Source organism: Canis lupus, chromosome 36 (assembly GCF_011100685.1).
Source record: "Canis lupus familiaris isolate Mischka breed German Shepherd chromosome 36, alternate assembly UU_Cfam_GSD_1.0, whole genome shotgun sequence".
Classification (NCBI taxonomy): Eukaryota; Metazoa; Chordata; class Mammalia; order Carnivora; family Canidae; genus Canis; species Canis lupus.
The window spans coordinates 20,403,696-20,475,784 of record NC_049257.1 but is presented as its reverse complement, the minus strand read 5'-3'; the positions used below and the strand labels follow the sequence as shown (position 1 = coordinate 20,475,784).

At 34.6% G+C, this 72,089-nt stretch overlaps 1 protein-coding gene across 4 annotated transcripts; it reads right to left on the bottom strand.

The window, feature by feature from the left end:
- Positions 1-14,036: 14,036 nt before the first annotated feature.
- Positions 14,037-69,680, bottom strand: MTX2 (metaxin 2). Of its 4 annotated transcripts, XM_038584938.1 has the most exons (12): positions 69,622-69,676; positions 67,519-67,530; positions 53,922-53,969; positions 52,686-52,732; positions 31,853-31,925; positions 28,168-28,244; positions 26,926-27,018; positions 26,388-26,426; positions 25,877-26,002; positions 24,492-24,568; positions 14,620-14,659; positions 14,360-14,492 (listed from the first exon to the last, which is right to left on the bottom strand). In XM_038584938.1, exons 1-11 carry the CDS (start codon positions 69,659-69,661, stop codon positions 14,647-14,649), a joined length of 645 nt encoding a protein of 214 aa, XP_038440866.1. In that variant the 5' UTR covers positions 69,662-69,676; the 3' UTR covers positions 14,360-14,492; positions 14,620-14,646. The 4 variants fall into 4 exon arrangements, with proteins under 4 accessions (XP_038440863.1, XP_038440864.1, XP_038440867.1 ...); XM_038584935.1 differs by lacking the exon at positions 14,620-14,659 and having other exon boundaries at positions 14,037-14,492; XM_038584936.1 differs by lacking the exons at positions 14,620-14,659; positions 67,519-67,530 and having other exon boundaries at positions 14,200-14,492; positions 69,622-69,680.
- Between the last annotated feature and the right edge of the window lie 2,409 nt (positions 69,681-72,089).

Sequence of the window (72,089 nt, the reverse complement as noted above, 5' to 3'; positions counted from 1 at the left end):
CATATTAGTTAACTGGCACTAAAATTCTTCATTCTAATGATAACTGCTTTTGATAAAAATAAACCCTAAAGCATTACAATATCCTAGAATACTCTGATTCATTCTGAGAAATTCAAATTATGCCGGATGCAATTTCATTGTTAAGTACATTCTATTACATCTTAATTATTTGAAAACTGATAATCCATGTAAGAAGAAATGCTAAGGCTTACTATAATAACTAAAGTTACTGTTTCTGGACAAAATTTCAAATTCCAATTTAGTGTGATAAATATGGCGTTTCTAATCAGTGAATTTGTAAATATTGGGAAAACAGTATAGCCATTTGCATAAACAAGTAAATAAATAAATAAACAATAAAGCCAAGTTCTTAACTCTCTCATCTCTTGCCTCACAATTTCTGAATTCATCAAAAGCAGCACATAGATCAGAAAGCGACAATGAAAAAGAATGCATTCAAAATTTTTAAATTTACTTCTGGAAAAAATAAAGTCAAAAACAAATGGCAAACTGAGGACAAATATCCACAACACCTATGAAAACACAGGTTAATTGATCTATGATACAAAGATCACGTCATGTAAATCAATAAGAAAAAGATCCAATTTGCAACAGACAAAACTAGAGATTACAAATAACCAACAAAGATATGACACTGTTTAACCTAATTTATATAATTGGAGATACAAAATCAAAGAGTAATAAGATATTATTTTTCACTTAGATTGGCAGATGTTTCACAGGAAAACAGTTCCATGGAAATATAAAATGATACAATGTGGCTATGTGACCTTGAACAAATTTCTTAATCTCTCTATACCCCATTAGTTTTCTTATCTTAAAAAAAAAGGTGATATTATATCATAGGGTTGTTGTAAGGGATAAATTATTTAATATCTGTAAAGAGCTTAGAACAATGCCTCATACCCTGTAAACACTATATGTCTATATTAAATAAATACATTTTAAACATTCAGACTTTATTTTTTGGAGCAGCTTTAGGTTCACAGCAACACTGAGGAGAAAGTACAAAGATTTCTCATGTACTCCTAGCCCTCACATATGCAGAGTCACCGTCAACATCCCCCACCAGAGTGGTACATTTGTTATAATTGACAAACCCACATTGACAGACACATCATCACTCAAAGTTCATAGTTCACAGAACATGCCAGTACACTCTTCGTATTATACATCCTATGGGTCTGGACAAAAGCAAATACACTTTTTAAAAGGATAATTTCACAATATGTACTTCTAAAATTTATCAAAAGCAAGAAGCACATACTATTTGACAGAAAATTCCAACCATTAGGAATTTACCCTTCATAAATATGACATAAACATGTAAAGATATATGTTCAAGAATGTTCATTACAATGTAACTTATACACATCATAAACGATCAAAATCTCTTGATGGCTCATCTTCATATAATGAAACATTATGGAACCACTGAACATGTGTACACATCTCCTTCTGCTCTATAGCCCATAAACTGTCAAAGAAGATATATATGTTTAAAAATATATATTCATAACAACAGTGGAAAGCAAGAAAAAATGTTCCCAGAGGGTCTGAAATTCTGAAGAACTCATGCTTAAAAAAATAATGCAGATGGCATTAGATCTACATAGAAATAAGTTTAGAAGAAACCAAAGCTCCAAATGATAGCAGATTATCACAAAAATGAGTCTAAGGAAATTCCATAGGTCACTGATACTATATAAAGTACAGGAAGGGATATTTCCAAGTGATTAATTAGAAAAATGAATTCTGAGAAGCCAGGCAAATGGAGCTCTTTTCAATCTCCAGCTTTGGCTAAGAATAAGTGGGAAATGTTCAATAGCAGTATTTGCTCTCAGGATGATGTAGTGAGCACAGATCTGGGATCAGAGAAACAGTGAAGTGCACAAGGAACAACTAATGCCAAGAATGAGAAACAACACACTCACAAGACAAACTGCCACCAAACTCAATTTGGAAGAATATCATGAAAAATGAGAAGAACCAGATAAGGTTGTATCACTAGCATCCACAAAGAAATGTACAGCAATTCTCAAATGCAAAGAAAGATAAGCAGACAACCAAGAATTGTCAAACATATAAAGAAACTCAAGCCCATGAGAAAGACTCGAAATTCAAAAGAGAAACTATCATCCAAAAAGAGTGACTTATGCAACCAAAGATAAGTTTATAAGATCTTCTGAGACTCAAGAGAATACTGCTATTTGTGAAACAAAAATAAACAGAAATCTTGGAAATTAAAAATACTCTTATTTGGATAGCAGCTTCTGCTAAGATAAGAGTAATAGGAACCAGATTTACCCTCCAACCTGATAGATCTAAAACTCCAGACAAAAACATGAAACCATGGTTTCAAGACACTGAAAAACAGCCAACAAAGGACAGTGATCCCTGAGGGATAAGAAACATAGTGATTCCTATGTTTGCCCCCCAGTTGTCCTGAGTTTCCAGGACAGAGCACATGGAAGAGGAACTGCCAGACTCCCTAAATTGAGGAGGTAGAGGGAAGAGTCCAGGGAGACAGGCAGTTAAAGAGTTTGTAGGGTAGAATAGTAGAGGGGAAAGAGAACTCCAGAGATCTGCAGAGGATCTCCCTTGAATATTCAGCAGGATACTGATCAGTGCACAGGTATGGGGAAACTATCTGGGGTTGAGGCCAGGAAAACGCCCAAAAGGATTAGAGGGAGCAGTACTTAGAGATAATACAAGGGTAAGAATAGTGCCTATTCCCACCAGTGAGATTTTAAAATTTCATAAATCACAAAATGTTAACGTAAAAGGGTCTTGTCTCAGAAGAGAAATTAGTCCTAGACTGTATATTGTTCCTGTTATGTCTGAAACATTAAAAAGACCAAAAAGGATCAAACCATTTCCAAGTAATTTAACTGCTTCCTGGAACAAAGCTGGAGAATAGTCAAAGGAATACAAACATTTCCAGGTCCCCAAAAGATAAAATTTGCACTATCTGGCCTCAAATGAAAAGTTACTAGGCGTGCAAAGAAGCAGAAAAAAAAAATAATAATAAAAAATTAAAAAAAATTTTAAAAAAGCAGAAAAAATAAAACCTGTAATAAGGAAAAAAAAATCAGTCTATATGTAGCAAAACAAACTTTCATGAGGTACACAAAAGAAAATCTAAATAAATGGATTTACCACGTTTTAAGAGATTTACCATGTTTTAAAATGTCAATTCCCATCTAAATAATATGCAAATAAAAAGACCTTTTATTTTTATTTAACATTAACTTAGAAGTGCTGGTTACCATAATATGACAAGAAAAAGAAACAAAAATTTTTTTAAAAACTGCCATTTCCTATGAATTGTATCCTTTTATCCATAGAAAACCAAAAAGGATCCTTAGAAAGATCATTAGAATAAGAAGGTTCAGGGATGACTGGGTACCCGGCTCAGTCAGTTAAGTATCTACTTTCGGCTCAGATCATGATTGATCTCCAGGTCCTGGAATTGAGCCCCTCAACTGGCTCCCTGCTGGGGGGAGGGGGGGAGCTGCTTCTCTCTTTTCCTTTCCCTCTACCTCTTCCCCCTCCCACCACACATGGTCTCTTTCTCAAGTAAATAAATAAAACCTTAAAAAAAAAAAAAAAGAAGTAGGTTCAACAGGATTACTAGATAAATTTCACACAAGTCAAAAATATTTGTTTATGCCAACAATTAAATTTTTCAATTAAATGTTTATAATAGCTAAAAATAGAAAAAGTGAAAAAATAGTAAAATCAATAAACAGAATGGCCCTCTATGGAGAAAAACTTTATTGAAGGGCATTAAAGAAACATATGGAAGCATGACACATTTATGAAAATACTCAATTTTGCAAAGATAGTGATTCTTTCCAAAATAATGCAGACATTTAATGTAAATCCAATCAAAATCCTATTTTTTTGTTTTTGGTAGAATTTTAAAAGTTGATTCTAAAATTTGCATGAAAGTGCTAAAATCCAACTTCAATTCCTGAAGACAAAGAGTAAGGGGATATTTGCCCTATCAGATATCAAAACTTGTATTAAGCTATGATAATTATGAGCATTTGATTTTGATGCAAAATAGGTCTATTAAGTCGACTTAATAGACCAATGTAATAGGATAGCCAAGAAACAATCCTATGTGCAACAGGATAGGTAATAGAATTGGGATTATATATGAGCCAGAAAACCTCAAACCAATCAAGGTCAATAAACAGTGCTGGGAAAATTAGTCACCCATTCTGAGAAAAGGATGAAATTAAATAGCTACTGCATACCGTTAAAGAAAGAAAAAAAGGATATCCCAAGTACATGAAGAACTTTAATATGAGAGGCAAACCTTGTATAAGAAAATGTTGAGGAGGGATCCCTGGGTGGCGCAGCGGTTTGGCGCCTGCCTTTGGCCCAGGACGCGATCCTGGAGACCCGGGATCGAATCCCACGTCGGGCTCCCAGTGCATGGAGCCTGCTTCTCCCTCTGTGTCTCTGCCTCTCTCTCTCTCTATCTCTGTGACTATCATAAATAAATAAAGATTTAAAAAAAATAAAAAAGAAAATGTTGAGGAGTGGCTTTATTACCTCAAGGTTGATGAACACAGTGGATTGTTCAATACTCATTACACAATCCTTTTAGGGTGCGTCTCTCTCCTGCTTCTGCAAAGTTAAAACTTATATTTTCCAGACTCCTTTACAAACAGGGCCCTGGGTATTATTTAGGTTCTGTCATTCAGATCATTTGTAAAGATTTGAAAACTGAAAGTGAGGTGCAAGGTACAATTCTTTCTCGAGCATCTTTGTTTTTGTTTTCAAAGATTTTTATTCATGAAGGGCATTCTCTGTGTCATGAGAGACACAGAGAAAGGCAGAAACATAAGCAAGAGGGAGAAGCGGGCTCCCCTTGGAGAGCCTGATGTGGGACTCCATCCCAGGACCCAGGGATTACCACCTGAGTGAAAGGCAGATGCTCAACCACAGCCACCCAGGTGCCCCTCTAGCATTTTCATAAAGGGTCTGTTTTTTCTGTGGCAGCATCAGCAGAGAACCTGATAATTTAGTCACACTAGCTTTGTGAAGTTAAGAAGCAAGGGGTGGGTATCCATTGTGCCAGTGCGTATTACAGCAGGCATTGTCTGACTCTTGCTCCATGCTGCAGCATGGCAACAGCATCCCGATCATGGCAGCTTTTTGATCACAGCAGTAATGGAATGATCGTGCTGGCCATGGTTTCCTGATGATAGGAGATAGCATCACTGGTCACTGAGTTCTGTGTAATCATTCTTGAAAGTACAACCTAGAGTGTTTTAGTATGCTAAAAAAATTCTGCAAGCCATTAATATCTTATAGCAATAAATTCCTTGTCTAAACTCCCCAAATTCTGGGATCCCTGGATGGCGCAGCGGTTTGGCGCCTGCCTTTGGCCCAGGGCGCAATCCTGGAGACCCGGGATCGAGTCCCACATCGGGCTCCCGGTGCATGGAGCCTGCTTCTCCCTCTGCCTGTGTCTCTGCCTCTCTCTCTCTCTGTGACTATCATAAATAAATAAAAACCTTAAAAAAAATTTTAAAAAAATAAAAATAAATAAATAAATAAAAAATAAATAAACTCTCCAAATTCTAGTGGGATTTTTAGTTTTGCTTCTTAACATTTACCAATATAGCCATCATAAATTGTCATCAAGATACCTGTGTGGAACACAAAAGCCAGGTGAGCAGACTTTAGTCCTTAGTAGGACAATTCTTCATGCCAATCAGTATCTGAAGAACTTGACTTTTTTCCTTAACTTTTATAAAGGTGTGCTATGCAATTGAAAATTATATCTTCTCGGGATCCCTGGGTGGCACAGCGGTTTAGTGCCTGCCTTTGGCCCAGGGCACTGATCCTGGAGACCCGGGATCGAATCCCACATCGGGCTCCCGGTGCATGGAGCCTGCTTCTCCCTCTGCCTGTGTCTCTGCCTCTCTCTCTCTCTCTCTCTCTGTGACTATCATAAATAAGTAAAAAAATTTAAAAAAAAGAAAATTATATCTTCTCAACATATCTGATTCCAGTTTCCCATTGTCTTCCTCTATGAATTTCAATGAAAGTAAAGTGAATGTGCTTAGGAATTACAAAGTAATACTTTGCCTGTATTACTTTGACATATGGTTTTTTAAGGTCTCCCCTAAGTTGATAAAGTAGGCAAAACTTACAAGAGGAACACTAAAATACACAGAAAAATGTTACTCATCATAATACAATGCATTTAGTTTCCAGTTATGGGCTCTATGAAACTAAAATCCGCCATAACCATATTAGTTCTCAAGATTGAGTCTACCTGATAGGTTAAAATACAGAAATCAGCCACAAGGGCTTAGGGGTCACCTCCCATGGAAAACAAGAAGGCCTTCTTATTCTCACAAATGATGGGACGCTAAAACTGAATCCTCAATTATACATAAGGATTTGGGAGAGTGTCCTTTTTTTATAAACAAGACACAAAAGCTCAAGTCATAAAGGAAAAGACTGATCAACACTTCAACTATAAAAAACTTAAGAAGTTCTGTACATTAGAACATACCATAAATGAAGTGAAAAGCCAAAGCACAAATTAGGAGCAAATATTTATAGCACTTAAAACCAAGTAGGCATTACTATCTATAATACAAATAGGACTCCCATAAATTACTAAGACTATGCATACAACCCAACAGAAAACCAGGCAAAACCAACATAAGTAGTCATATCACACACACACACACACACAAAAAAAGAATTGGCCAGTAAACATATAAATACATACTAAGCTCACTAGTAATCTTGAAAATACAAATGAGAACCACATTTTAAAAATTGTCTAATAATTCCAAATGTTGGCAAAGAGGTAAGTATAAAGTGCAAACTGACACAAATATTTATGAAAATAACTTGGAATTACTAGTAAATATACACATACTGGACAACCCAGCAACTGGATTCCTAAGTATATGCCCTGGGAAAATGTTGCACATTTATACCAGGACAAATGTACAGAATTGCTCATGAGCAACATTTTTTATAGCAGCAAAACTCGGGACACAACCAAAATGTCAACTGACAGGTGAACAGAAAAATCAAGTGTAGCATTTGCATATAAAAGAATACTGTATAATTAACCACTGCTAAGTGAAATAAAATGATGAGGGATCCCTGGGTGGCGCAGCGGTTTAGCGCCTGCCTTTGGCCTAGGGCGCGATCCTAGAGACCCGGGATCGATTCCCACGTCGGGCTCCCGGTGCATGGAGCCTGCTTCTCTCTGCCTGTGTCTCTGCCTCTCTTTCTCTCTCTGTGACTATCATAAATAAATAAAAATTAAAAAAAAAAAAAAAAAAAAAAAAAAAAAAGAAATAAAATGATGAAATAAAAAAACGTAATACTGTGTGAAAGAAGCAAAACATAGAACAATGCATACAGTATGATTCCATTTATAGAAAGACCAAAAGCAAAAAAAGCTAAATCATGGGAATGATTAACATAAAACTCAGGATAGTGGCAACCTCCAGTGGTAGGGTAAAGAGCTGGGATTAAGTCAAAATAGTGTCATATAGAGGTCTTCAAGATACCAGTAAATGTTCCATTTTTAGTATATGTGCTGCCCTAAGTGAGCATAAGTAAATGTTCTATTTTTAAATTTTTTTTTTTTTTAAATTTTTATTTATTTATGATAGTCACACAGAGAGAAAGAGAGAGAGGCAGAGACACAGGCAGAGGGAGAAGCAGGCTCCACGCACCAGGAGCCCGATGTGGGATTCGATCCCGGGTCTCCAGGATCGCGCCCTGGGCCAAAGGCAGGCGCCAAACCGCTGCGCCACCCAGGGATCCCAAATGTTCTATTTTTAAATTTAGGTGTGGATATGATCAACATAGCAACAATATTAAGAAAATGGAACACATTTGTATAACTTAAAAAGCAAACTTCTATGAACTTATGTATAATATATATTAAGTAAATAAAGTATATAAAAAAGAATGGGATTATAGACTGCCCTCAGTTGGTAGCATTTGAGGCAATGGAGTGGTTCAAAGGTATATGGGAGTTTTTATTATTTTCTCTTTTTGTATGTTTAAAATCTCCTTAAGAATTGTTTTAATTCTAAATGAGCATTTCTTATCTCAATAGTAAAAAGCAGCCTAGATTTCCAGATTTCCACTCTTATAATGTAGAAAGCTGAAAAGAGCATTGCTGTCACTCTTAAAATGACGGACAATCTACAAATTCACCCCAATTCTTGACCAGCAGAGAGCTGAGGTTGCAGGGCCAACCAACTCAATCTAAGAAGAGAAGATACGTAAGCATTTGTTCACTTTAAAAAGAAACTACAGTAAGAACTTAGCTAAAATTTCTAATTAATTGCTAAAAGCTGAGTGTGACCTCAGAAAAGACTATTAAAACCCTGGGGGCCAAAGACAAAAGAAGAATTCACATTCACTCTCAGGCTCCTATCCAAAGACCTCACAGGATGTTTACCAAAAAAAATTGGAGACATGGTGGGAATCTACGAAAGTGTCCCTTGTGGCCTCTTGAAGAGGAGAGCAGCAGTGGTCGCAGTAAAGGAACAAAATCCCCACCTGGATCCTTCTCCCCCATTTCTCACATGAACAAAAGTAGCCAAACAAAAGCATCTGTATACCCATATGCAAAAAAACTCTTACTTCATCCCACTAAAATTAATTAACTCAATATAGATCATAGAATTTAATGATATAAAAGTGAAAACAATAAAACTACTAAAAGAAAACACAGAAGAAAATCTTTAGGACTTTCATTAGGTAAAGGTTTCTTCTTTTTTTTTTAAGATTTTTTTTTTATTTATATATTCATAGAGACAGAGAGAGAGAGGCAGAGACACAGGCGGAGGGAGAAGCAGGCATCATACAGAGAGCCTGACGTGGGACTCGATCCAGGGTCTCCAGGATCACACCCTGGGCTGCAGGCGGCACTAAACCGCTGCGCCACCAGGGCTGCCCCAGGTAAAGGTTTCTTAGATATGACAACAAAAGCATAATCCATAAAAGAAAAATGTGATAAACTGGACTTTATCAAAATTAAAAATTTCAGCTTTTCTAAAGACACCACTGAGAAAATGAAAAGATAAGCCATAGACTGGGAGTAAAGCAGTATATATTATATGAAAATAGGCTCTGATTAAAGATATATCGTAAACCCTGGGTAACCAGTATAAGAAAATTTTAAGGTATAAATAATAATAAGCCAACAGTAGACATAAAATGGCCTCATTAAAAAAAAAAACAATCTGAAAGAAGAGTTAAAAGAAACATTAAACAAGTAGAACAAATAGAAAGTTCCTGGCAAGATGTTATATTTTAATCCACCTACATCAATAATTACTTAAATGTAAACACCTTTAATCAATTAAAAGAATTTGTCAGGTAATCCAAGATCCAATTCTAAGCTGTTTATAAGAAAAACATTTTAAATAAAAGGATATAAATAGGCAAGAAGTAAAATGATAAATAGGCCTTGTAAAAATTAATCTAAAGAAATATACAGTAACTATATCAAATAAATACTAAATTAACTGAAATAACTAAATATCAGACAAAAAAACTTTAGAGCAAGAAACATTACCAGAAATAAGGAAGGATAGTACAAATCAATAAAGGGATCAATTTTCCAAGAAGAAATAACAGCCTTAAATATCTATATACAACTAATAAGACATCTTCAAATTGCATGAAGAAAATCTGACAGGAAGAAAAAAAAAATTTTACACTCTTCTCAGTAATGCAGAACAAGTAGACAGAAAATTAATAAGGATATAAAAGACCTGAACAACAGCATCAACCAATTAGACTAGCTAAACATTTATAGAATACTGTTATCCTAGAGCAAAATACATACTCTTTTCAATTGCACATGAAACATTCACCAAGATAAACTATATTTTAGACCATAACAAAAACTTTAACAAATTTTTAAAAAATGAAATATAATGTATGTTCTAGAAATATAACAGAATTAAACTAGAAATCAGTAATAGAAATGATACCTGGAAAGTCCTCAAATATTTTCAAATAATACACTTATAAATAACCCATGGGTCAAAGAAAAATCACAAGGGAATTAGAAAATATTTCAAACTGAATGAAAATAAGAGCACAATATGTCATATTTCCTTTCAAGCAATATTTAGAACACCTGGCTGGCTCTGTTGGTAGAGCATGCAGCTCTTGATCTTGAAGTCATGAGTTTGAGCCCTATCTTAGTTGTAGGGATTACTTTAAAAACTTAAAAAAAACAAAAACAAACAAACAAAAAAAACTGGAGAGCAAGGAGAAGAAATAAGAACAAAGAAGAACTGAGAATGACATAAGTAACAGAAAAATCAATGAAACCAAAAGCTGGATTTTTGGAAAAACAATAAAATTGACAGATCTCTAACCAGACTAAGAAAAAGATGAAAATGAAAAATATGAAGAAGGAAAGAAGGGACATCATTACACATGCTACAGACATTAAAAGGATTATGGAGGGATGCCTGGGTGGCTCAGTGGTTGAACGTCTGCTTTTGGCTCAGGGTGTGATCCTCGAGTCCCAGAATCAAGTCCCACATCGGGCTCCCTTCATGGAGCCTGCTTCTCCCTCTGCCTATGTCTCTGCCCCCCTCTCTCTCAAATAAATAAATAAATAAATAAATAAATAAATAAATAAATAAATAAATAAATAAATAAATACAAATCTTTAAAAAAAAAAAGGATTATGAAAAACCAAGAACTCTATGGCCATAAATTCAAAAACGTGGAGAAAATGGACAAATTTTCTATAAAGGCATACACCAAAGCTCACTCAAGTGGAAAGAGATAACCCGAATAGCCCTAAATCTACTAAGTAACTTAAAATTTTAAGTTTAAAATCTTCCAACAAAGAAATCTCTAGGCTGAGGGACCTGCATTGGTAAATTCTACCAAACATTCAAGGAAGAATACCAAATGTAAACTCTTCTAAAAGGAAGGAATATTTCCTGACTTATTTAATGAGGCCAGCATTAACCTGATACCAAATCCAAAGGCATTACATAACTGGAGATCAACACTTTCCATAAATATAGACACAAAAATCTTTAACAAAATCTAGGAAATCATATCCTATGGGATTTATCCCAAGAAACTAAAGTTGATTCCATATTTAAAAATCAATTAATGTAACCTTTCATTTCCACATACTAATGACAAAACTATGATCATCTCAATGGGTACAGGAAAAGACTCTGATAAAATATACCACTCATTCATGATTTAAACACACATACACAAACTCTCTACAAACCAGACACAGAACTTTCTCAACCTGGTAAAAGGCATCTAAAAAAATCCTACTAACCACCCCTAATGGTGGACTGAATACTATCCCCCTAAGATAATGAATAAGGCAAAGATGTCCATTCTCACTACTCCTGCTCAGCACTGTACTAGAAGTCCTAGTCAGTGCTATAGGCAAAACCAAAAAACAAAGTGAAACAACACAAGCAAAAGGCATATGGATTAGAAAGAAATAAGACTATTTCTATTCACAGAACACAAAACTGTCAAAGTAAAAAAATCCCAGAGTCTACTACAGTTTTATCAAAAATTCAATTATTGTAATTTGATAAAAATGTAAGGAAAAAAATTAGATAGAAATCCAACCCTAATTCTTAGGAACTTAAAAACAGATTAGGAAAATACTTCTATCAGTCTAGATATAATCAACCTTTTTAATATTTAAGATTCAATAAAACATATAAATTAGCTCATAAGAAACTGGTTATAATACTTTAAAACAAGAAGTTAAAATGTTTTAAAAAGTTATTTTACTTTAAAATACAGGATCTTGAAACATCTCAATGTAGAACTACATTTTATCCATCCTCATTAAATGACAATCATACACAACAGTATGAAAAATGTTATCAAATATTATGTTCATCAAAAAAGTATCAGAAAAAAAAAGAAAAAAATTTTAAAAAGTATCAGGATGGGGGCACCTCAGTGGCTTAGCCAGTTAACCTGCTGCCTTTGACGGCTCAGGTCATGAACTCAGGATTCTGGAATCAAGACCTGCATCAGGCTCCCTGCTCAGCAGAGTCTGCTTTTCCCTCACACTCTTGCCACTGTTTGTGCTCCTCTCTCAAATAAATAGAATCTTAAAAAAAAAAAAAAAGGCATCAAGATATACTAAGTGAATCTCTCAGACTGACATTTTTTATTTTTCCTGGATTTGGCCTCCTAATGAATTAATTCAATGTCTACTTGTCCAATAGTCAATTAAAAAGTAACAAGTTGGACTTCTAAAGGGTTTCATAGAAGATATATTAAGTCCAATAATGCACATCATTCAGGTGCATTATTAGACTGTATCTATCTTGATTGAAACTTTGTCACTACTCACAATTTTAATTTAAATAAAGGACTATGCTAGTTATTTTCATGTTAAATATTTTGACAGTAAAACATTTAACTTTTTAGACAGCAAACTAGCTCTTCAGTGATCATTTTTAGCTACTATGAATTGGCTTTGTGGATCCAAATTTAAAAGATAAAAAGAGACAACTGAATCACTATCATGGGATAGTCAAGGTTTCTACTTTCTAATGCATTGTTTTGATGGGGATTCACTCAAGACTAGAGAAAAACAAGGCCTCCCAGAGGCTTCCATAGATATGATAAGTCTTAAGGAAGAGTAAATAACTCAACTTTGATAAAAAGGCATCTATTTTTTTTTTATAAAAAGGCATCTAAAATAACTATCTAAAAAAATCTATTATCCCCCAATGTTCCTCATTTTAAAATAAGAATACAAAAAAAAAATACAGCCAGTAGTAAAGATAAAAATACCACAGCTTATTTTGCTGAAATGTTTTAATATAAAAAAAAACTCAAAGAAAAAAGTCTAGATTTTATACACAAGTACAAATGGTTTCAGTTCAATTAAATGAATGTTACGATTTAAGAAAAAAAATCAAGTACAAAACAAGTATACAAAAATATATACCAAAAAAGAAACCAAACAAACCTGTCATAAAAATTTTGCAGAAACACAGGTAGCTTGGGATTTTTTATTTTAATAATACGCATTTAAAAACTAATTAGTTCAGGAAAGCTATAAATAGCACTATAATCCAAAGAGAGTACCCAAAGTTTATACAGGATTTAGACTAAGGATAACCTAATTTACCCATAATATGGTCTAAATCTAAAAAAAAAAAAAAAAAAAAAAAAAAAAATTTTGGTCTAAATCTATAATCTTAATCAAAAAAGTGTAGTGTTCACTAAAAGCCAAACAGATGCCAGAATGCCTGTGTTTGAATTCAGCTCTACCTCTATAACCAAAGGCAAGGCATTATGCTTGCTTTCTACCATCCTCTCTGTAAACTGGGGATAATATCCTTCATACTGTTTTTGTAAGGATTAAATGAGGTAAAAATGCCTGGTATTACATAAAAAGCAAATATAAAAGTACTATTATCCTGATATTTTCAAGACGTGATATGATTTTCACATCTCTTTATAGCATCCTTTGTTGTATATAAAATATTAGAAAATTTGAAAGGGACAAAACCTATAATCCTTAGTGCTTATATACAAATTCCTGTTGATACCTCTGTGAAAACTAAACTCCCTTTCCCACAAGAGGAATAAAACATTATTAAAATATTCTTGTCTCAAAAAAATAAGGTCCTTGAAACTCTACCTTCATCCCAATATAAATTATAGCTGCTCTGATTAAATATTTACAAATTCAGTTAGGTTTAGATGAAGAGTGTTCTTAAATGGTAATCTGTTCTGGGATTTAATTGCCTTGCTATTATTTACATTTTCTAAGTGCATACTTTGTTTGTGTGAAGTGAATACTTGTTAAGAACATTTTTCCCCGTCTCTAGGTTCAGCATGTATCAAAGTAATCTTAAAAGTATGGAACACAAATTACTTGCCTTAGAAAAGACAGTTTATTGCATGTATAAAAGCTCAGAGTGGCTTCTGGAAAGATCAAAAGAAAGTAAATACACTAACCATTCAGTTCTTTTGCACTTTATTTTTATATGCATACATGTTTCAAGAAAACAGAAATTTCAAGATACAGAGTACAGCAAATCAAATGAAATCATTCAGAATTATTTGAAGTAACAGTATAAAGTACATGTATAGGATACATTATATAATTTATTCTGAGGTTTCAAAAAACAGTGTTTTTGGTTTTAAAATTCTGATACCATTATTTACTATAACGTTCAAGTAACATATTTCAAGTTGTTTTTTAAAATAATAACTAAATTAAGACATATCTCTACGATGATCTGATAGATGAGCTGCCTTTACCACGATCTTCAAAATAGTGCTGTTCAATTCTTCTACAGAAAGCAAGGAGGTTGCTGTAGTTTTTCACCTTCTCAGAAAGTTCATCATTGGTCAATTGTGTGGTAAGAATGGTATACAAATGGCCAAATACTAGTGCATCTAGTTCAGTAGGCCTAAAACAAAAGTAGAAATGAGAGTAACATGAACAGCATTTACTTTGTATGGCAAAATATACATTACTTTTTAAAACATTTTATTAATTTATTTAAAAGAAAAAGTTATATAAGAAATAAATCCTACCTCAACTTGATAGAATTTATTTTGTTTTTACTTGGAGTTTCTGTTGTAAGATATGAAAAAAAAACCTTTTAAATTATAATTTGCTAGTTGTGCGACTTGTTTTTTAAAGTAGTACGTTGTTAAAATAACATTGGTGTAATTGATCATATTCATTTTACTCATTAATTTATCCACTAAAAAATACAGCAGGTCTCCAGTATACTAGGAACCATGCTAGAGATGTTAAGAACATGAAAGATATTCTAAGACATGGACACAAAACATAAATTACAACACAATTTAGTAAGTGTTTTAATAGACGCATAAACAAAATTCTATCAAAGTACAGGCTATCACTGTGGCGCTAGGACAAATGACACCTGATTACCCAATTATATATTAACAACATAATTTAATTTTAATTTTACAACTTTTAAATTAATTTAGCTTTCATTTTTAAAAAAAGATTTATTTATTTATTGGGGCGAGGGGCAAAAGGAGAGAAATGAGAGAATCTCAAGCAGACTCCTTGCTGAGCTCAGAACCCAATGGTCATGACCTGAGTTGAAATCAAGCATTGGACCCTTAGCTGACTGGGCCACCCAGGCACCCCAATAATTTGGCTTTCTGAAGGAGAGATAAAGATGGCTTCAACAAAAAATTTTCTAGGGTATTTTTCCCTTCAATTATATATTAGTAACAAAAAATTGAAATTTATCTATAGATGAGGCATCACCAAACTACATTATACATTATATTAAAATAATTGCCAATAATATTAAAATATTACTAAAGGGAGAAAATATCACAATAATGAACTAATTATTGCCGTCAGTCCCATAGTGATAAAGTTTTTGAGAAAATGCGTGTTAGCTTACGTAAATGTGAAAGTATGTTCCAATAATCTGGTTTGGAAGAACAGATTTTGGGGTCCATCAAATCTGAGTTTGGATCCTAACTCTGCCACTTACGTACTAGCTATGTGGCCTTGATCACTAATGATGAATGACCTCATGCTGTTGCGTGGTTTTAAATACCTCTTCAAGCCAATAATTCCCCAATATTTATCTCCAAACCCAGTCCCTCCCTTAATACAAGAATCATAAATTCAAATGTCTACATAACATCGCCACCCAAATGCTAAATAAGCATCTCAAACTTGCACATCTCATATTCCCAAAATAAAAGGTACTCAACTATTTGAGCCAAAAATCTCACGGTTTCTTGAGTCTTCTCTTCTTCTCTTTCTCTTACCCTTTCATACCCATCAGCAAGTATTGCAAGACACAACCACCAAGTAAGTCCTGATTACTACCATTTATCTCTCTCCATTATCATCTACTCTGAGCCACTATCATCTCTCACTATAGCCTTCCTGCTTCTATTTATTGACCACATAGTAGCCAGAGTGATTTTTTTTTTAAATGTCACCAGACCATACCACTCCAAGCATAAACTATTCCAATGAATATCCATTCTATTTACATGGATATGCCAAACTTCTTACCTGTAGCAAACAAAGCCTAGACAACCTGGCCCCTGCTTCTCTTCAATCTCATCTCTTACCACTGTCAACACACAACCAATATTGGCCTTGCCTCCTCCATTTGAACAGATCAAACTCAAGCCCACTTAGGGCTTGACCCAATTATTCCTGCTATCTGGAACACTCTTCCCTTAATTTCACATTGCTGGCTCCTTCTTGTTTTTCAGAGTAAGGCTTAAATGTCACATCTGAACACCCAAACTAAAGCGCACATGCAGCCACTTACTACCGTGTGAGCCTATCTGAATTCTCCATGTAGTACTTAATACTATCAATATCTGTTGTTAATTGCCTGTCTCCCTCTCTGCTTGTTTCCTGCTGTGTTCCCAATACTTAGAACAATGCCTGGGACAAAGAGTTCTTAATAAATGTTTTGAATGAATAAAAAGGTGATTCATTTTTCATGCCACACTTTAACTATGTCCACTTAACTGATGATACTCTAAGCTCTTCAGAGGTAACACTGCATATCTCTCTTATATCCCTACTTCTTAGAAAAGGATCAGAGGAACTGAATCACAGTATTTGCTGAATGCAAGGGGAGAGAAAGCATCCTGCCTAAAGTATGCAGGATATTTAATTTGTCAATAGTACTTATTCTTTCAAAGCCTTCCCTTTTTTTGGCACATTCATGAAGAATTAGTAACAAAGTCAGATGTGTAGTCAATGGTCATGTTTAAGAGGGTAGCCAACAGTATAGTATTAAAAAAATCACAAGTGTCCTTGGACTTAACAACATCATGAATAATATCATTAGAAATGAAGAATCAATAATAAATGGATACCTGAAAAGAACCAGGGATGTAGAAGGTGGATAAATGTAGAGGTACTTTGCGAGAAGTAATATAAACACTAACTCTTCCATATCCATAAGCATATTTCTTAAAAGGTGTTATCTCACCAATTTAAGATTTATTTTTTTCCCTAATTATGTAGGGTTAACTACTTTTTGCTTCTTGAAGTAGATCATTTAAAAAGTGAATGTTTCCTGATGCAACTTTCAGTGATAAAATTGTGTGTCCGTTATCAGTAAATGAAGGCTCTGAAGGAGTTTAAGTGTGTATTCAAACTAGAGTGGTCTAGACGTATCCCTGAAGTGGTCAAATGTTATTATCTGCAAACATATATCCATATAACTCAAAAGGTGCTGAATTATATAGGTAATGAGCATATTGCAACTGATCTCTTGTTACATAAAGACAGCAACTGTGTGGCAAGTTACTTTAGAACATCTAAGAAGGAGTAGAATACAATATACTAAAATCAAATGAAACACATATACTTGAACTCCCAATGCATATTTTTTAATCTTTACAAATTTCAGCAATTACTTATATTAATTTAGATATATATGACATATATAAATTACCAATTCCTGTAATTCTTTCTTTTTGAAAAGTCCACTTGTGGTAGTGGTTCTACAACTGTAGATCATTACTAAAACTCAGAGCCATAAACATAAAAGTTTTACCATATGCAAAAACCATAAGCCTGATTTTTTTAAAAAAAGCAATAAACTCAAAAACATTTGCAATTCATGAGACAAGGAAAAAAAAACCACACTTTGCCCAATATTTGTACTGTTTAATTGAGCCAAGATCTTAATGCACATTGTTTTAATTACCTTTCCTTCAAAAAAAAAAAAATTTACCTTTCCTATACTCTATAAAGGGACATTTCCACCCTTATGTTTACTAGGCAGGAGTTGCAATTTGAATGCTGATAGCAACTCTCTTCCTAAGACTTTTAACATCTTTCATTTATATTACATCCATCTTTATAGACTTTTATTAGAAAAATATCCCAGGATCATAAATATATTTTTAAGATTCTAAGAAATGTGTTGCCTTATCTTGCATTATCATTCTTTCTACATTTCCAATGGTTGGTTATTATTATTCTTTTTTTCCCCTAGTTTTGCTGAAAATAATTGACATGCATCAGTGTATAAGTTTAAGGTATACAGTATGATGGTGTGATTTACATATATGATGATTATACCAAAAGTTCCAGCTAATATCAGTTATCTACTATTCTTTCATTTGAATATCAAAATAAAAATACCGTAAATGTGAATGTTTTCCTACTCTTTCCCACTTAAAATTGTTCTATATTCAACTTTTTGCTTTATTATGATTGAATATTTCTTTCTTCCTGATACCTTTCATAGTCAGTCTAGTTTCAAATACATTAATTTTGTCTCAATGTTCAGTAATTTTTCTTAAACTGTTAACTTGCCAGGTCTTCATGCTACTAGAGATAACCTACATATACCATATCTTTATATATCCATCATTGATCTCAGGACTGTCATTCAAGTTTGTAAATCAAGCCCCTTGCCATCAACCTTTTTTAGATTTTGCCTTTGAAATTTTGAACGACTTTCCCTTAATTTTCTCAAATGGTGATTTTTTTAAATTATTATTAAAGTATAATTGACCTACAATGTTAGGTTAGCTTCAGATGTACAACATACAGATTCAACAACTCTATACATTACTCAATGCTCAACCACAATAACCATAGTTTATACATTATTACAATATTATTGACTATATTCTCTATGTGTACTTATTTATTTTATAACTAGAAGTTTGTACCTCTTAATCGCCTTTATCTATTTTGCTTATCCCTCCTGCCCACCTCCCTTCTAGTAACTGTCAGTTTGGTTTCTGTATTTAAAAGTCTGGGTTTTTTTGGGTTTTTTGTTCATTTGTTTTGTTTTTTAGATTCCAAATGTAAATAAAAATTTTTTTCAAATATAAGTAAAATTGTATGGTCTTTCTTTGTCTGATTTAAATTTTAGCATAATACCCCTGAGGTCCATCCACGTCGCTGCAAGTGGCAAATCTCATTCCTTATGCTCAATAATACATATAGCACATCTTATTATATATTTTATATATGTGTGTATATATAAGTGTGTGTATATATATATGTGTGTATATACTTTCTTTAGTCATTCACCTATTGATAGACACTTGGCTTGCTTCTATTTCTTGGCTATTACAAATGATACTGTAAAAAACATAGGGGTGCATATATCTTTTCAAATTAGTGCTTTCATTTTCTTTGGGTAAATATCCAGTAGTGAAATTACTGGATCATATTTCTACGTTTAATTTTTTGAGGAAACTCCATACTGTCTTCCACAATGGCTGCACCAATTTACATTCCCACCAATAGTGTACAATTTCTCTATCCTCACCAACATTTTTTATTTCTTGTCTTTTTGATATGAGCCATTCTGACTGGTAAGGTGGTATCTCACTGTGGTTTTGATTTGCATTTCCCTATTGATCAGTGATGTGAAGCATCTCTTCATGTGTCTGTATGTCTTCCTTGAAAAAATATCTATTCAGGTCCTCTGCTCATCTTAAATCAGATTAGTTTGTTGAATTATAGAAGTTCTTCATAGAGTTTCTCTATTAGCCTCATATCAAATATATCATTTGCAAATATCTTCTTCCATTCAGTAGGTTGCCTTTTTAATTTTGTTGATGGTTTCCTTCACTGTGCAAAACCGTTTTATTTTGAGGTAGTTCCAAGTTTATTTTTGCATTTGTTTCCCTTGCCTGAGGAGACATACCAATAAATATGTTGCTAAGGCTGATGTCTAAAGCATTACCGCTTATGTTTTCTTTTAGTTTATGGTTTCATGTCTCACATTTAGGTCTTTAATCTAGTTTGAGTTTATTTTTGTGTGTGGTGTAAGAAAGTGGTCCAGTTTCGTTCTTTTACATGTAGCTGTCCTGTTTACCCAACACCATTTATTGAAGGCTGTCCTTTTCCCCATTGTATATTTTTACCTACTTTGTCAACTGACCACATATGTGTGAGTTTATTTCTAGGCTTTCTATCCTGTTCCATTGATCTATGTGTCTGATTTGGTGCCAGGACCATACTGTTTTGATTACTATAGATTAGTAATATATCTTGAAACCTGGGATTAAGATACCTCCAGCTTTGTTCTCCTTTCTCAGGATTGCTTTGGCTATTTGAGGTTTTTTATGATTCCATACATACTTTGGGAATATTTGTTCTAGTTCTGTGAAAAGTGTTATTGGTGTTTTGATAGGGATTGCATTCAATCTGTAGATTACTTTGGGTAGTATGGACATTTTAACAATACTAATTCTTCAAATCCATGAGCATGCTAAATCATTCCACTTGTGTCATATTAAATTTCTTTCATCAATGTCTTATAGTTTTCAAAGTATAGGTCTTTCACTTCTCTGGTTAAATTTATTCCTTGGCATTTTTATTCTTTTTGATGCTACTGTAAACAAGATTGTTTTCTTAATTTCTGTTAGTGCATAGAAATGCAGTAGATTTCTATATATTAATTTTGCATCCTGCAACTTTACTGAATTCATTTATGAGTTCTGATAGTTTTTAATGGAGTCTTGGATTTCTACATATATTATCAGGTCATCTGAAAATAATGACAGTTTTACTTCTTCCTTAACAATCTGGATAGAGATGCCCAAGTGGCTCAGAGGTTGGGCACCTGCCTTTGGCTCAGGGTGTGATCCCAGATTCCAGGGGTTTGAGTCCCATATTGGGCTCCTTGCATGGAGCCTGCCTCTCTGTGTCTCTCATGAATAAAAAAATAAAATCTATAAATAAATACATACATACATACAATCTGGATGTCTTTTATTTCTTTGTGGTAAAAGTGGTAGAATGGATATTCTTGCCTTGTTCCTGATCTTAAGGAAAAAGCTTTCAGTTTTTCACCATTGAATTTGTTAGCTGGATTTTTCATATACGGCCTTTATTATTTTGAGGTATATTCCCTCTATGCCCACTTTGTTGAGTTTTTGTCATAAAGAGATGTTGTACTTTAAGTACCTTTTCTGCATCTATTGAGATGATTAAATGGTTTTTATCCTTCCTCTTACTAATGTGATGTATCATACTGATTGATTTGAGAATAATGAACCACCCTTGCATCCATGGAATAAAGCCCACTTAATCTTGAGGTGCCTGGGCGGCTCAGTCAGTTGAGCATCCACTCTTGATTTCAGCTTAGGTCATGATCTCAGGGTTGAGAGATCAAGCCCCAAGTTGGGCTCCATGCTCAGAATGGAATCTGTTTGAGATTCTCTCTCTCCCTCTGCCCCTCCCCCTGCTCACATGTGCACGCTCTCTCCCTAAAATAAATAAATCTTTTAAAAAGATAAAATAAGTCCCACTTAATCTTGGTGAATGATCTTTTTTTTCAATTTTATTTATTTATTCATGATAGACACAGAGAGAGAGAGAGAGAGAGAGGCAGAGACATAGGCAGAGGGAGAAGCAGGCTCCATGCACCGGGAGCCTGACGTGGGATTCGATCCCGGGTCTCCAGGATCGCGCCCTGGGCCAAAGGCAGGCGCCAAACCGCTGCGCCACCCAGGGATCCCTGCCCAATGATCCCTTTAATGTACTGTTGAATTCAGTTTGCTAACATTTGTTGAGGATTTTTGCATCTATGCTCACCACAGGCACTAGCCTAGTTTTCTTTTTTTGTAGTATCTTTGCTTGGTTTTAGTATCAGAATAATGCTGGTCTTATAGAATGAATTTGGAAGTTTTCCTTCCTCTCCTATTTTTGGGAATAGCTTGAGAAGAATGGGCATTAACTCTTCTTTAAATATCTGATAGAATTCACCTGTGAAACTGTCTGGTCTTGGACTTGTTGGGAGTGTTTAGATTACTGACTTAATTTCTCAAATGGCAATTTCTTTATTGAATAAACCTCAGTAAAATCCAATTCCTCCCCGAAATTTTTCGCCTTAAGATTCCCATGTATAATTTTTGTAGCATTTCCTGTAGCATATACCCTTTCCTATCAGTATATGAGGGTATATTTTCAAGTTTTACCATTTAATAGTTAATAGCAGTACTCTTTTTCAAACATAACTCCTCTTCCAATTTCTCAATTTAAACTACTTTAAACCAACATTTATTGATCCTCTGCTGACAAATAGGTTTTGTTTAGAAAACACACAGACCTGCAAGGAGCTCATAAATGCTTTACAACAGTATAATTCATTCTACCCTGACTACACTTAGGGGAAAAAAGGTATAAAAATAACACTTTAAGAAAAGTTTTACTTTTTCATTCCAGGTCCATGCTCACCACATGAAAAAGAACAAATGATCTAGCAGCCTTTGGATAGATGTTTTAACAGATATCACAGCAGCAAGACAGCTTGGATACAGCAGGAAATACAGATTTTGTTATAGTTGCATTTCAAATATATGATTTAAATACTTAAAAGGCTACCCACACTAAATATGATAAATGATAAAAAGGCCACCAGTATATCTATCTTGTGTTATTTCTAATTTCCCTCAATTTCACTTTCCTAAATTTTTCTTTCTACCATTTATCTTCTTGGTCCCCTTTTCCCAATTCCTCTTCTTGCTCCAGGATCTCCTCACCCACCCTTTCCCCTTCTCTCACCAAGTAAAACTACTAAATTCTTTTCAATGAGTCCTCTCAACATCCCCAGAAAGTTAGCTAGGAGAAAAATTCATTCTAATTTTAGAGGGTACTGGGAGGATACATAGGGAAATAAAGTAGCAAGCTGCTGAAGTCCGGTATATATTAGAGCCAAGAACAGAATTCAGGGCCACCAACCTGGAATCCAATACTACCTTATCGAGACTTAAGCCATGCTCTATTCACTAAAGTACAGTATCTCACAAAGTAATGATGCCTGACAGATAGAAGTGAGGAAAAGACTGTCATATCAGAGTGAAAACACAAATTATTTTTTCCTAATTACAGTTTACTATTAATTAGAGAATGGGGTAAAACTAAAATTAAAAATGAAATCTATTTTTCAATCGTTAGGGGAAGATGTTTATGTAAGTATCATACAAGGTAAAATTATTTCAGAAACCTACACCTTCATATAAATTAAGCAGTTCCTCCACAGCAAACCTTTGGTTTTGTGTTTGTTCTAAATTTTGAATTTTTCATTACAAGCTTAAATATAATTGTACCCTAATAAAAAGAAAACTGTTGTGATATGTCCACTAAATCACATGCTCAATGATACCTGGTTATGAATGAAGTCTCTGACACGGAGTTTAAATGAGAAAAATAAGTCTCCCATGAAGGCAGCATGCATAACAAAACTACCTCCTAACACAGAATGATGCAATTCAAACAATAAAACACACTTCTGGGCTTTTCAGGCCCTAAGAATTCCTGTCAGCAAGAAAAGGAACTACTTAGTACTACATATGGATACATTTTCTTTTGTGTCAGAGACTAAACAAAGACTCTGCATAGCAAACATCACTAGAAACAGGAACACAGCTTTAACTACCAGGATTTCATGGTTTCAATTCTATGAACTTTGTGCTTCAGAGATCAACAGACCCCAAATATCATATGTAGTATACATTAATATTTTATAAAAATATTTCCAAGCTATCATCCTTGTCATTTTTGCTACAAATATTAGTATCTCTCCCAAAAGATGTTTCATATGGCTACAGAAGATGAATGCCTATAAAGATATAATAGCAAATAAACCTTTTTAAAAAGTATCAATCTAAAAAGCAAAAATTTGTACTACGGAGCCTAGAAAAGGCTAGAGTTTCTAAATAAAACACTGAGATTAAAATGTTAATTTAAGCCCATCTTAAACTGGATCACAGGAGGATTCTGATATATTAAAATTATAACTTTTTTTGAAAAAAGAGGAAAACTCATTCTTTGCCTATATTATTACTCTTTTCGAGATTACAAAATAATTGTCTTTATGAGACATAATCAATTTATATGTGTGTGTGTGTGTGTATATATATATATATATAAAATCTATATCCTTCATGCTTTCTATGCTTTACAAATATTTTCATTAAATTTAAAAGATAAGTTCAAAATAGTGCTTGTCCATCCAACAAAATTTTTTAATTGTTTAGTTTTCTGATCCAGGGGGACCCAGGGTATCACTGTATATAAACAAAGATGGTTATACTTTATGTTTTAACAATATTTTGCAAATGAATTTTGTTAAGATGATGTAGTTCCATACACAGCACCTCCAACTACCCCTAGTGGTATATTTATCATATCATAAAATAATGACTGGTTTACATGTCTGCCCTTAAGACTAATTTTTAATGGCAATTATGTCATAGAAATTTTGGTCTCCCAGAGCCTAGAGCTGTGCTTGATAACCAACAAGTGCTAAGTAAATGTTTAATGAGGGCAAAAATGAAAAATAAAACAAAATGTCTTCACAAATATTTCTTGATAAAACAATTCCTCTATGATAAAATAAGCTTGTAATCTAACAACATAGAAAAGCAACTAACTAAAAAAAGATAAATTTTCTTACTGCTTATTGAAGAAATATGGTTGTGTTCCCAGTCTTTGAGAAAGTGCTTGACAGCACTGGTCTACATCTTCTAAGACCTAACAGAGGCAACAGACCCCCCAAAAATATTTAAATTAGTAAAACAATAAAATATGTCTACAATCTCACAGTTTATAACAAAAATGTAAATTTAGGTGACCTTTTATCGTATATTTAGATCAGACAATAAAACACATATAGAACATAAGTAATACTTTCTATGTAAGAAACAGGAAGAAAATTTGAAACTTCCCTTTAAACACAAGTATATTTAAATTACTTTATAAGGATTACTACTTAGAAAGTTTTTTTTTTTTAAGATTTTATTTATTTATTCATGACAGAGAGAGAGAGAGAGAGAGGCAGAGACACAGGCAGAGGGCAAAGCAAGCTCCATGCAGGGAGCCCGACATGGGACTCGATCCCGGGACTCCAGGATCATGCCCTGGGCTGAAGGCAGGCACTAAACCACTGAGCCACCAGGGCTGCCCTAAGAAAGTTTTTTTTTTTTTTTTTTTTTTTTTTTTTTTTTTTTTTTTCCTAAGAAAGTTTTTATCTCAAAACTCAACCCCTTACAAAAATGTATTCCTGAATCCATATATTCAACTGACTTTATGTATGTAAAAAAATCTGCTTCATAAAGATGACACTGCTGACCCACCAGGAGTAAAAGCGTTTGAGTTGTTTTCCCAGTAGTGGAGATGGATTTTATTTACTGGATCCCTATTCATCTACCCAATCCCCCTTATGGCCAATGGCACACATCGGTAAACTGGCTGGCAAGGACTATGAGCAGACTTGAAAAAGAGACATTATTAGTTTAATGATTGAATTAGTTCAATCTTATAACTTTGACAAGCTATGTATTTTTTTAATTTTGCTACTTCAGTAAATTTAAGACCAAAAAAAATAGATATATTAAGTGCTGTATTTAACAGGGTTTTTTTTTTAAGCTCTGATGCTGTAGATCTATATTTATTGACATAAAAGTTGCCCACAATGCATTGGTGAATGGCAAAAAATTAGATCATAGAGTGCAAGGTATAATATGATCCCATTTAAGGAAAATGTCACTAAGAGACATCTAGAAGAATGTTCTCCAAATAGTTAACAGTGGTAATTTCTAGGGGGTAGGATTTCAAACAATTTCTATTTCCTTTTTTAATTTTTCTGTATTATACAGTTTGTTTTATAATAAGCATATGTGATTTTTATAAAACAAAGAAAAACCACTTCGCGTCAGAAAAAATAAGCGCAAATGTTTTCTCAATTTTTTTATTATGTTGAGATTTTTAAAGACTACCAATACAAAAAATGAATTTAATGCATTAAAGTTGAGGAAACCCTCAACTTTGACCTGAACTCACCTGGTCCAGAGTCTTGTTACCCCATCCAATAGCTTTCATCTTACGCTTGACTTCCCACTGTTTCTGATAGGCCAAAATATGATTCAAAGGCCAAGGGTAAGGAGATCCATATCTAGCATGAGTGATCTAGAGCAAAAAGACTTTGTGAGAAACATGATTCTTTCTAAAAACAAAGCCTGTTTTTACAAACAGAATCCTTAGGAAAACATATTTTTGGAACACAAATACAGCTATCTGAAAAAAATACATAGCTTGCAATCTAAAAAATTAAAATTTCAAACCATTCCTTTTAAAAATATATAAACTTTTATGTACTTTGCAACCAGTTAAATCAAACAATGACACATAGCTTCCCTAAAATGTATGTGCAAGCAAAATTAAAGTAAGTGAAAAACTATATCACTAATGGTATAAACCACAATGTTTCATTTATGAGCAGGGACTTACGATTCTGAGCAAAAGTGTTTTCTCATTAAATTTTAATTAAGATAAATGCTGCAGAACCACTCACCTCCCCTACTGTAGCTTCATCACACCACTGGAGATACAACTAGGAACAAAAGAACAGTCACTAAAACTTTAGAATATGAAAAAGAAAATGGATAAAATTATTTTTGACCATGTTGATTTTTTATAAGCCAACTTTATAAAAGTCACATATATTAGAATTTTTCCGCCTCTAGCTAATGTTGCTATACAGAATTATTAAATTTAATTAATGGTAGTACTTCCTAAAAGTATTTCTTATTCACATAGTATATCTAAATACCGCTGAAGTATTTTACAGATACTATTTAAGTAAAACTCCCAAGGCCAAAGTCAAATAATGATTGGTCAAGAATCACTCCTTTTTACAAATAGAAAAAACCATATCTGAAAATGTCAGACAACTTATTCAAACATAATAACCAAATAATTTCAGTACCCATCCTAGGCCTAGAATTGCTTGACTATATTCCTATTTTCCAATAACTTTAAAATAACCCATAAGACATGATCTTTTATGAGAGGAAAAGCTTCTTTTCAAGGTCTATTATCTTCTATTATACCTCTGCAGTCAACAGCATATTGTTGACCAATTCCATGTAGGCTTTCATTTCTGCTTTTTGGACTTCATCCAGCCCATCACTAAGAGAATGGCCCTAAAGGAAATTTTAAAAAATTTAAAAGAGCATCATATTAAATAGACAAAAACTTTCAGTTATCTTACTACCAAGTAATATCAATGTTTTTACTTCATCGATGCTTTTACTATAAGTGTCTAATAAATTTCCAAAATATCTAAAATAAAATTTTATATGAAAAAGTTAATACTCTATCACTACAAAATATTGATAAATATTAATAAATGTTAATGGCATATTTATATGTCATTATAAAAATGTATCTTTCAATGGACAAAATTACATTATCAATTATTTCACAAGAGAAAAAAACAAGAATGGTCAGTAAACCTACGGTTTTTCTTTTTTTAGAGACTAACCTTATTAGTAATAAATGCCAAAAGACTGATATTTATTGTTGCTTATTAAGTGATCAAAGGTGAAAAAGAAAGTTAGTAAAAGTATAGGGAAAGAGACACTAATTTAAAAATTCTAAAATACTATAATAATGAGTAGATGCATAAAATGGTATAACCCTTTAGTTCAATCCAGCCATCTTGGTGAGACTTTAAAAATGTATATAATATCACAGTATCACTCTTAGGAATTTATCCTAAGGAGATAATCTGACAAGTGTACAAAGCCATCTGTAGAAGAATATTTATCTTAACAGTCAATAAGAGCCAAAAACTGACAATTTAGGTGTCCATCAATAAAGGCTTACGTAAATAAATTATAAAACATCCATACAAAATAATACTATACAATAATTTAGAAGGATGATATGTTACCCATAATGTTAATGGAGGTTGTCCTTATAACCACTAAAACCTAAACTGAATTCAAATGTATACACTAATATGTTCAACTTCTAAATATATCCTGTATCTACCTTCTCAAATGTTAACCTGACATTTTGTAACAACCAAAGTTTCCATTTGTGACCAAAACTCGTGTGAGTTAGAGTATTATCTACCATTTTGTAAAGATCAAATTACATCTTTAGCTATTGATTTACATTATGGGGGAAAAAAAACTTATGCTTTAGAAATATTTCTCCACTAGTTTATATTGGCATTTTATAAAACTAGGTTAAAATCAATACAAATGTTAAGACACACTTAACAATGATGAATGACTTATTTAAGACTAACTGTGATCAAATATATTTAATATCTTTTTTATTACCTTGGCTTTAACGAATTGGACTATTGGACCAAGTTCTGATACTACTTGATTTCCTACATGAATAAAAGGTACTTTACCTGTGGAGGAAAAAAAAAAAATGTATGAAAATACTTGCAGTAAGTTAAAACAAAAATAGAATCTGTTTTATTAATATGCTGATTTCATAACCCTATAACTTTTGAAAAGTATAGTTAAATGTGTACGTGAAATTCTATAAGCTTTTAAACGAGTACTGATTAATTTTAAAAGAAAAAGGAGATTCATTTCTAGAGTTCTCACTTGTATGTGATAACTGATCACAATATTCCCTTTTTAGAACTAACACTAACAAATCGCTATATGGCATCAGTAAACACTAATTATTCAAATTAAAACAACCAAGGCAGGACATTGGTCCACAACCACTATTAGATTTAAAAGAAATGTAATGGGGCTTTCTCTTCAGAATACAATGAATCAATCTGTATTTAAATTACATTTAAAAAGACGACTTCTTTTTTATATCTACTTTTAAATCTTAGACACCCATTAAGTTCAATATTTTAAGCATATAATGGTATAATAATAAATGTCTTTGACTAAAAAAAATATCAGGCATTAAGAGAATTAACAATCTTTGAAGGTATGATAGTTTATGAATTATAATACAAAGTATGTTCCCAGACACATCTGAGGAAAAAAAAATAAGTATGCTTATAAAAACTGGCTTCTCTAACTAAATGTCACATTAAAAAAGTATTTCATTTTTATAAATACTATAGTTGATGAAATTATCAGAGATGATGAAATAGTCTCCAAATAGCAATAAAGTTCACCCCAAAAGCTAGAGGATGAAACTTGCTATCAGACCTAGTTCAAATAGAGTTCACACTAACAGCAGGCTTCTTCATGGTCCTTTTTAACAGATTCACTCCTCTCTGTCTCACTCAGCCCAAGGGTAATGGATGAGGTCCATAGCACCAACAAAAGCTTCAGTCTATATCCATAGGATAACACGCATTACAAAAGGCAGGCAGGCCCCTTCAGGGAAATAACAACTCAATAGATATATTTAGAAGACATTTCCATATTACAAATATAAAAACACTGAATTGCACAGTTCCTTTTCCTACTGCTTTATAAATCTTGCAAAAAAGAATTTATCTGAGTATTAGGTCATACTGTTTTTTAACTTGGGATAAAATCTTTGTAAGTACTAAAATGCTAGAAATAGTGCAGGTCCTCTGAGATAAAATGATCTGAGAATGAAAACGATGTGTGGATAAATGCCTAAACTGAAGGCTATTTTTAGGTTTTAACACTTTGAAAGCCACGTATATTTCTCATTTTCAATATTCAGTTTGCCTTCTTGGAAGAAGGAGTTTGTATTTTCTTTTTCCTTTTTTCTTTTTCTTTCTCTCTCTCTCTCTCTTCTTTCTTTTCTTTCTTCTCTCTTTCTCTCTTTCTTTCAGATTTGCTTTATTTATTCATGAAAGACAGAGAGGCAGAGAGAGAAGCAGGCTCCCAATGGGGAGCCCAATGCAGGACTCGATCCCAGGACCCTGCGTTCACACCCTGAGCCGAAGACAGACAATCAACTGTTGAGCCACCGCCACCAGGCACCCCTGTATTTTCTTTAAAAAAAAAAAAAAAAAATGCTTTCAGTAGATTCTGAAGCAGGAAAGCAGTGTGGGTAATCAACTGAGTATTCATGTATGTCTAAATATAAAGAAACATATAAAAATCAAGGCAACAAATTAGAAGTGAATAATGTTTTTTGTCACTTGCCTGACTTAAAGTGGAGCCAATGTTATATCCTTATTGCAGGTATCAAGCAAAAGCATGGTAAGACATTTATTCTGTGGCATCAATCAGAGATCATTAAAAAAAGAAAAAAAAACAACTGAGGGCTCTATTTCTTATGTTAAGCAGAATAATCATTTTTAGAACTTTGGTTTTTAAAGGAAGCAAAAAGAAAGCAAGTTTGTAGATTCAGAAAATACTAGAAATAAAAAGAGCCCTGCATAACATCTAATCCAACCATTACACATTACAGATGAAGTCACTGAAGCTCAAAAAAGAGAAGTGAAATTTCCCAAGAAAATTGTTAATATGTGACAGGGTCACAGAAGGATTAGAGTAAAAATTTCCTAACTCTTAGCCAAGAGTGACTTGATTTCTGACCACTCTGTGATGCTCTCTGCTTTAAAAATCTACCATAGCAAGATCAAGCAAACAAAACATACCACTCATCACCCAAAATCATATGATAAAAGAGAATAATACTAGAGTGATGATAAAATTTAAATAAATGCCTTAAATAGAAAGGGTCATTTTCATCTACCTACAGGAAACTCCTCCTACGAATGTATGTATGAATGTGTGTAGGTCTTATAGCCTCTATATTTGTCTTTCATAGGGTCTATTAAAAAACCGATATCTAGCTAGGTGATAACTTAGTACAGCCATCTTAGGAAATAGGTGGATGAACTCTATGGCTTCTCCTCATTTGCCAAAGACATCAACTTTAGTATTAGATTATTAAGTTTTTTATATGTGTAGCTACACTTTTTGCATGATTACACAAAGGAAAAAGATGGGACAAAACCCAATATAATTCACCAGAATTCAGAAAGTTTATAAAACATACATTTAAAATTAACAGAAAATGAGTCAGTTAATGGTCTTCAACAATCTAAAATATGTCTACGTTTATAAGACTAGAAATTTTTTATGGAAATGTTTTAAAATGTAGATTCATCAATCTGTAAGTGTAGATGTATTAATGTAGAATTTTCAGTGTGTGTGAGGCTGTCTTCACAGTTTTTGACAATTACCACTTTAAGAACCTAAGATGAAAAGAAAGTCTTTTACACATTTCTAAGTTATCTTCGGAGTGAGAAGATATGTAAATGTCTCTCTGAAAAGCAATGTAGCACATTTATCCCAATCATTTGGACTTAATGGATTTACCCATAAAGGAGTAATTCTGTGTTATTATTGCAAAGTAAGATCCATAATTATTATCCATACCAATTCTAGTTAACATTTATTTATCAGCTTTATGGCACTATATTTTTATATTAAAAATTATCTAAATCATATTTATTTAAAACTGTACCTTAAACTACTAATACATGATACACAGAAAAGGCAATACTGATTATAAAAAATAGCAGAAAGGCTAAAATCTTAATAAGTATCTTAAAACTTGTTGAAATAAAAATTAAACAAAAAAAAAAATAATGAGAAACCAAAAGCATTCAGAGATGACCTTAAGATCTTTGACAAATTAATTATTCCACAATCTCTATTCTTCCTTCTGTTTAATATGAGAACATAGTTTAGAGAACCATGTTTAATAACCAATGGACTCATTAATACTAAAATTTGTTTTCTGAAGTAGAAATAGTCTTATGTAAATATGACTGGGGATATCTGAGATTATGTATTTTCTTAATATTTACTACTTAAAGCAATTTCTAGAACTTTCCAGTAACCGACTATGACCAAAGAGTTGAAATGAGCAGCAATGTCCACCCAAAGATTATCAAGTTTACAACTGTTACTTTACAAAACCATGGGATAATTCTTCAAAGGGTAAATAAGTAAACAAAAATAGGCATTTTTAAAATATAGGTATAAAAAATGGATTATCACTACAATTTATCAATGTAGAATATTAACAGAATTTTTGAAAACTTACCAGATGGAGACATATATTCTGCATTTGCCCTACAAACCACTTTGATAGGCAGATTACACATTTGCAAAAAGGCCTACAAATCAAGAGAAGCATAGTTAGCCTAGTGAACGTATATACATATTTGAACACAACTTTTATTTTCTAAACTTAAGTAATAGTTCATATATAGCACTTTATAGGAAAAGAATAGACCAATTTAAAGCAAAAGATTTGTATTCCAAACAAAATAAAAAGGCATTTCAATACTAAAAAAAATCAGTATGACTTAGACACCAGTAAATGTATGACACTTTAAGCATTTATACACACTTTAAAAAATGTAAATTATCCACATTTATTTTACTGCATTAGTTTATAAGTCAGCAATACTATATATTGCTTTAATTTTCTTCAATGATGACGGAAGTCCACATTTTATAAGGTATTGCTTAATTCCATTTCTCTTTATGGGTTCTTCTTTTCTTGTCTTAGGAGAAAACTCTCAAAATGTTATTTACTACTTCCAAGTTCTCTCCTATAATTCTCAATATTCTAACATGTGGCTTTTATTGATCACTAATTCACTTTTTAAAGACATAAGTTGCTGATTTTCACTTTGTTTATAGTAACAAAAACTTCATTAGCAACTTAAAGGTCTAACAATAAGGAACAAGTAAATCATTTACGGTAAATCCAAATCATGGAATGTTATGCAATCACTTTTAAAAACCATGAATTATATCTTCATAGATGGCTGTCTGAAATAAGTTTACTTCCCAGCTTCCCTTACAACTGGATGTGACCAATGTCTAAATTCTGGCCAAAGGGACTTAAAGTTCTGGGCCACTGCTGTGAAGTTTCTTTAAAAGGAAAGGGATGTGGTCTCTCCACTTTTTTTCTTTTCTGCTCACTAGAATATGAAAACGATGATTATAGCCACAGCAGTCAAACTGAACCATGAAATAGGAGCTGAGAACTGAAGATGGCAGAGCAACAAGAGTAAAGAAACCTTGTTCCTTGGGCAGCCCCGGTGGCGGTGGCGCAGCAGTTTAGCGCTGCCTGCAGCGCGGGGTGTGATCCTGGAGACCCCAGATCAAGTCCCACATCGGGCTCCCTGCATGGAGCCTGCTTCTCCCTCTGCCTGTGTCTCTGCCTCTCTCTCTCTTTCTCTCTCTCTCTGTCTCTATGAATAAATAAAATCTTTAAAAGATAATAAAAAAATACAAATAAAAATAAGAAGAAACCTTGTTCCTCAATAATCATAGTCACCAAAACTGGATTACCTGTGTTTATAAGAAAAAGAAATAAACTTCTATCTTTTAAGTCAGTTATTTTGGATTTTCTGTAATTCACAGCCAAACCAAATTCTAATTCACCAACAATTACTGTTTCTAGCTTTAAACATCACCTCAACCAAACAACAGTTGATTCTTCTGTGTCTGTGTAAATATTCAATGTCCTCTAAATACTGTAACCGGTGCTTTCAAATTATAACAGTGACAGTGAACAACTTGACTGACCCACAAGCGTACACTAGTATCAAAATCAAATGGAAGGCTTATTAAAACACAGATTGCTAGAAATGGAAAGATTAGAGACAATAAATATCAGTAGCTCTTTCAAGAAGAATGGTTAAGAAGAGATTAGAAGGGTCTTCCTTCTATTACATATGTATCTGTACCCGATGAGAAAGAAAGGCTGAGTTTGTTAAAACATAAACAGAAAAGTTAAAAAAAAAAAAGAAAAGAAAAGAAAAGGCAGCGGAAACACACTGAAATGACAAAAAAACAAGTAGAATAACAAGCATACAAGATCCATGAGAAGGTAAAAAGGGATGTAAAAGCACAGGTTTTTGTCAGAAAATAGGACACTTTTTCCACTCTAATGCAAGGGGTGGTTAGAGTCAGTGATTACAACTTGATAAGCAAGAAGGACAAGAAAACAAGAGAACATTCACATTCTATGAAATGGGAGAAGAAATCATCTGCTGAGAATGAAGGAATAAAAGGGGATTGAGGCCTACAGGAAAGAACAAAAGAATTTGAAAGAACTACTTAATATTATCTTCTCAAATGTCTGAATAATATTCCCTTGTTAGTTAACAATTACACTGCTATAAAAATAATAAATATTGTATATTTTGCTGAACAAAATATACAGTGGTTGCTGAACAAAATACACAGTGGTAACTGTACTAATCGCTATTCCAAAAAGCTATTACTTCACTAAAAAAGATTAAGCAAAATAGTAAGATTCTGCAATCAAAGCCATGTTTCCAGTCCTGTGAATTTCTTACTTTTTTACTAAAATATAACTGGTTGCATTTTTAAGATTTTATTTATTTATTCACGAGAGACACAGAGAGAGGCACAGACACAGACAGAGACAGAGGGAGAGGGAGAAGCAGGTTCCCTGCGGGGAGCCTGATACGGGACTCATCCCAGGACCCCAGGATCACGCCCTGAGCTGAAGGCAGACATTCAAACACTGAGCCACCCAGGCATCCTAACTGGTTGCATTTTGACCAATTTAGTAACACTCAACTCCCCACAGACCTCAACTAATGGCATAATTCTAATTAGTCAAAGATTAATTTTACATTTACTACAATTACTCTTCAACCCCAATTCAAAAGAAATTTTACGAATTAACCTACAGTTCACAAAGAAGTCTGATGTCATAAACACAATATTTTCATCCAAACATTAAAAATGCATAACAGAACATTACTAGGACTGTCTTTGAGAATATAAAAACTTAAATCCAGGGATCCCTGGGTGGCGCAGCGGTTTGGCGCCTGCCTTTGGCCCAGGGCGCGATCCTGGAGACCCTGGATCAAATCCCATGTTGGGCTCCCTGCATGTAGCCTGCTTCTCCCTCTGCCTGTGTCTCTGCCTCTCTCTCTCTCTCTATCATGAATAAATAAAAATAAAAATAATAATAATAAAAATAAAAAATAAAAATAAAACTTAAATCTAAACCAGGCTTTGATTCAAATATTTTCCCTTTCTTTTGTAGGATGGAAAAAAGATTCCTGGGAGGTTCCCAAACTTTCACTTTCCATCTCTTATCAGCCCCCAAATAAAACAGGCATGATACACCAACCTAAAACACATTTTATTTTCAATTCTGAAATTGCAGTCTTCATATATTTATTCTTATGTATATCCACAGAAAAATTAATTCTAATTAAATAAGGACATTTAGGATAACTCAGCTAACTCCTATTCTTCAGCTGGATACTTTATTCCAAACTAATTCAAGTGATTAACAATATAAAATAATTTACAGCAAAAACTGAGCACATACTATCAGAATGTATAATTGTGCTAATACGGTAGCCACCAGTCACCTGTGACTATTTAACTTAAATTTAAATGAATTAAAATTGAATAAAATTTTTAATTCAGTTCCCCAGTCACACTAGCCATATTTCAAGTGCTCTACAGCTACATGTGGTGAATGGCTACTGTATTTATTGGACAGCACAAATAACTGAACATTTACATCATCACTGGAAGTTGTTGTTTTTTTTTTTAAGATTTATTTATTTATTCAGAGAGAGAAAAAGGCAGAGACACAGGCAGAGGGAGAAGCAGGCTCCATGCTGGAAGCCCGATGTGGGACTCGATCCCGGGTCTCCAGGATCACACCCCAGGCTGCAGGAGGCGCCAAACCGCTGCGCCACCGGCGCTGCCCTGGAAGTTCTGCAATCTTTCAAAAATTCTATTAAAATAAGGGTGCTTGGGTGGCTCAATTGATTGTCTGTTGGACTCTTGATTTCAGCCTAGATTATGGTCTTGGGGTCATGAGATGGAGCCCCATATCGGGCTCTGCACTCCTCAGGGAATCTGAGATTCTCTCCTTCCCTCTCTCTCTCTACCCCTCTCTCCCCACGTGTTTTCTTTCCCTCTCAAATAAATAAACAAATCTTAAAAAAAAAAAAAAAAAGAAAATTCTAGGGTGCCTGGATGGCTCAGTTGGTTAACTATCTGTCTTCTGCTCAGGTCATGATCCCAGAGTCCCAGGATCAAGCCCTATATTGGGCTCCCTGCTCAGCAAGGAGTCTACTTTTCCCTCTCCCTCTGTCCTCCACTACTCATGCTTGTGTCCTCTCTCTCTCTCTCAAATAAATAAAATTTTTTAAAAATTCTAAAATAACAGTGAAGAAACAGAAAACTGATAAACCCAGGATTACACAAAGAAGGGGGACAGGAGACCAAAGCAAACCAGAAATGTCTGCCCATTTGTCAGATGGGAGAACAGACTTAACAGGGCAGAGGAAGCTAAAATCTTAGAGTACGCAAAGGGAAAAAAAAAAATCAATGCATCCACCTTACAGAAACTAGGAAGATTCCAAAACTGGAGGCAACAACTACCACAGAAGGCAGAGGTGAGGTTAAGGACTAAAAATAAGAGGGGTGGCTGAAAGTCTGTATAAGCATCACAGAACTAGTCTGCCTCCAACTTGGCAGGAAACTGAGGTTCATTTTCTGAAGAAACTGAACCAGCAAGACTCCTGACTCAAGTCTCAAGAACAGCGGACAGCCCTGGGTGGGTGGGGTGGGGGTGCTACCCTGAAAAGAGTAAGAGTTAAGTGAGAATGCACACACTGACTGAAGAGACCCAAGCACCCCTCTCCCTTTCAGCTCCCATATATTAGCAACCAAATTAATAAGTCCCTCCAAGATAAGAGAGAGAACTGTAGAAAAGTCCTATAAATGCTGACAGTTTGAGGAGGGGCAGGAGAAGATGGGATAGCACCCAACAAAAAAGGCAGCTCATTATGCAAGCAGTCTACTGTAAAGCCTACATGTCAAAAAGTCCCTCATCCCCCCTCAGCTTTTTAGTACCTCACTCTCAAATATAAGCTGTTAGCACGGACCAACAGGTATTTGAGGAAAGCCTTGAACATAAAAATAGAGAGCCAAAATAAGCCACAAAAAAGGAAATGACAGGGAAGAAAAACTGCAGAAAAAATGTTAAAGAAACATTATAATGGTTAATATTCATTGAGCATTTACTGCTATATGCCAGGTACTTGCATAAGAGCTTTGCCTAGAGGTAAGTACAACAAATATGCTTATTATAATACGGGAACACACAAACATACAAAGAGTTTAAGGGATGTGATCATGGCATACAGGAAGTAAGAAAGCAAAGAAGGGAAAGAAAAGGGGAAAAAAGAAAAGTGGAGCATACAAAGGACTGAGCAAATAGATGACACTCATGTCTCAACAGCAATTCTGAAAGCTCGATGATAATACAAGGCCTTAAAAACATTACAGAAAAAATCTTGCCAACCTAAAATTCTACATGTGGCCAAGGTATTGATATCAAGTATGAAGACAGAATAAAAGTAGTATCATATAAGCAAGGTCTTTAAATTTTTATTTCCCGTGTACCCTTCCCTAAGAAGCTAATGAAGAATGTACTGCACAAAATAGAAATAATAAACCAAGAAAAAAAAATACAGGATCCAGAGAATAAGGAATCCAACATAAAAGAAAAGCAAAAAGAATTCCATGGATGATGATGAATAGCAGTCATAAGAAAACACCTCTGAAGCCAGCAGAGGGGGAAAAAAAACTGTTCCAATTAGAGTAGAAGGAACAAGAGTTTCAAGGGTAGTATTTCTGAGAGAAGTGAAAAGAAAGAATCTGATGTATTTGACCATTGTGAGGGGGAATATTACAGTTCAGAGTTTAGGAGAGAAAACTACCCAAATGAATTAAATAAAACGATTATTAACTGGGGGTGGGGGCGGGATGGAGAGGTGGAGGGGTCATACAGAAAGAATATGTTCAGGGCACCTGGGTCACTCAGTCAGTTAAGCATTTGCCTTTGGCTAGGTCATGACTCCTGGGATTGAGCTCTGAATGGGGCTTCCTACTTCTCCCTCTGCCCCTCATCCTATTCATGCTCTCTCTCAAATAAATAAAAATCTTAAAAAAAAAAAAAAAGGAAAAAAGGATATGTTCATACTGAGCCACTCAACTGAGATCAATATTTACATTCTAATTATAATATAAACACTGAATACTAATTTAACCAAAAAACTGAGAACATAACTGGGAAGATGGGGAAGAAGAGGAAGGGGAGTTGTAGGAGGGGAATTTCATAGTGGAATTCAATAGATACCTTTAAAATTTTTAATTGAACTAATAACACAAGCATCTTAAAAATACAGAGGTAAATACCTGGAAAAATAACACAGCTGAAAGAATTGAAAGCTGGTTGCCTCTGGGTATCCGGATTTGGGGATGGGATATGGGGGGGATAGCAGACTGTGTGCGTGTGTGCATGTTTGTGTGTATGTGTGTGTAAGATAAGCCTCTCATTACAGGTGGGAGTATAAATTAATCCAACTACCTTGAAACTGTCTGGTAATTACTACTAAGCATATGCCTACCGTATCAGACAATAATTCCATTCCCAGAAATATACCTCTCCCCCCATTAACCTACATGTACTAGAATGCTCACAGCAGCTTGATCCATAATAATCAAATACTGGGGACTCAAATGTCTATTAATAAGAGTAGCAGGGATCCCTGGGTGGCGCAGCGGTTTGGCGCCTGCCTTTGGCCCAGGGCGCAATCCTGGAGACCCGGGATCGAATCCCACGTCAGGCTCCCGGTGCATGGAGCCTGCTTCTCCCTCTGCCCGTGTCTCTGCCTCTCTCTGTGTGTGACTATCATAAATAAATAAAAAAATTAAATAAATAAGAGTAGCAAATTTGATTCTAAAATTCCTAATTCTAAGCTAAAAAGGATATCCAATGTCACCAATTGTTAGGAGAAAGGAAAAAAGTAAGTACAAAAGGATTATATTTTTTTCTTGACTCTGAATTCTTTAGAAAGAGCACGGAGAACTTTTAAATCAGAGAAATTCTAGAAATAGTCCCAGAAGATGACACCTGCAATAATCCATGAAGATTCTAAGTTCTAGTTCTTCAGTAATTGCTTCTGAATCCTATCTTCTGGGAATCATGGCTCAGATTTTTTTGTAAAAAATGATTTTGAAAATTAAAATATATTTTATTTGCATTAAGTGAAAGCAAAGCCAAAAGTATAAAGAACAAGAAAAATCTGCTACCAGTCAATTCAACCCTTACAAATAACCTTAAATCCCAGATTCAAAAGTGTTATTATAAATAACAATGCCACTGCTTTGATTATAAAACTAGCAGTTTAAATGTTGAGAAAACCCTTTCAAATGCTGTAGATAACAGAATATCAGAAATACAGACAGGGACCCTATTACAGCAATCTTTCAGTAACATGGTAGTTAAGCTTCTGATTCTTCTTGATACTTATTCAGATGCTTCTGTCTTCTAAAACTAGCTTTTACTATGGTAATTCCCAGTTATGTGCCAGATAATGATTATCGGCTCGATAAATGAACATGAAAATCTGAACAATACATCAAATCACAAAATGAAGACTAAAGAAGTCTAAAACCCAGTAAATCTTCTAGTTGTAATCCTATGTGAATTTTTTTAATGAAGCAACAGAAACTTCTAATAATAAAAATATTTTTTAAGAGGCTGCTTAGTCAATATTCAAAACATAAAATTTATACTCAACCACTGGCTGGAGTAGAAATCAATGGAATCTTTTATAAGGGTAGTTTGGCAACATTACAAATATCTTAAACATATATAACCTTTGACCCCACAGCTGTACTGCTAGAAATCCTACAGTATACTTATACTATACTTATAATATTTATACTTATAACAGTAGCCTAATATCCATCAGTAAGAGACTGATTCTGTAAACTGTGGTGAATCCATCAATGGAATATTTGTAGTCTTCAGAAAAGAATAGGGTCACTCCCCAAGTGAACTTCTCATACTAAACTCCAAAAGACATTTCTCATCTGGAATCTTCTGTAAGGGCTACTGAATGACATGAGACAACATAATGCCAAATGAAAAATTGCTTTTTATGTTATTTTTCTTCTAAAGGTCTGGAGTAAAATATTAAAACACAATTCAATAAGGCCTACAAAAGGCTAATTTATTTGATCCAATACGTAGCTTCCTGTGAACTAACTTGATAGAAAGACACAATTCTGATTATCTAGAAGAATGAATGGCAAGTATTTATGCATTCATCCACATACTTGATACAGACTTACTAAGCAGCTATTATATATCACCACTATTGTAGGCACTGAGAATAGAACAAGTGAACGAACATAAAGTCTCAGCCTTCATGGAGTTTACATTCCAATGGAGACAGATGAAATTAGAAAACACATATGGTGATTCCTGCTACTTAGAAGTACAAAGCAGTATGAAGGTATTGCTATTAGATGTAGAGTGGTCAGATAAGGGCTCACCAGAAAGCCACTGTCAGTCCATTAAAATCTGAGCAACTTGGGATGCCTGGATGACTTAGTGGTTGAGTGCCTGCCTTCGGCCCAGGGCATGATCCTGGAGTCCTGGGATCAAGTCCCACATCAGGCTCCCTGAATGGAACCTGCTTCTCCCTCTGCCTGTGTCTCTGCCTTTCTCTCTGTGTCTCTCATGAATAAATAAACAAAATTTTTCTTAAAAAATTAAAAAAAAAAAATCTGAGCAACTATGGTCCAATCTTCAGGAGATTTAAAATAAACGTGCGGGTCTTATAATTATTATAAATTACAATTAACATAAGGTAAACAGAATATTAATAAAACAAAACACTTCAAAAATTGTGCATATCTAGTTTAAGTCTTTGTTCCCAAAGAAATATACCAGAAATATTTCAGAAAGAATCTGGAGGAGCAAACCTAATTGAAATTAAATTTAAAGCCAAAAAATTACCAATATCTTTTACAGAAAACAATGAATATTATGCTTCCTCACAGGAGAAAGAAAATAAAATCTATAACAGTAAAAATCAAATATCTTGATTTTTGATTTATAACATGAAATATCAAATATCAAAAAAAGAAGAAATATCAAATAACTTTTAATTGCATTATGTTAACCAAAACCAAAACCAAAAAAGGTAAATAAAAATATTTAGTTCATAAAATGATGAGAAGGGCTAAACCTGGTTGAACAGAAACACAGCCAGCCAACAAACACAGGCCTGCCCTGGTTACTACATTTGCATAGGGAGAATGCTGCAAATCTCATGGCGACTCTCCTTCCCATCATTTAGAGCAGGGCAACTTTCTATTGTCCACACCACTCTTATGACTGGGTGACCATCAGCACATTCCTACTCCTTAATTGTCACTGGTTAAGTGCCTAGCATAACCTAATGGATCCTAAAAGAGTACAGACTTAAGAAGCACGCTGTTTAAGTGGAACACAAGGATATCTTCTGAAAAATGTAAATCCTTGGGGTGCTTGGGTAACTAAGCATTCAACCCTTGATTTCAAATCAGGTCTTGATCTTAGGGTTGTGAGTTTAAGCCTTGAGTTGGGCTCCATGCTGGGTATGGAGGAGGAGGAGAAGGAGGAAGAGGAAGATGTGCGAGGGGAGGAGGGAGAAGAGGAGGAAGAGGAAGAAGAAAAATGAAAATTCTCTGTATCAATTCTCAGTATAGGGATATGATCCCGGTGTCCTGGGATGGAGTTCCGCATCGGGCTCCCCACAAGGAGCCTGCTTCTCCCTCTGCCTGTGTCTCTGCCTCTGTCTCTCATGAATAAATAAGTAAATAAAATCTTAAAAAAAAAAAAAAAGAGTCAGTATAGAACAGTAAGACTTAGAGCAGAAGTCTCACAGTGAGACATCTCTGGGTAGAACCTTGGTGACTGTTAGCTTGAGAAAGTTCCTTTAACTCATAAGCGTTCTCATTTCTAAAATGACTAGAATTAATTAAACTGATTAACTGAGGTACTAAAGTAAAGCATCTTATATACCATCTGGCACACAACAGTTCAATAAATTTAAGGTATTATTAAAATTAATAGTAATAATATTAGTAACAATAAATACTCATTTATCCATTTGCAAAGGTAAAAAGACTTGGTGATTTCAAAAGAAAGCTGACTTCACTTATTACCCCTTAACACCTCCCTAAGAGGAAAAAAGTAAATAATTATATACTGTACTTCAGTTATATTTGTTCCTTTATAATCAAAACAGCAAAATTGTACATAAGATAAAAATCCCTAAATAGATATTAAAAGAATAAATTAGGGAACATAACCAAAAGTACGTTTAAAGAATAATAAGGTAAAGAGTAAATACATGATTTCTATGTTTGCAGTATGTACCTTATATCAAATCTTTTAAACAAGGCAAAAACAAGGGTATAAAGATGTCCTGATATTAACACAAACTTTTATGAATAATTTTTCAAAGTCGTACATACTGATGAAACTGATAAATGAATTGATAAAAGACCTCCAAACTGTAAGCTCTGTGAGCACACACTGACCATGTCTACCTCATTCACTACTTTATCCTCAGCATACTATACATTCTCATGTAACATTTGCTCAATGACTAGGCCATAGATATTCACAATAATAAATGAAAACATACCTAAATTTGTAGAAACACTAGTGAGATACAACAAAGATTAGTATTTTGTTATTTTATGGAACCAAAGCTCACTGCATTAAAAAGTTAGATGTAACTCCTGTTAAATTCAGTTATTTTTTAAAAATCAATAACATGGGGATCCCTGGGTGGCTGAGTGGTTTAGCGCCTGCCTTCGGCCCAGGGCGTGATCCTGGAGTCCCGGGATCAAGTCCCACATCGGGCTCCCTGCATGGAGTCTGCTTCTCCCTCTGCCTGTGTCTCTGCCTCTCTCTCTCTCTTTCTCTCTGTCTCTCATGTATGAATGAATAAAATCTTAAAAAAAAAAAAAAGTTTTAGGGATCCCTGGGTGGCGCAGCGGTTTGGCGCCTGCCTTGGGCCCAGGACGCGATCCTGGAGACCCGAGATCGAATCCCACGTCGGGCTCCCGGTGCATGGAGCCTGCTTCTCCCTCCCTCTCTCTCTCTGTGTGACTATCATAAATAAATTTAAAAAAAAAAAAAAAAGTTTTAAAAATAAAAATAAATCAATAACATGACAACTACATCAATAAGCAGGTATTATTTTAGAAAAATTGTAACAGGAATTTAACTTAAAAAATTATCAGAAACCACAATTCAGTGAGCATAAATAGCTTTAAAGAGAGAAAATTTGGTCTCAAAAACATGAAATGCTATTGAGAGCACATTGAGACAGATCACATCAGAGTATGCCAAGAACTACTTTTGGAATATTTGACTCAACTTTAGATACATCAACATCTGACAGCTGTAGAAATAAAATCAAGTTCAGAAAGAAAGCAACAAAAAAGATAACCAGAATAGGAAAAGATACAAACTCTCCCTGTTAGAATTAAATATAAATAAAACTAAGTTGTAAGGCCAATATTAAGCATAAGGAGCTATAAAATAGACAACGACACAGAATAATTTCTATCACTCAAGAATCTAAAGCAATACCAGTCACATTTTTGGCACTCAATGAACACTTTGGAAGTAAAGAAAGGAAACTTTTTTTTTTTGAGTTCCTATAATCCTTTTAAAAGTTTTATTATTTATAAATAAATATTCCCAACTGAGAAAAATAACAACAAAAAACTCCAACAAATTTAAAATTCTTAGGATACGCTAAATAGTAGATGGCAAGGATCTAAAATGTATTCATCTTGATAAACTAATAGTAACCCAATATTGGATCATTTACCAATAATCAGCACCAACTATCTTCTTTCCTCTTCTTTATTCCAAAACCAAAATGAACATTTACTTGTCTTACAAGTTAAATACTTAAGAACACTCTGCATTTAAGCAGTAAAATCAACATTGCTTGCCACTAAAAATATAAAAATAATACAAAATTTGAAAGAATTGTTCTTAAATGTTTAAAAGATTTAAGTACCTTACGCTGATAAATACCATGGAAAGTAAGGGATTATAAACGTAGCTTCTAAATGTAAGTAGATCATTTAACAAAGCTATCCAAATCTAGATAGGGAAACAAGCAATTTTCAGTCTAACCATGTAAAAGCTATCCTTAGACAGCAGACCTTGGCTTTTCTTCTTTAGGACAAAGCTTCTATTCATTTCATAATTAAATTTGAAATATTTCACATAAGAATTCACTAAGGACTATTCTAAAGCATGCAATGCCATTTTCAGGGCACAAAATGAAAATGGTTCTGAATTTTAATCCATATCTTGTTTTACCAGTACACAAAAGAAAATCTGTGACGACAACTGAAGAATTATTTTCCACCTTACTGAAGAAGCATGTTTTAAAATTAAAAACCATGAACAAATCTACCTACGAAATAATTCATTTTTTATATCAAACAGCTGCAGACCCTGTAATTGAAATAATGTATCTAAGGTTACAAATGAAAAGTGTTAGGTATCATTCCTGAAGTGACAGATTAAGTTCCTAATCCAGTTAAAGTAATAGCCATATTTGTAGTTTAACATAAATTAAGACTTTAATTATATTTGTGACTATTTTAAACAAAATAACAAATTCCTTTGTACCTGAGAATGTAATTTATAGCAAAGCCAGGTTCATTTTCCAAACCAATCTATTTCACACCGCACAAGTACTCTGGTATAATGGTGTAATGTAATTCTTGTTGTGGAATGTTGAAAGAGTAGATACACTAAAGAGCACAGAAGAGGTTTGAAGATAAATGAAGATGCTATTCATTCAAGGGTAATTTCATCTCAGAACTATATGAAAGATGTTTCGTTCACACAGGCTAGTGTATGGCCTCAAATTTAAGTGTATTTTCAGCTCAAATATAATGCTGCTAGATCGATTATGCTGATACTGTATATCTAATAATGAAGAATTCTAGCCCTTTTCTGTTTAAAAAATAGACTGTCATTTTTTCATCTTACTATGTCTTCATTGTTCTGTTTAACAGCAACAAATTTTTAAATCCTGCTTGCTCTTTACTTTTTAAACAGAAAAGTATATGGTTGATATTCTAACTTGCAAACTCTCCTTGACTGCAGGAAAGTCCATTTTTGCTAAGTTAAATAGATACTTAGGTCAACAAACTATTATTCTGTAAAATCATTCATTTTATTATTTACTAAAAATGACAACTCTAATAGCCACCTAATTCTATTTTGACAATCTTCATTTTCACAAATCTTGTAGACTAATTTAAATGTTTTATATATACTGTACCATTTATATGTTGAGGAATTAATATTAATACTGAAAATGTTTTTAATCTGCTAAATTCTGTTTGCAACTTAAGTTCAACTTAAATTATCTTTTCTGAAGACCATACTTTATATATTTAAATCCTTCCAAGTTTTATAAGCATAAATCACCAAAATAATACTGCTGGTATATAAGAGGTGACATAAGACATTCAATCTGAAGAATTTAAATTCTATAATATCAAGGAAACATCCTACAGCCTCCATTTTTCTCATTTTACTAAAATAACTGAAAAGGATTTTACAGGTTCCCTTATGGAATAAATGTTCCCTAAATTCTCTCTCCCTTTAAGCTTTCCTTTCCTTCTTCTAATCCTGAAGATAAATACAAAAGCCTCATTTTGCAGAGGATGATCAAAGTGGAGGGATGAACAAACCTCGAAAAACTTTTATGCTCTATGAAACTTTAAGTTACATCAATTCAAAAAATGTCTTTCATAAAACAGTATTCTCTTAATTCTCTATTAAAATATATCCACTGGTGGCATCCTACTTCTATCAGGTTTGAACATACACTTAAAAAAATTGCATACAACCATAAACAATTTGAAGAAAAAATGTATCCTATTCAACCAAACTGAAAATTCAAAAATCATTTCCCCTGTAGTTCTACAAGTTGTCCACTGCAACCACCTGGATGACATGACATGTTTACAGTAGATGTATTTTCAGAATTACTGCTATTTCTCCAGTGGAACAACTGACTCACAGTCCAAAGGAGACAGAGATACTCCTCTCTCCTACTCTTCCCAATCACTACATGAGGATATTATCATTTAACTGCTAATTAATATGTCTACCTAAAAGGCATCATTTGCTATAAGGAAAAAGCAAGGGTCGGGATCCCTGGGTGGCGCAGCGGTTTGGCGCCTGCCTTTGGGCCAGGGCGCGATCCCGGAGACCCGGGATCAAATCCCACATCAGGCTCCCGGTGCATGGAGCCTGCTTCTCCCTCTGCCTGTGTCTCTGCCTCTCTCTCTCTCTGTGACTATCATAAATAAATAAAAAAAAAAAAATTTAAAAAAAAAAAAAAAAGAAAAAGCAAGGGTCAGCTAACAATTTATTAGCAGATCTGACATGTAAGTATTCATGGCCCAGAATTAATAGGGCCTATAAAAATGCTGACTTTTTTTTAAATGATACAACATATTCAACAGAAAAAAAAAAGTTTTTTTGTTGTCTGCCCTTTCATTTTTAGAACAGGGTATTTATTCACGAAAAATAGGGAATAATGAGACTATTAAGTAGAATAGTGATCTTTCCCTTAACCTGAGCCTACATGTTATTCTTACAGGAAGTAAGTATAAAAACTAAGTAAAAAGAACATTTTCTTTTATGTAGCATTCTAATAATGATCATCAGTTTGAGACACTCTCTAAAAATAAGCCCAAACTTCTACAACAGATAAAGCCATACAAAAAAGAAAAACAAGTTTCTTTTTAAATTAGCTTCATATAATAAACAATATCCTTTCTAAAACTTACTAGAAAGTAACATTTTATTATATACTTCATAAAATATGTATAAGGTACTAATTCAGCATTCAACATCTTGTTATTTCTACTGCTATTTCTATTCCTTTCACTTTTTTCAAAAGAATTTCTCATTTATTATCTAACTTGAACTTCACAATAACTGACAACATAGGTAAGACTGCCTTTATCACATTGCAGAGGTCCAAAAGCTGAGACACATGTTTATCTTTCCCATCTTAATGTAATCTGTAAGTTGTAAGATATAACTTGATGGGAAATGTCAGAAATGATTTTTGAATTAAATGCCTACTTATTTTTTAATAAAAATTCAAAGATATGTGTCACTGGACTGAACTGCTATGCAACAAAATGTTACGACTCTAGACTCCCCAGGTTTGCATTCCAGCTCTGCCAAGTACTACCTATGTAAGTTTGAGCCATCTGCTTAATGTCTCCGCTTTAACTCCCTGATTTGTAAAATGGGAATAATACCACTACCCATCTCCTAGAGTTGCTGAGTGGGAAAATCATCTATGTATCTTAAAGATACATTTAACGAGGCCTGGCACATGGAGTAAGTGCTGTATACATTTTAGCTTCGTTATTATTGTTGTTCTTACTAATATTACCTGCAAAATTCGGATTATAATGGCACCTACCCATTCAGTTGTTTTAAGTATTAAATGAGTTAATAAGAATTAAGTGCTCAGGGACACCCCGGTGGCTCAGTGACTGAGCATCTGCCTTCGGCTCAGGGTGTGATCCTAGGGAGTCCCGGGGTCCTGGGATCGAGTCCCGCACTGGGTTCCTCACAGGGAGTCTGCTTCTCTGCCTCTGTCTCTCTCATGAATAAATAAATAAAATCTTAAAAAAAAAAAAAAAAAAAAAAGAATTAAGTGCTCAGCATAGCAATAAGCATTTAGGTAGGTACTCAACCAATGCTGCTACTGTCTGTTTACTGCCACAGTCTGCGGGCTCTATGATGTGGGGCAAAGCTCTTAGTTTTAGTTTCCACATCTTTAAAATGAAGTCATAATAGTCCCTTACACCAAGGTTATGGTAAAGACTGAATGAGATACTTCACATAAAAGCTCTCAGTAGAGGGGCTCCTGGGTGGTTCAATCAGTTGAACATCCGCCTTTGGCTCAGGTCCCGATCTTGGGATCCTGGGATCAAGCCTCACATTAGACTCCCTACCCAGTGGAGAGTCTACTTCTCCCTCTCCCTCTGCCCCTCCCCACCCTGCTCATGCTCACTCTCAATCTCTCTCTCAAATAAATAAAATTCTTTTTTAAAAAAAGCTCTCAGTAGAATACCTTAGACAACAAAAGTATTCAATAAAACTCACTTTTAAAACAAATCTTATTCAGTATTTTTTTAAAAAAATACTTTGAATTAAAGCACTCAATATTAACATTTTAGGTATGGTATGAATGATTACAAAAATTAATAATGTTCAGACAAATTCAAATATGTCCCCTCAAAAATTGTTTTTAAACATTTTATTTATTGATTTGAGAAAGAGTGCACGCAAGCTGGGGTGGGGTAGCAGAGAACAAGAGGGAGCAGGAGAGAGACAAGTAGACTCCCACACAGAGAGCAGAGCCCAATGTGAGGCTCCATCCCAGGACCCTGAGATCAAGACCTGAGCCGAAATTAAGATAACTGAGAACTTGATAACTGATAGCTTGTGCTATTGATTGTCAAGACGCTAAACCAACTGAGCCACCCAGGCACCCCTCCAAAAAATTCTTTTTTTTTTTTTTTAAGATTTTATTTATTTATTCAAAGAGATGCAGAAAGAGAGAGAGAGAGAGAGGCAGAGACACAGGCAAAGGGAGAAGCAGGCTCCATGCAGAGAGCCTGACATGGGACTCGATCCAGGGTCTCCAGATCACGCCCTGGGCTGCAGGCGGCGCTAAACCGCTGCGCCACCGGGCCTGCCCCCCTCCAAAAAATTCTTAAACCTAACATTTATTTTAATTACTTCAGTGTGTTAAGGCATTATAAGGCCTGCAAGCTTCCATTCCTCCTGCTGATATTGATTATATACACTTCTGTCAATGAATAGAAGGAAATAATAACCAACATTCATTGCATATTTACATTATGCCACATATTTTTCTAAGTACTTTATATATATTAACACAGTCAATCCTCATGACATCCAATAAAATAGTTTCTATTATATCTCAATTTTACAGATGAAGAAACTTGAAACAAAGAGAAATGTTTAAGGTATACTGTATCTGAAGAGGTCAACTGCCCATTTTACTTGGGAAACTGCTATAAAAGACAGCATTTATCAAATCAGTAAAGTCATAAACTTCTCAAAAGAAAATAAGACATTTTATGCAGAAATCTTGCAGGGGAATTCACATGTGAATAGTGTAGTTCATAGTGTATTTCTAGATATGTGTGGTTCAAAACAAGAGCCATCAGCTACATGTGGCTATTGAGCATCTGATATGTAACTAGCACAAACTGAGATGTGCTGTTAAGTAAAAAATACACTTCAGATTTTGAACTTAATATAAAAAAAGTAAAACATCCCATTAATAAATTTTGTACTAATCATATATTAAAATTATAATATTTGGATACACAAGGTTAAATAAAATATGATTAAAATTAATTTCATGTTTCTTTTTTTTTAATTTCATGTTTCTTTTTACATTTTTTTAATGAGACTACCACAAAATTTTAAACTACATATGTGGCCAACATTATATACATTATATATCTATTGGACAGTGGTTCAGGCTTAGGAAGTGAGACAGTAGTAACAGAGAATTGTTATCAAAGTTCTTTTCCCAATTACACACACATACAGATTGATTATATATGTATATACATACTGCTGCGCACACACACACACACTCTGCTCATGAGAACAGAGGAACATGCTACACTAATACTTCACTATTTCCAACATACAAGATTGGTATATGACTAGACTTTGTGGATGAGGGGGAAAAAGTAAATCTAAGAGGAAATAACAGTCCAGGGAAAAATTTATTTTCTTTTAAACTGAAATCATAAGGGTTCCTTTAATCAAAAAAGATCTAACCACTTAGTTCCAGGAATATAATAAATGCCAAGTCTATGTGGTAAGTAAAATTTAAATTTCCTGATGGCTTAACTGGCAGACTATTAAAATATCTGATGCTTGATATCTGGTATCTTCCAGAAAATATCCAGTTTATGGATACCTGTCACATTGTTTTGATCAATTTACACATTTAACTGATTCTTCTAAACGGATACTGGTCCACTATATAGAAGAAAATTACTCCATAAAGTTTACATCAGATATCTGGAAAAGTCACATTTATAGTCATGGCTACTATCAGCTGTCAAGTCAAAGAATATTGAAGAAAACTAAGAATTTTTAATATATGCTGGTTAATTTATCATCTAAGTGACATATGTAGGATAACAAAAAAATTGAAATGGTTAAGCAAATTCTGCATTTTAAAAGGTTCTTTTCTTCTGGTTTTAGTTTTGTTTTGTTTTGAAGATTTTATTTATTTATTCATGAAAGACAGACAGAGAGAGAGAGAGAAGCAGAGACATAGGCAGAGGGAAAAGCAAGCTCCACGCAGGGAGCCCGACGTGGGACTCAATCCCAGATCTCCAGGATCACACCCTGGGCCAAAGGCAGCGCTAAACCGCTGAGCCACCCAGGCTGCCCTGGTTTTAGTTTTAATTGGAACTATGATTTGAGAAGCCATGGTAAGAAAGTAAATTAATAGGAACCATAAAAATAGAGTTGCTAAATAAAGTATACACTAAAATTTCTTCTTCAGATTACTTAAAACATTATTATTATTTTTTTTTAATGGTAACATACATCAGTTTGTACTGAAAACTAGTTAATTCCAGAATTTCTCAACATTAAAACCATTTACGTTTGGGACTGGTAATCTTTGTTGTGGAGGGACTGTCTTGGGCATTGTAAGATGTTTAACAGTATCCCTGGCATTTACCCAGTAGATGCCAATAGCATACACTTCAACAGTTATGACAACCAGAAATATCTAAATACTGTCAAATGTCTTCTGTTGGGTAGAAATCTCCTTCAGTTAAGAACCACTGCTCTATTCCTTGGTGAAAATTACTTCAGCAATTTTAGGGTCTTTTCACAAGGCACCCCCAAATAGCTACAGCAAATCCCATCAAACGATATGCAGAATAGCTTAGGTATATTTCTATTTGCGTGTGTGCACTGGAATGTTTTCTGGAGAAATGTTTTACAGTTTTCATGAAGTCCTAAAAAGAATTATCCCTGGCAATTTAATGGCAATTAAAAGGAGGTTAAGAATTAGTGCTTCAACTAAAATATTCACTGGGTCATGAAGCTATTTTTTCCAAGATAAACAGTGAAAATACTGTTTTACACACAGCAAATAATTTGCTTGTGCTATCAGTTATCAGGCAAAATTGCTTTTACCACACTTATAAACCTTTCACTCAACATTTACTGAGTACATCTGGTATGCTACGCAGTGTTATTAGTATTTGAAAGCTAAATTTTAATTCACCCTTACCAAGAAAAAAAAAAGATTTATAGCAATATAAAGTCCATATTTATTGCATATAATCAACTGAGAATTTCTGCTTCTCAAAGGTTAACATAAGAAAAAATACACTAGTTATAATACTAGCATCTAAAGATAAAATAAAGATAAATAAATAAATGTAATTTACATTTTTGGTAAAAAGATTTTAAATAAATCTGAAAGAAACTTAAAGATATTCATAGATACTCATAAGAATTATTATCCAAATACATTTCTTTCCATCTTTTCCTTCTTTCCTTGCTTAATGAAAACAAAAATGTGCTAAATGACATGCTATCAAACACAGTAACTAAACACAGAGTACCAAGTTGAATAAAAAGAATGTGAGATGACCAAGTGCTTTCCATCATGCCTGCAACATAGCAAAATCTCATGGGCCCTTTCTTCTCTTTCTTTCTGTTCTCCAGAAGCTCACAGTCCTATCTCCAAAAATGCCACGTCTTAGGTTTATCTTTTAAGTTATCTTTTAGGTGCTACACAATAAAATCCTCTTTTAGTATTCATAGTTAGCTTACATAGTGATTCAAACTATGTAAGCTAATTAAATAACAGCTACATATGTAAAACATTTGAATAACTTTAATTCTATAATCTCCATAAACATTTCTCTTTTTTTAAGTGAATTATAGTATATTCATATAGCAGGATAACATATATCAATGAAAATGAGTAAATCAGAGATACATCATCTATCAAAATGGACAAATATAAAAAACAAAGTACCAAAAAAAGAACATATACAATTTCTTAAATTTATATGAATATAAAAAGCAATCTACATTACTAGTTATTTTTGTTCCCTCTTTACATATGCATAGTTATCTATAGTCTAATCATATGATAAGCAAATTCAGGATAATGAAAGAGAAGGGAGAGGGAAACAGAATCAGTGAAGGTTATACAGGGCCCTTTAGCAATATCTGTAAGGGTTTGTTTGTTTAATTTCAGTTAGTTAATATATAGTATAACACTGTATACCTTGTTTTTAAAGCAAATAATCCCCAAGTATCCTATTCCTCCTGTGGTGCAGTTTAAAGTTTACAGGACCACTAACCTTTTTTGGATTACCCAACTGTGATATACAATGTGAAGAGCTATTGCATTCAATAAGTGGTTTGGGAATAATAGACACTAATATAATCAATAAATACATAAGGAATAGCTAGAGTATATCTGCTTCCAGATTAACAAATGGATTAAGCTAGAATGAGCACAGTGAAAGAATGATGCTTAAAAATATGTGGTAAATAAATCTTTACAAATAAGTTAGAAAATAACTGTCCACAAGTGAACGTATCACCACAAAAAATCAATACCATCATATCTAGCCAAAAGCTAAACTACTAAGAGAATACATCTAACACATAAGTGATTTTTATAAAAGAATGAAGATTTTTGTTTATTTTATATACCAGCAACAATTAACTGAAAATATTACTTAATAAAATTATACTTCACAGAAGAGATGTTATATTGATAATGGTATCTCACACGGAAAAATTATAAACATACAACATCACAGACTGCCTGGAGAGGAAAAAACAGTTGCAACTCAAGTGAAAAATATTACATTATTTACATATTTACCTGCACAGCAAGAGAAGCTGCATTGTCAGAAAGCAAAATTTGCTCCCCTGTGGAAATACAATGAAAGGTCTGAGTCAAAAGTGAGATTGCTAAACAAGTAAAATATAAATACTTTTCTTTTAAAACACTATTCCTATTTTTAAAAATAAAAGGTATAGCCTTTCACTAAAGTAATTAAGTTCTATATCAATGCTATTGTCCAATCATAATTTTGATTAAATTACCACAATATGTACATAATGATAAAACAAGACTATTTCCTCTAAAACTAATTGATCATTTATTGCATTTTATCAACAATATTTAATTAAAATCACTCAAAAACAAATTCATTTTTCAACTTTTCAAGAAATATTATTCCTCTTTTCATTAAAATTAAGTAAAATAGTATGTGCTCAAACCCCTTTAGTTAAAAGTAAAAGCATTTAAAATCATATAAAACCAGCTTGCAGTTAATATTGCACAGTGTGTCTAGGTCTGTCACACAAAAGAAAGATGACAAGTTTGCTGCAATAAAAATTCCATGCTTAGAAGACTAGGGCTGCTCACTATTAGTCTTCATTACTTTGCAGTCTTCTGACAACTGCAGCAGGCTGCTGAGCCCCAAATGGGGTCCATAATGTGATCTGATGATATATGAAGAGCTGCTAAAGGGAGCCTGAACCATCCTAGCCTATACATTTTAACAGTTCCTTTTTACTGAGAACCCACTTTACCACAGGACTTCAAAAATCTGCTGTGTCAGCTATTGGTGCAGTAAATCTGCCAACTGCTCCTGCAACCACATCATTTTACACTGCCTACAGCAGCCAATATAATGAGTCAATAATAAACTAAGGACCTTATAGGCCATGAATAGTTGGTTTACACTGGCAGATACAAGTTTAGATAAAATCTCCTAGACATATTATACAAGAGAACCCTTCTTTATGTTCTTTCAGAAGTGATATTATTGAGGGGTTGTTTTTCTTTTGGGTTATAAATATATATATGTATATATTTTTTTAAGATTTTACTTATTTATTGAAGACAAAGAGAGCACAAGCAGGGGAGGAAGGGGCAGAGGGAGAAGGAGAAGCAGACTCCCTTTGTGCAGGGTGCCCAATGAGGGGCTCCATCCCAGGACCCTGAGATCCATGAGCTGAGCGGAAGGCAGACACTTAACCAACTGAGCCACCCAGGCAACCTAGATATATTTTTATACGTAGCCATTTTTAATTGTGAACAAGTACCTACCTTTCAGTTGTTGATACAAGGTAGCATTTTCAGGCCAAGGTTCTGCAGCTGTGGAGACAAGGCAGTGACAATTAGGCACATAGGGCAAAAACGTATCAATAACCAAAAAAATTAATAAGCACAAATATCTGCCTAGAGCATTTAATTAAGGTCAATTGCCAAGGTTACCTTAAATATGGCAACAAACCATACCACCTTAGGTTGCATGGTATCCTGTATAAGTAGGTTAGATAATTTCTTTTAAATGCACGTTTGGGGGACACCTAGGCGGCTCAGCAGTTGAGCCTGCTTTTGGCTCAGGTTGGGATCCCAGGACCCTGCGATTGAATCCCACGTCAGGCACCCCAAAGGGAGCCTGCTTCTCCCTCTGCCTATGTCTCTGTGTCTCTCATGAATAAATTTTTTAAAAAGATTTTATTTATTTATTCATGAGAGACACACAGAGAGTGAGGCAGCAACACAGGCAGACGGCAAAGCAGGTTCCCTGCAGGGAGCCCAATGTGAGACTCGATCCCCAGACCCGGGATCACATCCTGAGCCAAAGGCAGATGCTCAACTGCTGAGCCACCCAGGCGTCCCAATAAATAAAATCTTTAAAAATATACATACATATATATATACACACATACATATATATGTATATATATGCATGTTTGGTTTATTATTTGGTGGGGAGTTGTGGTGTTGTTTTAGCAGAGAAGAGGTGGAAGACATCTTGCCCAATCAAAAATGAAAATTTAAAAACTAAAACAGATGATATGCTACTATTCTTTTAGCCTCCAAACATAGCCATTCCAAAATATTACTTAAAAGATACTAATTTGGGGATGTCTGTCTGGCCCAGTCAGGAAAGCATGCAATTCTTGATCTTGGGGGTGTGAGTTCAAGCCCCACATTAGTGCAGAGACTACTTAAATAAATAAATCCTAAAAAATAATAATAATAAGATATTGAATTCGATTCACTATCAAAAAATAGTGAAACAATATTTATAATATTTTATTGTAAACTTTCAAAATTTCAAACAGACAACACTATACAAAAGAATCAAATATATCTTTTTCAGGCTACACATCTTTCCTTATAAATTGGTAGTATTTAAACATACAGAAGAACCCTGTTGTATTCTAGAACATTCCATTGCCTTGAACCCACCACCACCACTCCACAAAAACAAAGTAGAGTGGCATGATGAACCTGTAAGTACCTACGATGTGAAATAAAGCTAATAAAACTAATTTTAAGCCTGAAGCCAAGCTTGACCATAACTCTTAACATCTCATTGAGATGCACTAAATAGTCTAGGGAGCAAGGAGGCCTTTAATTTGCTTTTACTCATACTTCAGAATGAAAAGGGAAAAAAATCATATTATTATAAATGCTACTTTTGGTTTGGTTTGGGCTATACAAAATTAGGCTCATATTTAGGAATAATACCATGAAAACCTCAAGCAACATATACCATACATAGTTTTATATGCTGTTGCTCATAATATTATACATATACAGGGATGCATGGGTGGCTCAGCAGTTGGGCGTCTGCCTTCGGCTCAGGGCGTGATCCTGGAGTCCCGGGATCGAGTCCCACATCTGACTCCCTGCATTGAGCCTGCTTCTCCCTCTGCCTATGTCCTGCCTCTCTCTCTGTCTCTCATGAATAAATAAATAAAACCTTTAAAAATATATGTATTATACACATACATAAAAGCTAGTGAGTTTCAACTCACATACCAAAAAGGCAGTAAAACTAAATATTTAGTATACGTTTCTGTAAACTTTTAACAAAATAGAATTTCAGGAAGAACCCAATTAACCTGTGTAACACAGTTTTTTTTGTTTTGTTTTTTTTTTGTTTTTGTTTTTGTTTTGTAACACAGTTTTTAAAACAAAAGTCAAGGAAACAAAAACAAGCTGACATCAGCAAATTACTAAAAAATAACCTTTTAGGATAAACTGTATGGTCAGCACACCTATACCGTTTACATCTATATGAGAAACAATACCATGAGGTTCATTTGTTATAAAATCCTACATCATTGAAGATTCAATTATTTTTAAAAAGATTCAATTATATGCATCCAAATCTAATTAAAGCAATGAAGCATATAAGTAAAATTTACAAAAATTTCAAAGATACTGAAACTAAGTTTCTTGAGGTCATAGATATGTCCCATCTGTATAGGCTACCCTGATACTTGATTAAACCTACCACTTTGTTCCCTAAACATTCTGGCTAATCAAAATTTTACTAAACTTAATATTATCATCTATGCTAAAGCAATAGGGTGTTCTAATTAAAAATTCTGATAATTTTAACTATGGTTAGCTAGATTTTATATGTAATATACATGGATTACAAGTTTTCAAAACAATGCAGTAACATACACTTAGCATTAAGCACATACACGATATAATTTAAGTATTCTCTGATTAATCAGAAGTTACTTCACTATTGGGCAGTATCGCAGAGTTCTCATATGAACAGAAATTTATGTGTTCAGGTAAATGTTAATTTATTATCACTACCATGGATTCTCTAGATCTAATACAACAGACATATGTGAAAATAAAGAAATCTGGAGACATGTTACCTGATTACAAATAAAAATAAAGAAGCTGCCTACAGGGATCCCTGGGTGGCACAGCGGTTTAGCGTCTGCCTTTGGCCCAGGGCGCGATCCTGGAGACCCGGGATCGAATCCCACATTGGGCTCCCAGTGCATGGAGCCTGCTTCTCCCTCTGCCTGTGTCTCTGCCTCTCTCTCACATGAATAAATAAATAAAATCTTTAAAAAAAAAAAAAAAAAGTTGCCTACAAATACTGAAATCTCTGTTATTAATAAGAACCTAAAGATGGAAACTGGGGTGAAGGGGTATATTTTCCTTGTTCCAGAATATGACACATATTCCAACTTAGAAACTACTGTTGAAAATAAATTCTCAGGGATGCCTGGGTGGCTCAGCGGTTGAACACATATATGCCTTTGGCTCAGAGTGTGATCCCTGGGTCCTAGAATCAGGTCCCACATGGGGCTCCCTACAGGGACCCTGCTTCCCCCTCTGCCTATGTCTCTGCTTCATTCTCTGTGTCTCTGGTGAATAAATAAAATCTAGAAAAAAAAATTCTCAGAAAGTAACTGCCAAAAACATCTGGTGTTACCTTCACAAATAGAATCTATTATTTAAAAAGAGAAGGCAAATAGGTTGATAAAACCCTATATCTATGTCAGTTTAGCAGCATGACATTTTAGTGCATCCATGGACCAGGAGGCAAGAAATGGTAGAGTATGCAAGGAATGATCGACTACCCATCTCACCCATGAGCAGCTCAAAGCATACAAATATCACTGATTTAAGTGCATCACCCACATGAACCAGCTCAAGTAATTACATTTTAAACATGACATGGGACAAGAAAGAGCTTGAATGTCATTTGATAGAGAACCAAAAGTGAAAATCCTAAGTTGTGTGGCATGGTAATGGATCTACAAACCAACCGCGTAGGTACCTTTCCAGGAAACGAACTCTATTAACTGCCTTCATAAGTAAATCCATGAATCATGAACACTCTTATCCACACCTGACAAAGAACAATGCCTATTTCTCAGATTGGATAACATTAATGAAAGTCTTCTTTACCAAGAACGCCTATTACCTGAAAGACAAAGCCCCAAAATGCAACTGCTTTCCTATTCCTCTTTCCCAAGGTTAGGCAAGCCAAAACCGACCCATTGCCCCGATCATGTATAAAAGAGGGAGATTAAAAATTTTTAAATTACAGTGCTGACAACAGCCCTTAAAAATCTGTAGCATTTAAAAAGAAACATCTTACGTAATAATAAAACATTTTTATCTCTTACTAGTTTTACCTCCAGTGACCTAAAATGTTTTAAATCATAAACAAATTCAATAGTGAATAAAAGTTCATGACTCATCTATTTTCAGCTTCTACCACCAAAAACACTCCCCAGTGTGAAGTGCCTTATTAAACTCACCTTTGGGAAAGATCAGCCTTAGAATACATACAGAAGGTGAGACCCATTTAAATAAAATTTTAAAAATAAAAAAAAAGAAAGTGAGACTCAGGAGCACCAGGGTGGCTAAGTCGCTTAAGCATCTGCCTTCAGCTCAGGTCATGATCTCAGGGTCCTGGGATAGAGCCCCACAATGACCTCCTTGCTCAGTGGGAAGCCTGCTTTTCCCCTCTCCCTCTGCCCCTACCCCTGCTTGTGCTCTCTCAAATAAATAAATAAAATCTTTAAAAAAAAAAAAAAAAAAAAGGTGAGACTCAAAGTTTCTGGAAAAATTTTGGTAGGATATGGGGGACTGAGAGAGACTGTTGCTCAATGCTGTTAAGGTACAAGATACTGGTATTATTAGCACATCAAAAGTAAACTTTATGCCTAAAACACATCAACAGTTGGTGTGGCTCTTGGAATAAAGATCAGATTCCTCAACTTGACCTTACACATCACCCTCTCTATCTCTCTGGCCTTCTGACCTCACCGCACTCTACAATCTGGCCACACTGGCCTTCAGTCAGTTTCTGGATGCACCATGTTCCTTCCTGCCCCAGAGATTCATTTGTGCTGTTTTCTCTGCCCAGGAGCTATCTTCCACTGCTACTGTATCAGCTCAAACATGCTGAGATGTTGGTCTGGCTTCCTGGACGTGCCACCTGAGCAACTGCACAAGGCTGGTGCTTAGAAGGGCTCCACACTTGGTTTAACGTTCTCTTAGTCTTAGCATTCTTTGAGCAGGGGCCTCATGTGATCCTTTTGCACTGACTGGGCCCTACACAATATGTAGCCAGTCATGTCTTCAGGGAAGCCTTCACTGACCCTCCTTGAATAGTTCAAACACTCTTTACTAGCTTGACAGCAAGTACCACTTAATGCAGACAATATTTTTACACTGATTTGAGGACTGATTGTTTATTTCCCCTAATAGAACATAAAAACCATGAATCCAGTGTTCCTTTCTGATCTTTGCTTACCACTTCATCCCCAGAACTTACTACCTAATCAGTAAATGTTGGCTGAATGTTTTTTTTTTTTAATTTTTATTTATTTATGATAGTCACAGAGAGAGAGAGAGAGAGAGAGAGAGAGAGGCAGAGACACAGTCAGAGGGAGAAGCAGGCTCCATGCACCGGGAGCCCGATGTGGGATTCGATCCCGGGTCTCCAGGATCGCGCCCTGGGCCAAAGGCAGGCGCCAAACCGCTGCGCCACCCAGGGATCCCTTGGCTGAATGTTTTTATTATTACCACTATCAGTATTGTTATTATCCTGTACTGTTTATGCTAAGAATGCAGCACAGAAGATAAGGAAATTACATAACATGGCTAAAAAAGGGAAACTTGACCAAGAAAACTTTAATACTACAACCAGTAACACAAATATAAAAATATCAAACAGCAGCCTAAATGGTTGGCGGAATCTAATTCCGTTAATTACCTCAGCACTGACCCTAAACCTGGAAATGTGTTTCTTTGTTTCAGGTCAAATGTACAGTTTCCATTTGATATTACTGTTACAGCACTCCTAAAACCGACACAAGGCCTTCAATTATCTGACCTATTATCTCAGAACTCCCCTTTCCACACCCTACAATTCTAACCCAGGCACCACTGCTTTTTAAAATCTAAGTTCCCCAACAAAAAAAATATTTGAGCATTAGGCACAAATAGATTTAGAGATGACACGGTCAGTATTCCTAAGCTAACAAATCATGTACATTATAAAGCACACATTAAAAAAGAAAACAAAGTAAAAAAATAAGTTGAAATCCAAGCTCCAATACTTACTTTCTATACTTCAAACAACTGTCTTACGTAACGCAGGGAGTTACATCCCACTCCACTTTGAAAAATACCGCATTACTAAACAACTACTTATTTGACATTTTAGCAAAGAACCCAGCCATTCACATACCCCTGAACAAAAAGGAGTCCTCCTCTATTGTGCAAAATCATCTTTTTTGACTATGAGAAAAGGTTGGAAAGAACACACCTAAGTTAATACGGGGGGGGGGGGGGGGTAAAACAAGACCCTCATATCTTACCATAATACCTAAAATTTCCCCTATATACTTCAAACTTTCTCACTTTTGTGACTTTGCTCAACTTCTTCTCCTGTCCAAGAATAGTCCCTGCACCACCACATATCCAAATCCTATACCTTTTTCAACACCAAGGTTAAATGACACCTACATCAAGAAGGCTTTTTAACTGAACAAATCTAATTTTTCTTTTATCTATACTGTCTAAAGCAGTCTGCACTTGTCTTATATCCTATATTACTTTCTACTTTATTCTATTTTTATGTAAATTCAATTAGTCAACCTACAGTTCAGATGTAGAGTTCAGTAATTCATCAGTTTATTCTATTATTATATCAATATCTTATCTCTCTATGCAGTAAACCCCTAGAATGTGGAAATCCTATGGTCCTGAGATTATTTATGAAAGACTTGGCTTCTCGGGGATCCCTGGGTGGCTCAGAGATTTAGCGCCTGCCTTTGGCCCGGGGCATGATCCTGGAGTCCTGGGATCAAGTCCCGTGTCGGGCTCCCGGCATGGAGCCTGCTTCTCCCTCCTCCTGTGTCTCTAACCCTCTCTCTCTCTCTCTCTCTCTATCATAAATAAATAAATCTTTAAAAAAAAAAAAAAAAAAAGACTTGGCTTCTCAATTGCTCCAAACTGAATGTGGCATTTATAGTAACATATGTTAAAATAAGAACTACATACTAAGCTAGATTTAATTTTTGTCTAAGTATCACTGTAAGCTAATATCTTTATTTCAAGAGTTCCAAAGTAAATCTACTTCCCTTTCAGAAATTTTTTAATAAGAAACTACTATATCATTTCCATAACAGCAATAACTTACTCTGAGGTACTTAGTGACCCACATTAATTCATTACCTCAAATTAGAATGACATCTTATTCCTTAGCAAAAAACCCATGAAAGTTCTTACTATTTTTACCAAGAAAAAACACTGACATTTTCTCCACTCCTGTAAGTATTTAAGTTGGGAAGAACAGTGTTTAAAAAAAAAAAGAGAGAGAGAGAGAGGGAGTGCCTGTGTGCCTCAGTCAGTTAAGCACCTGATCCTTGGTTTCAACTCAGATCATGATCTCATGGGTCACAAGATGGAGCCCCACGTGGGGCTCTGTGTTCAACAGGGAGTCTGCTTGAAGGTTCTCTCCCTCTGCCCTTCCCCTCACTGGTACATGTACACTCTCTCTCTCTAAAATAAATGGATAGATCTTTTTTTAAAAAATTAAATAGGGAAAAAAAAAATTAAATAGGGGCAGCCCTGGTGGCGCAGCAGTTTAGCGCCGCCTGCAGCCCAGGGTGTGATCCTGGAGACCCAGGATCGAGTCCCACATCAGGCTCCTTGCATGGAGCCTGCTTCTCCCTCTGCCTGTGTCTCTGTCTCTGTGTGTGTGTGTGTGTGTGTGTGTGTGTCTCATGAATAAATAAATAAAATATTTAAGAAAAATAAAAAATAAATAAAAATAAAAAATTAAATTAAAAATATATTGAAAAATAAAAATAAAAATAAATTAAAAATTAAATAAATAAATAAATAAAAATTTTAAAAAGAGAAGATACATACTCTTGGACTTTTGAAAGCTATAAGATAAAAATAAACAAAAGCATATATAAATAAATTAGTGTCAGAAATGCACACAGGGTAAAATAATACCTACGCCCCAAAAAATACATATTTGCTTCTCATTTAATTATCTTCAAAGTATCTACTATTTTTAAGCTTTATCAACCAATACAATATAACAACAACAAAAAAAAATGTACTACTAGTCTATTATGACTTATAGCGAAGTACTACTGGCCCATAAATTCACATATATATATGCCTTCATCTGTTACACATGCTATATTTTACCTATAGTATTCTTTCCAGTCTCGCTTATTTTGGAACCAAAGTGGTTAAATGATAGTTTTGGGCCACAGAAGGGGCAGATAATCTATCCATGCCATTCAATATAGAGTATTTCACAGCATGAAAGTGCTATGACCTAATAAAAAAGTCTAATTCCAAAGTCTATTTCTTGATGATCTAATCTAAGAGGACCAGAGAAGGGCCATGGAAAGAAGTGCCCTGTGTTGCTGTTTTTTAAGTTCTGCGTTCTTAATGCACAACATGACTCTTCTGGCATATGAATGTAGGTGAAGACATAATTTGTAGAATAATAGGCACTAATATTACATGCTGCTTCAGTACTGTCATATTTCCAATCCATCAAATTGATTAATGTTATAATAACTCTACACAACCCTATCATTTGTGCACTAATGAAGTCAAACCCAGTTTATCCTTAGGCAACTAGATTCCAAAAGCTCATAGATGTCATCTCTTCAGCTTCCTAAGACTATTTAGACAGTGTTATACAAAAGGAATAAGAAACATGTATAGCCTATCTCCAAATTTGGATGGCTTTCTGCCAAAGGTATAAATGCAAATACTACTGAGAAAACAAAATACTCAAAAAGCATTTGGCAGCTCATAAACATGGACAGGTTACTGCAAGACACAAAGAGAAAAGAAGGAAGTAAGTTTACTAGTTTGACATAATTATTATGCTGATGATCTCTGTGATATCAACACTGACACCTATCAAGTTTTAGGCAGTTATGATATAAAGCTTTCATTTAAAATAGATTTTTAAGATGTTTAGACTTACAGTATGATGACATGGGACTTTATCAAAACTAGAATTTTAAGAACTATGTGTTAGATTTAAAGCAATTCAATCTACAAACTATAATAACAATTCAGAGATAATACCATATTCCAGAAAATACTGATCATGAAAGTATTAAACAGCAATGGCCCTGAGCTACTGTTTCACAGGGGATGTTTAATGATATCACACAGGGTGTATATGCAGGAAGTGACTCTTCCCACAAAAAGAATTTAAAACCATTCTCCCATCACCTCAATAGTCAGAGAACAATGTTCATGTCAGAAAATGGCTCACTTAGGAGAACACAAGTATCATGTGGCACATGCCACTTCCACAAACCTAAAAAAGCTGGCAAGTAAGCATTCTTTAATATGGTAGTAAGGCTACTTGTCCTAGTCCATTTGGGCTTCAACAACAATGTACCACAGACTGGGGGCTTACACACTACAGAAATTTCTTCCTCACAGTTCTGGATGCTGGAAGCCCAAGATAAGGATGCCAGCATGGTCAGGTTCTGGTGATGGTCCCTCTTCTGGGTCTCTGACTTCTGTTCTCACACAGTGTAAGGGGCTAAGGAACACTTTGGGATCCCTTTTATATAGGGGCAATTAAAATGACCCAAAGTGAAGGCACACGAATAATATGATAGAATTACTATCCAAGACAAATGAGTTCTAATAACCTGCCATTCAGAAAGCAGAGGATAGAAAGCAAACAAGTTCAAAATTCAAGAAAACTATAGAGGGCAGAACTTCCCCCCTCACAACCAAAGTAAGGCCCCAAATAAAATAGAAAATAAGGAGAATCTATCTCCTTCTGGTCAAACACTACCTAAACTTCTATCTAGGTAGATAATGATAACGATGATGACGATGATAAGAGCTAAGATTTCCCAAGACTGACAAATGTTATATCCAGAATTCATAAAGAACTTTTACAACTCAAAAGACAAATAACACAATTTTTTAATGGGCATAGGATTTGAACACTTTTCTCCAAAGGAGATACATGAATAACCAACAAGCACATGAAAACATACTCAATATCATGAGTCATTAGAGAAATGTAAGTCAAAACCACAATGTTTACTACTTCACGCCCACAGAATGCCTATCAAGACAGGAAATAAAAAATGTTTAAAGGGTATAGAAAATTTGGAACTCACGCACTGCTGGTAGGAATATAAAAAGTTTAGCAGTTTCTCAAAATGCTAAACAGAATTCCCATGACTCAGCAATTCAACTCCTAGGTATTCACCCAGGGGAAATGAAAAAAAAAAAAAAAAAAATATATATATATATATATATCCACACGGAGACTTGTAGTTAAATGTTCACACCAGCATTTTTAACAACAGCCAAAAAGTGGAAGCAACCCAAATGACCATCAATTGAAGAATGGATGAACAAAATATGGTATATCCATACAACAGAACAGTGCTTGGTAATAAAAAAGAACCAAGTATTGATACATGCTGTAACAGGCATAAATTTTAAAAGCATTATGCCCAGTGAAAGAAGGCAGTCACCAAAGAAAACAAATTGTATTTATTCCATTTATATGAAATGCTCAAAACAGGCAAATCTACAGAGATAGAAAGTAGATTAATGGTTGTTTCAGGCTGGGAATAAGAAACAAGACTGTAAATGGGCAAGGGATTTCTTTTTGGAGTGATGGAAATGTTCTACAATTTGATTGTAATAATAATCACAACTCTGTAAATATCCTAAAAAAACTGAATTGTATACTTTAAAAGCATATGTAAACCATACCTCAATAAAGTCGAGGTAAACAAAATTTTAGGACTCTTACTGTGTTTATTGTGCACTTAAGTGCTTGACATGTTATCCATCTCACAACTTTATGAGGTATACACTATTATTATTATCTGTATTTTATAATAAGAAAACTGAGGCACAAGCATAAGTAATTTGCTCAAAGTTACAGTGTTAGTTAGCAACAAGAGCCAGGGTCTGACCACAGGTAGTCCGGCTCCAGTCAGTGAGCACAAACTGTGTTAGCTAACCTCTTACATAGCCCGCAAACATTCTTAGGTAATAATTAATTAGAATTTAAAGCAATTATAATCATCCTACAACAGTAGTTCTCAACCCTTAGTAAAAATGATCTGTGGAACTTCATAAAATTACGTATTTCCACCAAACCCTAAACTCTGAGATTCTAATACTGTAGAGAGGAGAACCAAGAATCCAAACAGGCCCCAAAGCACTCTGATGCAGATGGTCTATAAAGACTACAAAAAACAGACTATCCCTGATACACAGAATACACCTGATATAAGATTAAGTTCTTTTCACCTCTTTCATTCACTTCCCTCAGAAAACGTGGTAGTAAGGACCTGTGTGGTTTAATTTTATTCAAGACGATTTTTGTCCATCTTATTCTACTTAAATATTTGCACTTGTGGCTTAAAGCCATGTTTTAAAACATGCCTTAGTGACAGGTTTCAATTTTATAGTGTTCCAGAGTAAGCCTTTAAGATTAATGAATGGAGGTCTCGCTTATTTTGGAACCAAAGTGGTTAAATGATAGTTTTTCCATTAGATGTAATCAATAAGGAAAGTAAAATTAAGTTAGTCATTATGAGGCTTGAACATGAGCCATCAAAACCTATCTATGTGAAACTGGAGATCAATTTCAAAATGGCATTCAAGGATCAATTTCATAAAACTAACAAACTTCTGGAGGTTAACAAGGGTCAAGAAGACTAATTCACAACATCAACAAGCCAATAACTGAAGCTAAAGTGAATACATGTTAAATTTAAAGCCTTCCATTCTTTCTTAGTAATAAGTAAACGTCTTCTTCTCAAATGGTCATATTTAGACTTTGTTGCATTATAAAAATAACCAGCCATTTTTCATTAATTTCCGATAAAAAAGCAGGCCAGGGCAGCCCCAGTGGCCCAGCGGTTTAGCGCCGCCTTTGGCCTGGGGTGTGATCCTGGAGACCCGGGATCGAGTCCCATGTCAGGCTCCCTGCATGGAGCCTGCTTCTCCCTCTGCCTGTGTCTCTGCCTCTCTCTCTGTGTCTGTCATGAATAAATAAATTAAATTAAAAAAAAAAAAAGCAGGCCAATTATGTGTGATTGTGAATATACATGAACCTTGTAACCAAGACTCAATATCTGAATTCTTTTTAAAAAATGGTGATCTGAAACTGATAAAGAAGAAACACTGACAGTAGGTCTGAACTTTTCTCAGAAATGGAGATGAATATGAGATCAATAGCAGAACTATACAGAACAGCTGGTTATGATGAAAAGTGCAATTTCTGGCCAAAACAAAAAACAAAAAACAAAGATGACAAACAGCCCCGCAAAAGTATCAGACCTCAACAATGTTAACAATGTAATATTTAAGGTGTGATAGTTCTCCAAATCTAAATCTAGAAAACGGAAAATAGATGCCCCTCAAACTAAAGAGCAATTCTCCCACTACTCTAAATCAAACACAATCACTGGTTAACAACACCTATGTTTTGGGACACCTGGCTGGCTCAGTGGTTGAGCATCTGCCTTTGGCTCTGCGTGTGATCCCAGAATCCTGGGATCTGGTCCCACATCAGGTTCCCTGCATGGGGCCTGCTTCTCCCTCTGCCTATGTCTCTGCCTCTCTGTGTGTGTGTGTCTCTTACGAATAAATAAATAAAATCTTTAAAAAAAAAAAAAAGCCTATGTTTTAAGTATCTACTATGTGCTTACTACTCTCAGTACTCTAGATAAACTCCGTCTCTCACATCAAGTGAGGTGACCACTCCTTTCTACCTCCTTTCCATTCCTCCTTCCTCACTCCTCCCAGCTAGTCATGAAACAAATGACCCTACAGAACATTTGATCTGTCCTTGTGCCTTCTAAAATCTTGGCAAAACTGCAAGATAAAGAAACAAAGAAACAAAGAAAGAATATAAATATAGCCCAAACATCACAGAATCCCTTCAGGAATAAGAGCATAGGGATGGAAAAATCCTCAGAGACAGAGGAAAGATATATATTAAAGGCATTTAACTGAACGAACATAGGTTTTTTTATAAACTACCAAAATATGATAAAAAGCCAAATATGAATATAAAACGATCATTGCTCCTCAGGATCTAACTCTGTTGAATGGGTAGGGGGAACAGAGCCTGGACAGAGAATGGGGGGAGAAGAACAGGTGACTGATACACACATAACCACTTAAAATACAGTAAGTCAAAAAAATATAAAAAATAAAAAATTTTTAAAAATAATAATAAAATTTTTAAAAAATACCGTAAGTCAGGGGCACCTGAGTGGCTCAGTCAAGCATCCGACTCTTGGTTTCAGATCAGGTCATGATCTCAGGGTCATGAGATCAAGCCATGCAATGGGCTCCATGCTCAATTCAGAGTCTGCTTGTCCCTCTCCCTCCTCCTATGCCCCTCTCCCTCTCCTCCTCCCCCTCATGTGTGCTCTCTCTCCCCCTGCCCACAAAAATAAATAAATAAAATCTTTTAAAAATACATTTAAGGGATCCCTGGGTGGCGCAGCGGTTTGGCGCCTGCCTTTGGCCCAGGGCACGATCCTGGAGACCCAGGATCGAATCCCACGTCAGGCTCCCGGTGCATGGAGCCTGCTTCTCCCTCTGCCTGTGTCTCTGCCTCTCTCTCTCTCTCTCTCTCTATCATTCATAAATAAATAAATAAATAAATAAATAAAATACATTTAAAATACAGTAAGTGAATACAGGTTGTGTAGGGAAAAACAGATCTTAAAATCAGATACATATAAGTTCCCCTCCCAACTCTACAACTTATTATCTGAGTGTCCTTGACCAAGTTGCTTATTAACCTATTCTTACTTCAATTACTTCTTCTGTAAAAAGGGGAAATGTTACCTACCTTTTAAGGTTGCTGGAAAAATAAAATTAGATAAATCATATAGGTGCCTTATACAGTCTCTAGGTCACAGAATATATCAATAATTACTATTAACAGAAGTATCAGACCAGAAGTACATATAAAATACTATAGGAATCCTCTTAAGGAAATAACTAAATCTGTCTGAGGAAGACAAGAAATAATCCACAAGAGGACATAAAATCTGAACTGGATCCAAAATATAATTAGAAGTGCACAAGACAGGGGCACCAGGGTGGCTCAGTCAGTTAAGCGTCTGCCTCTGGCTCAGGTCATGATCTCAGAGTCCTGGGATTGAGCCCTGGGTATAAAAGCCCCTTCTCCCTCTCCCTCTGCCTACTGCTCCCCGTTTGTGCTCTTGCTCTCTCTCACTCCGTCAAATAAATAAATAAAATCTTTAAAAAACAAACAAAAGAAGAAATGTGCAAGACAGAAGATGAGGGGCAGGGAGAGGAGTTTGAGATATTTACTGAAAATCTAACACCCCAATTCAGTTTGAGAAGTGATAAAACGTGCTCAGTAAAGACTTCCTAAATTACCATTTCTATTTATCAAAACACCACTTTATATTGAAATTATCCATTTCAATGGATGTGTCCTACACAAGAAAAGTAAGTTCATCAAAGGCAAGAATTGTTTTATTCTTCTAAGTAAGCCAGCACTTAGCAGAGGGATCTAGTGCAAATTAGGTACTCAACCTAACAAATAAATATATCCCGCTGGAAATCAAGCAGGTCTTTTGCTATCTAAAGTCTGAAAGATATCTGGCACCAAAAGTTGCTATAATTCTGGAAATAAAACCATCAAAGCAAATTAAGGACTGATAACATCTCAATAATATGTACTAAATTCAATAGCGGAAAGGAAACTCATAAACTCACTTGCTCTCCAAATTGCTTAATGGTTCCTAACAATAGGTGCACAGCCCAATCATCTATAGAGTGTTTTAAAAATAACTTGCCCTAGAGCTGCCCTCAACCTTCACATATAACAGGCCTTTGGGGAGAAAAAAGGGAACATGTGTGCAAGTGTATGCATGAGGTTTGAGAAATGCCATGCAATAGAAGCATGGCTTGTTTTAGAGAGCTCCAAAGATAACTGATTATAATGCGTGACAACACCCTACATTTACATACCATTCTACCTACACCCACTCCTATCCACCCCCATCTTGTTTGAGAACTTTAAATGGGATTAGTCAGTTCCCAGATCTAATTAAAACAGACTCAAATGACCTCTACGCACCATATATCGCCACCTTGTTCACTGTGGCATATTACCTTCTTAAAGATGGCCACAACAGTGTATTCTGTCCCACGAGCTCTTCTAGAATCTCACCAACACCCCAACTACCCCATCCACCCATCAGGAAGTGAAGTTAAATCCCCTTTCCTTGAATCTGGCCAGACTCAACTCTGTTGTGACCAACAGAATATGGCAAAAGTGATGCTTCAAGATTTCCAAGGTCATAAAAGGTGATGCATCTTCTCTGATAACTTGAACACAGGCCTTTGGAGCACTGAGTAAAATGTCTGACTGCTCGGAGGCTCCCAGGCTTCAAGAAAGCCCAGGCCACATGAGAGGCCATGTATAAATATTCCAGAAAACAACCACAGCTGAGTTCCTAGTCCGCAATTCTTAGATCTGTGAGTGAAGAGGCTTCCAGATGTTTCCAGCCCTCAATTGTTGGATCCCAAGCCTTTGAGTCTCTCTACCTGAGGATCCAGACATTGCGAGGTAGAAACAAGCCATCTCTCTTGTGACTTGTCTCAACTGACCCAGAGGATCCATGAACATAATAAAATGACTGTTTTACATGCCAGTTGTGATGTGATTTGTATAGTACAATAGTGACTGAACAGTCTCAGTTTTGATAGTTACTATTAGTCACAGATCTATCATTAAAGACAAAATTAAATATTAATCCTTCTGAGGCCTGAGAATTCCATCTAAATCAGTTACCAAACTGACTCCTGACCATGTTACATTTATAAATTCTACTTTACTGCTTCAGGCATAGATTTTGACATTTCCACCCTCCCTTTAGTCAGTGCCATTTTATTAACCCATTATCTTGAAATTTACCTTTCTGAACTCTCACTCTCCTATTTCCTGACCACATCATGTCTCCCTGACCTTCAGTCCTCAGAATTTAGAACCCAGTGACTACAATGGCTTACCTCCATCAGAAACTCTGGTCTGCTGGTAGTTGCTAGATTATTCAGGAAATGAGAGAAAAAAAAAAAAAAAGAATCCAAGAGAAAAATGATTTAATTATGCTAGCTAAACTCAGAGCTTACTATAATCTTTTTATAAAAAGTAGATCAGGGGATCCCTGGGTGGCTCAGTGGTTTAGTGTCTGCCTTTGGCCTGGAGTGTGATCCTGGAGTCCCGGGATCGAGTCCCGCGTCGGGCTCCCTACATGGAGCTTGCTTCTCTCTCTGCCTGTGTCTCTGCCTCTCTCTCTCAGTGTCTCTCATGAATACATAAATAAAATATTTTAAAAAATTAAAAAATAAATAAAAATAAAAAGTAGACCAGTAAAGCCATTTACCTATGATACAAGGATAATCCAAAACAGTAAATAATGAAAAACATACTTTATATGTATCTCTAAACTGCTTTCCATGATTTCTAAAATATTACCTCCCTTTCTAAATATTTAATATTAAAATTAATCTACCTCTTCAAACAGCCACAAAATGACAGTATGGGAAAATCAGTACAAGTATATACAGTGAGAAGGAGAAATCTGTTTGAGAAGAAAATACATCGAGAATAATTCACAACCTGGGGTGCCTGGGTGGTTCAATCGGTTAAACGCCTGCTTTCGGCTCAGGTCGTGTTCTTGGGGTTCTAGGATCAAGCCCAGCATTGGGCTCCCTGCTCAGTGGGGAGTCTGTTTCTCCTTTTCCCTCTATCCACAAACCCTCACCTGCTTGTGCTCTCTTTCTCTCTCCCTCAAGTAAATAAATCTTAAAAAATAATAATTCACAATCTCAACTAAAAATAAATGTAGATTACCACATAGTTAACATTACATAACCAGTTTCATTCACTAGTCAAACCAGCATATGAAACTGATGAATGGCAAAAATTACAAATATAACAATGTCTAATGAAAAGAAAGAAGGTAGCTTTTACTTTCACATTATTATTAACGCAGAATCTTTTTTTAATTTATAAAATAAGAAAACCAGAAATTTATCATTCATGATGCTAAACCATCCCCCTATAATGTAAAGGCGAATCAAAGAAAAGGAGGTCAACAAAAAGCCAGATCATTAAAGCTTCAGCTGCCAGTATTACCTGTAGAACACTGGAGTAATGATGGCGCTCTTCCCACCTAACAAATGATAAAATTCATTTGTATGAAGTTCTAGTAAGTGCTCTAGTTTGACCAGGTAACGAAATATGACATGGGGGCAATTCCATGACAATATCTAAAGATACTATATCTCCTGCAATAAGTATATCCAACAAACTCTTCTGAAAATCCAAATACAGATTAAGTCATGCCAAAACTTCTTTGACTTATAAAAGTTCTTAAAGATAAAAATATATAATCAGCTCAAAAACATAGCTAAGTGTATAAGCAAAATGAAATGCTTTTTACAGTTTCCATTTTGCTAATGCAGTTACAGTTAATGGGAATTGCCATGACAAAATGATTGTTTTTATGAAAAGAACTGTCTTTATCACTAACCAATCAAATTTCATTTTTATTACTGATGTAGAAAAGTTCAAAACCATGATTCATTTATAGAGCGTACAAAAATAAGAAAAGTGTTCAAGAATAGAGGATCATTTACAAAGCAATAAAAAATTAAAACATGCATTTCTCTTACTGGCAAGGCAAATACTTCTACACATAAATGTCTGTAACTGGATTTGCTGAATATTATAACTTCTGTCTTTGAACAAAAAATGAGAAGGCAGAATTTAATATCTCATCTTCATTTGGTATCTTCAGTCCATCTGATAACTGCTTATCAAGAAATTTCAAAAATGTTTGAAAAATGTTAAAAAGTTTGATGATATTTTCTTTCAATTTTCACTCAAATATGGAAGGCTTAAGCTATTATTAATAACTCAAAAGTCTTCACAGAAATAAGACTAGCAAATCTTTATGGGGTATCCATCACCAAATCTTTTAAATTAAAAACTAAAAATCATGTAATTTCAGAGTATGGAATGTTAAAACAAAGCATATAAGAAAATTAAAACTCACATTATGATTAACTATGGACGACTTCAAGATCAGAAACTTTCAAGTGATCTTAACATCATATCAAAGTTTACTAAAAGGCGGGATCCCTGGGTGGCGCAGCGGTTTAGCGCCTGCCTTTGGCCCAGGGCGCAATCCTGGAGACCCGGGATCGAGTCCCACGTCGGGCTCCCGGTGCATGGAGCGGGCTTCTCCCTCTGCCTGTGTCTCTGCCTCTCTCTCTCTCTCTCTCTCTCTGTGACTATCATAAAGAAATAAAAAATTTAAAAAAAAAAAAAAAGTTTTCTAAAAGGCAACTAAACACTGCCTCTGAGAATTTGGGTTC

Coding starts and splice junctions, on each gene's coding strand:
- MTX2 (XM_038584935.1), bottom strand. CDS start 69,661: ATGATGTGGTCAGGAAATAGGAGAGTGAGAGTTCAGAAAG. Junction 26,003..26,387: donor ATGAAGCTACAGTAGGGGAG/GTGAGTGGTTCT, acceptor TTTTTGCTCTAG/ATCACTCATGCTAGATATGG. Junction 24,569..25,876: donor GTAACAAGACTCTGGACCAG/GTGAGTTCAGGT, acceptor TGCCTCTGTTAG/GTCTTAGAAGATGTAGACCA.